The sequence below is a fragment of the Pholcus phalangioides genome, unplaced genomic scaffold (assembly GCF_987345545.1).
Source record: "Pholcus phalangioides strain wild (caught in Gottingen) unplaced genomic scaffold, Ppha-v1.0 ptg000014l_1, whole genome shotgun sequence".
Classification (NCBI taxonomy): domain Eukaryota; kingdom Metazoa; phylum Arthropoda; class Arachnida; order Araneae; family Pholcidae; genus Pholcus; species Pholcus phalangioides.
The window spans coordinates 7,793,190-7,865,278 of NW_028301607.1; the positions used below are offsets into that span (position 1 = coordinate 7,793,190).

The 72,089-nt window shown below is 37.9% G+C and overlaps 1 protein-coding gene across 1 annotated transcript; it reads left to right on the top strand.

Moving 5' to 3' along the window:
* Window positions 1–16,056: 16,056 nt before the first annotated feature.
* LOC149078074 (uncharacterized) lies at window positions 16,057–60,458 on the top strand. Its single transcript, XM_089241664.1, has 19 exons — window positions 16,057–16,232; window positions 21,292–21,396; window positions 21,744–21,819; window positions 25,994–26,109; window positions 27,352–27,427; window positions 27,544–27,730; window positions 28,499–28,606; window positions 35,431–35,524; window positions 35,646–35,812; window positions 36,371–36,456; window positions 41,379–41,494; window positions 43,228–43,300; window positions 48,116–48,299; window positions 51,271–51,381; window positions 51,710–51,809; window positions 55,200–55,393; window positions 55,714–55,814; window positions 57,301–57,392; window positions 60,020–60,458. The coding sequence occupies exons 2-19, from the start codon at window positions 21,302–21,304 to the stop codon at window positions 60,066–60,068; spliced, it is 2,025 nt and encodes a 674-aa protein (XP_089097790.1). The 5' UTR covers window positions 16,057–16,232; window positions 21,292–21,301; the 3' UTR covers window positions 60,069–60,458.
* The last annotated feature ends 11,631 nt before the right edge of the window (window positions 60,459–72,089 follow it).

Here is a 72,089-nt window from a genome sequence, read left to right on the forward strand (position 1 = left end):
GTTTGGAAGAAAGAAAGAAAAAGAGTAAATCTTTTCGTCTATAGTTGCAGCCCTGATCAATCCCATTGCCTAATCTTCTGGATCCGCGCCTGGAATCGAGGGACCCTCAAAAATGCTTGTATAGGACAAAAGGTCCCACGGAATCATTGAAAAGCTTTGACCCCACTATTATTTTCTTACCTTGCTACGTCATGCCCCACAAGGGTAGGGCTGGTTGGGCTCCAGCCTGGACCAAATCTTTTTTTTTTCTCTGTTATAAATTCACTTTAAAGGAAGGGGAGGTCGTCAGAGATCTCAGCCTAGGGGCCTGGATCCGGGATATATGAGCCATGGGCCTCATGCCCAGTAGGGAAAGCTTTGCAACGCCGGGGATGCAGTAAATGGGGAGTGAAAATAATCCCATGGACCACCATCAGGGCCGGATTAACCATTAAGCAAAATAAGCACGTGCTTAGGGCATCAGTACAAGGCTAGAAACAATGGCTGCAGAACTGTTCAGACGCTTTTTTTTACGGAGCTCCTCTTCAACTTCCAAAAGGAGGCATTTTCCTGTTTGTTTTAGCAGCGCTCACTAGTTCCCGCTTTCGCCTACATCGTGAGGTCTCCGATGAGACTAGTCTCAAGATTCTACCAGGAGCAGTTCCTGAAATATCGCCATCATCCCGCCGATGGAAGCTGGACTCCGACAGCGGCCATAGTGTGAATCGGCGAAACGACTTCGAGTGAACTTTGCGCGATCGCTAGTGATTTATATATTGATTTAGAAATATAATCATGTGTGTGTCGATTTCTGATTTCATATTCCGAATCATCTATACGCTAAATTGTGCTGATTCATGTCAAACTCACAGGAGTTTTGCAATTTTTCTGACCGAATTAGGCTTAGTATAGAATCTGTCCCATTTTCTATGGCCGCTTCAACATTGCTACCAAGGCAATGCTTATTCTTTGTTTTCTAAAGGCCTCTCTCATCAGTGTGTTCCCTTGCGTCTCACTGTCGGAACGTGACTCGAGACATTGCTGCCTTTTATAAGACGTGTGACTTTTTCATTACTAACGCTCTTGGCAATCGGAAAGAACAACGACGTACCTCTATAATGACTGGTATGCGGGATAAGACCATTTAAAATAGGTATCTGAGCACTGGTTTATACATAGGAATGAAGACTTTTAGAGCACTGAAGAGAAGTGTAGTAGCAGACGGTGATAATCAGCTGCACACCTTACAATCTTCAATGATGTCGTTAGTAGGGGACAATAGCGGTACTGCAGATCAGACAGAGCAGATGGCCTACTTATTTGCATATTTATTCTTGAAAATCGGATCTCATTGTCATTTGACACCCCGGTGCCAGAAGTGCCGAGATCGGCCCATGCAGTAAGCCAAGTTCTACAGAAGAAGGATATGATTTTTTTGGATCTACATTAGTGGATGAACTGTGTAGTTTCATCCATAGAAGTAAAAGAAATGCTACCAGGTGTAAACTACAAACTTGAGAATGTATCTAAAAGAAAAAATACCCAATATAACGGTGATTCATCAGAAATAAGATACCTATTGGCAGGGTCGCAATTGGATACTTGGTTAGCCGGGGCAACTGCTCATTTAGGCACCCCTCTCGTAATGCTGAAGGATAGGGTAAATTTGTGCCCCCCCCCTTTTGCGATCTGCCTGCTCTCCCCCCCCCCCTGCAACTAGTGTGGGGGGGGGGTTACCCTTGCTTCTTGGTAATATTATGGCCATTCTAACATTCAACGGTTTCTCCTTGGAGTGTTGTTACAGCCTTCATCTCGTGAACCGTTCGTCGTAGTGAGTATGGTTCTAATTTTAAAAATTCTCAAAATGTGACCAGAAATGACCTTGTACGAGTTTTTAGGATGAAAATACAGTGTACACAAAATAAAAAATTTAAATTTTTATATGATATCCCCCCCCCCTCTCCCAACATCCTCTAACTTTCAATTAGACAGTTATTGCTCTTTCTCTTCTGAGCCTAACAAACAAACTACGTATTTTTAACTGCATTATTCCCTGAGATATTTAAATTCAAAAATCGGAGACAATCCGTGGCCCAATGCAAAAAAAAAAAAAAAAAATTGCGGCCCCGCTCTAAAAAACTTTCATGTAGCTGCTCCCCGACTTACAAACTTTTCGAGTTACGAACATAAATCTTGAAGGGGAAATTTTTTTCAGAGAGAAAGAACGCATTTTATTACATTCATTTTTTCATTATTTCAGGAACGCGTTGATGGTCTGGATCGTAATCAAACACGATCCATTGAGAGGGAATGGCATTTGAATTAATTTTACAAAATTCATAAATTACTTATAATAATTAGCGTGGTCCACCTGCTGACCTGACACTTCATCGTGGCTCGAATCATATTGAACAGACACAAATTTCTGTCATACTTTTAAAGCGTTCATGACCTCTTTATCAAATATACGTTGCAATTCGATAACTTTGATCATTTTTCGAATTTTTTATTGCTATTTTTGTTTAATTAATGTAAATTAATAGAAGCAAACGAATCAAGTACTGGAATTCCATGACCCCCACAAGGGTGGGGCTGACAGGCAGAATCGTCTTTAGAGCATCATGGGCCCCCGAGCCAAGGGATTTTTTGGAGGCACCACCTGAAAAATTCAACTACGTCTTGTTTTTCTGAGGCACCTCTTCTCTTGAGGCCCTTCGGGCATGGCCCGGAAAGCATGCGCTAAGACGGCACTGCCTAAAGTTCGCACCAGGCGTCCTCCTTTTTCAGTTTTGAATCTGGCAACCCTATCTGAAGACCACATAATCCGTATTTTCACTTATTTGTTCGATCATCCATTATGGGCGGAGATAAGGGCCCCCCCCCCCCGTATGCGTCAAGGTGCCGTCGACTGATCAAATGTATAAATGTATATATGAATTGACATCATCATCATCGTGCCTCTCTCAGACTTCCCAGTCTATCTCCGCCTAAGTCATCCATATTGTCCGAATTCTTAGGAAAGAGAATTCCAGAATGAAGAAAAGATATAATTCCAAAATTAATGAAAAAGAGATAATTCCAAAATTAATGGAAAAGAGATAATTCCAAAATTAATGGAAAAGAGATAATTCCAAAATTAATGAAAAAGAGATAATTACAAAATTAATGAAAAAGAGATAATTACAAAATTAATGAAAAAGAGATAATTCCAAAATTAATGAAAAAGAGATAATTCCAAAATTAATGAAAAAGATATAATTCCAAAATTAATGGAAAAGAGATGATTCCAGAAACAATGAGATATAATTCCAGCATTAATAAAAGAAATAATTCCAGCATTAATGAAAGAAACAAATCCGGAATTGATGAAAGCAATTATTCCAGAAGTAATGAAAGAAATAATTTAATATTTTTCACCTTTTGTTATATATAGATGAGTTCTCTATCCTCTTTTTTTTTCTTTAAAACCCAATATTTAGAGACCGAACTGTACATTTCTATGGGCAAGTTGCCAGGCGGGAACTTTGTTTTCACCGAGTCACGTGGTTTCCTTGCATGTGATGTCGCTGCCGTCACGGTGGCTGGATGCTCCCTCCTTAAAGCCGGGTTTTCCTAGGAGCAGGTTCCCTGTGCCGCGCGCAACGTCATTCGTCCAGCGCGACACGCCGTCCACTCACCAGTAAGAAAAGCAGCATGACTGTTCCTACAGAGCGCAATACGCCTGACGACAGCGCTTTACGTCGGGCGTGATTGGCCCACTCCTTCTGGAGGAATCAAACGTATCGTGCACCGCGCGGTTTTGCCGATATTCTCTTCACTCTTGCGTGTTTTCTTTTCCTTCCCTTCAAACCGGAGCATGCAGACGACAGAGTAGCTGATGCCAAAGCCATATACTTTATATAGCCGCCCTGATCTGATCCGCCTCCCTAGGAAAACACGAACGCGTAGCGTGATTATGTAACACGTTTCTGTCGGCGCGAAATAGTCTAATTCGGTTCACGCTGCGCAACAAACCTATTCCTAGGAAAACCCGGCTTTAGAGAAGAAATAAAGTTTTATTTATAAACTTACATTTTTCTCCTCAATGGCTCCCTTCAGTAATATAAGCTACATGCAAGCCTCAGAATCTGTCGTCTGCTTCTCTCCAGGTTACTTGTTTTGGACGCCTCCTTGTGTCCTTAGAAAATTACTGAACTGATAGTTCGAACTTCCAGTTCTGTTTGTGAGCTTAGCTTGTAGGGAACCGAACAAACCGACTTCTTGGCTGTCGTCTGCTCATTAAGAGATTTTTCGTTTTGGACGCCTCCTTATGCTCAAATAAAATAACCGAACCTTTAGTTTAAATTTCCAGTTCAGTTTATAAACTTTGTTTATAAGGACCTGAGCGGAATAAAGAATATAGTTTTTTACTTCAAACTTCCTCATCACCACATGAGTCACTTTTAAATTTGAAATTAGATGGCAGCACTATAAAGTGGAGTGTGGAAAAATTCACTTTTTACGATCTCACCTGTCGTCTTCTTGTTTGGAGGTATGTACTTTGTTTTGGATATCTCCTTGGGTCTTGAAAAAATTACTGAACTGGAAGTTTGATCTCGCAGGTCAGTTTATAAGCTTTACTTTGTTTATAAGGAGCAAAGCTGGATGAGAAGAATTTCGTTTTTATACATGAGCTTCCGGGCCATTTTATAAGAAATTTAAACTGGTGGGGCAGTAGAAAAAAAGGGCACTCGAAGCGGAGTAAGTTCCAGTGTGTTCCGTACAAATGACAGGGCAGACAAAAATTTCAAATTTTAAAAGAGGTATATAATATTACATAAAAGGAAATATAACGAAAAGTTTCAAAACCACAACGACATAACAGAAGCTTGGCTCAGAAATGCTAAAAACTGAAAACTCTTCGGAAAAAAAATAATACAGTCGAATCCCGTTATAGCGAAAATCTCGTTTTAACGAACACTTTTCTAATCCCCCCCAAATAAGTTTACATAGGAACAATGCTAGGTAACCTGGAATTCCTTTATAATGAAATTTCGTTTTAACGAAGTGATTCCTCCGGTCTCTTGGCGTTCGTTATAACGGGATTCGACTGTATTATGAGAATGTATGTTTTTTTATACATTCACCATATTGTGAGAAATGTAAAGAGGAGATATAATTTTCGATCCTTTCGATAACTTTACATTACGTGTTTAATTGGTGATATCCATTCAAAAACATACAGTATTTAATGAATAATTTTCGACATAATTCCCATTCCTTACATATTTATAATTAAAGCGTTTCTCGCTCACCCATTCCCTTACTATTTCGCTCACTCGCCCACTCATTCACCCACCCACTCACTCACTAACGGACTCAGTAGCTCGCTCGATGAATCCCGCACTCACCCTCTCGCCCATTCACTCGCTCCCTCACTCAACAGTTTGCTCACTCGCTCACGGACTCAGTAGCTTGCTCGATCACGCGATCATTCACTCGCTCCCTCACTCACCCACTCAGGGACTCAGTAACTCGCTCGCCCACCCACTCGCTCACTCGCCTGTTCACCCATTCACTATTTCAATCGCTCGCGGACTCAGTAGCTCGCTCAGTCACTCCCTCACTCACCCAACCGCCCACTTGTCTACTCACTCGCTCGTTCACTCTTCCACTTGTCCCCTCTCTCACCTGCTCACGGACTCAGTAGATCGCTCGCCCACTCACTCGCTCGCCTGCTCACCCATTCACTATTTCAATCACTCACGGACTCAGTAACTCGCTCAGTCACTCCCTCACTCACCCACCCGCCCTTTTGTCTACTCACTCGCTCGTTCACTCTTCCACTTGTCCCCTCTCTCACCTGCTCACGGACTCAGTAGATCATTCGCCCACTCACTCACCCGTTAACTAACTCACTCGCCCATTCCTCACTCGCTCATTTACCCACTCGCCCACTCACTCGCACTCTGCTCTACCACTCATTTGCCCACAAACTCGCCCGTTCACTCGTCACTCATTCAGTCACTCGCTCACTCGTTCGCCCCTCACTCACGGACTCAGTAGCTCACTCACTCCCTGCCTCACTTAATATTTCACTCGCTCACGGACTCGGTAGCTTCGCGACGAAATGTTGTCAGTGAATTGTTGTCGGTGAATTTTCCGTCGGTGAAATTCCGTAAATCATTCGGCTCGGGGCAGAGTCCCGGTTGACCCAGACTAGTTAAAGGCCCAGGGTCTCATAAATGTGTGATATTAAATCAAACATCTTCACAGCCATTGAACCCGGGTTTTAATTTTCGTCAACAGATAGCAGCAGAAGCATTTTGATTTCATTTAATTACTCAGGGGCTCTCCAACCTGTCACCGCCACCCTCCCCCCCCCCCCTATTTTCTCTTCACAACATATCTTGCTTATTACGTCTCACCTTATCAGAGTGCTATGAAAAGCGACATGTCAAAGCACCCCAGCTTACTGACAAATTTTAAAATAATTAAACGGAAAAAACGCACAAATCTGATTCATCAAGTACACCCAGAAAACTTCTGAATGAGGGTTCCCCAGACTGAAGGAACTCTTGGACACTTGAAACAAGATACATTTTCACTTGTATTCATTTCACCAACATATAAATAAATTCTAGGGCTCCCAATCGAGGGCCCGTCACTCGATTCGCAAATTTTAGCGAAGCCCAGACTGGATTTATCACGGTCTTCCTCTGTTGGAAATTTTACAAAAAAACAATGCGATTCATCCAAGGCTCCCAAAATGAAACCTGTCAACTACCGCATGGGGTCCCTGACCAGGAAGCTTGTTGGACATCCCCTCTGTGAGGGCCACGAAAAATTTTCACTTGTATTCAGTTTACCAACAAATAAATTCCAGGGCCTCAATCAAGGACCCTGGACCCAATTAACAGAATTTTAGAATGCAATTCGTCCAGGGCCCCAAAATGAAGCCTATCAACTTTCACATGGGGCCTCCGACCTGGAAGCTTGTCGGACATTCCCTCTGTGAGGGCCAGGATAAATTTTCATTTATATTCATTTTAACAACAAATAAAATCCAGGGTCCCAACCAATTACCCGGGATCCAATCCGCAGATTTTTAGTGGGAGTGCCAAACTCGATTTATCTCGGGCTACCGCTGTTGCAAATTTTATAATGTTAAACAACAAAAATCATTTACATTCATCCAAGGCTCCAGAAATGAAACCTGTCAACTTTTCCATGGGGGGGGGGGGGGGGGCGACCTGGAGACTTCTCAGACATCCCCCCGTGAGGGCCACGAAAATTTTTTATTTGTATTCATTTTACCAATCAACAAAATCCAGGTCCGCCCAATCAAGAAGCCGGGACCCCAATTCGCAGATTTTTATGGGTGCCCAGAGACTGGATATATCTTGGGCTTCCGCTATTTCAAATATTTCAATGTTAAAGCAGCAAGAAACCATTTTTAGATCCATCAAAGGCCCTTGTAAATGAAACCTTTCAGTTTCTTCATGACGGTAATGCCACGACCTGGGTACCCCAACCGTGTGTGTTGTGAGAGCACAACCCCCCCCCCCCCCCCTTCTCTTCACAACATATCTTGTTTATTTCGTCCAACTTCATCAGAGTGCTATGAAAAGGGACGTGTGAAAGCACCAGCTTACTGAAGAAGCGAATTTTACAATAATAAAGCAACAAAAAACAAATGTGATTCATCAAGTACCCACAGAAAACTTCCCCATGGGGGTCCCCACACTCAATTTCGTTGAATTTTAGAGGAGTCCCAGACTGGATTTATCTCGGGCTACCGACGTGGTGCAAATTTTACAATATTAAACAACAAAAATGAATGAGATTCATCCAGGGACACCCGAAATGAAACTTGTCAACTTCTCCATAGGGGGGCACAACCTGCAGGCTTGTCGGACATCCCCCGCTGCGATCGTCGCGAAAAATTTTCACTTAGATTCATTTTACCAACGAATAAAATCCAGGGCCCCAACTAATTATATGGGACCCAACTCGCATACTTTTAGCGGGGCCCCGTACAGGCTTTATCTGACCACGAAAATTTTTCATTTTTATTACTTTTATAACGAATAAAATCGGGGGCCCCACATATAGTAGCGGGGAACCAATACGCACATTTTTAGTAGGGGACCCAGACTGGATTTATCTCGGGCTTCCACTGTTGCAAATTCTATAACGTTAAACAATAGAAAAGAATGAGATTTATTCAGGGCCCCCAAAATGAAACCTGTAAACATGGGGCATGACTTGGAAGCTTGTCGGGCATCATCCGCTGCGAGTTCAATGAAAAATTATCATTTTTATTTATTTTACCAATGAATAAAACCCAGGGTCCCCAACCAATTACCCGTGACACCAATCTGCATACTTTTAGTGGGGCAAATTTTAAAATTTTAAGCAATTAAAATCAATGAGATTCTTACAGGGGTTCCGAAATGGAACCTGTCAACATTTCCATGGGACCCTGACCTGGAGGCTTGTCGGACAACCCCCTATGACGGTCCCGAAAATTTTTAATTTTTATTAATTTTACAACGAATAAAATCCAGGGCCCCACATCCAGTAGCGGGGACCCATTACGCAGATTTTTAGTGGGGGACCCAGACTGGATTTATTTCGGGCTTCCACTGTTGCAAATTCTACAATGTTAAACAACAGAAAAGAATGAGATTCATCCAGGGCCCCAAAATGAAACCTGTAAACAAGGGGCTCCCCGATTTGGAAGCTTGTTGGTCATTCCCCGCTGCGATTACTATGAAAAATTTTCATTTCTATTCATTTTACCAACGAATAAAATCAAGGGCCCCAACCTGGGCACCAATTCGCATACTTTAGGGCCAATTTCCCAGTCTGGCCTCAGACTGGCTTTATCTCGGGCTACCGATGTTGCAAATTTTGCAATTTTAAGCAATAAAAATCAATGAGATTCGTCCAGGCGGCCCGAAATGGAACCTGTCAACTTTTCCGCAGGGGCCCCCGATCTGGAGGTTTGTCGGGCATCCCCCCCCCCCTGTGAGAGGCGACGAAGATTTTTCGTTTTTATCAATTTCACAACGAATAAAATTGGGGGCCCCCACATCCAGTAGCGGCGACCCAATACGCAAATTTTTAGTGGGGAGCTAATTTATCGTATTTTTCTCGAGCAAATATGGTCAGTTAAGTAATGATGACACTTTAACACATAGGCTGACCATATTTCCTCGAGAGAAATACGGGGCATTGGAATTCCAAATACGGGAAAATACGGGACATCGCCAATTATCGCCGAAACCGAAGAAAGTCGCCAAATATTGTTGAAATAACGGAGAAATCACAATGGCGGGAAATGCAGCATTACTGCTAATTGCAGTGGATAAAAATGAATTCCACGAAAAAAAATTTTCGTCCAAGACAAATGTGGGAGATTCATATACTCATTTATAGTTGCAGTTATCATAATATAATTTATAAGTTGAAAATAATTTCAATCTTTGACTTAAATAAAGAATAAAAATTCAAGTAGGCTTCGTGCAAAATACGGGAAAAACCGGGACACTTTTGCTAAAAAGTCGGGACAGCCAAAAAAAAACAGAAAATACCGGGACTGTCCCGGGAAATACGGGACGTATGGTCATCCTATTAACACATAAAGTCTCAATAGATTCAATAGATGTCATGTAAACAGTTAGCTGTCTGTAACAAATATAAGTAAACAAATTGACCTTTTATCAGTGCCTACAACATATAAAAAGCCCAATACACTTTTTTCAGCTTATGATGATTTTTTAGTATATAAGGACTCGTTAGATGTCACTGAAAACAGTTAGTTGTCTGTAACAAATATAAGTAAACAAATTGACCTTCTACCAGTGCCTACAACATATAAAAATTACTTAATTAATTAAATTACTTATTGTAATGCAATGCTTATGGTATATTATGGCTCGTTGCGTATTATGGTGCTTTACTTGTTACGATATATCGCGTATTGTGCTGTATTTCGGTGCTGCATTGCTTATTTTGTGATTAGTGTGTGTAGTGTATTGGTGCTTTTGCTTATCGTAATGCAGTGCTTATTATTATGTATTGTTGTGCTTTACCTATTGCGATGCATCGCGTATTAGGCTGCATTGCGTATTGTGTGCATTACTTATTTTGCTGTATTGCCAATGATGGTGTATTGCGTTTTGTGATGTATTTCTCATTGTGGTGTACTGCATAGTGGTAGTATTGCGCTTTATTGCCGATGATGGTGCTTTGTGTGTTGAAATTCACCCCGTATAGTGGTACATTTCTTAGTGTGATTCACTGCATAAAGTGATGCGTCCCTTATTGTGTATTGCCTATCCTTGTGTATAACGTATGTATTGCGGTGCATCGAGTGTTATGCTGTATTTATGATGGCAGTGTATTACTTATAGAAATCAGGGTGGGAAACCTGGCACTTTAATGACTATTTTGGTGCACTGTAAATATAATATTAGTCAATTGCTCATTGTTATGCATTACTTATTTGAGTGCATCACGTGCCATATTGCTTACTCTAATGCAGTGCTTATGGTGTATTGCGGGTTCATTGCGTATTGTGGTGCACTGAATATAGATAGTGGTGGATTGCTTATTGCGGTGCTTTGAATATGGTGATGGTGGTGAGGAGCTAATTATTGTGCTGTATTGCCGATGGTGGTGCATTAAGTGCTGTATTGCTTAATGTGGTGCCCTGAATAAAGTGGTGCATTGCTTTTTGCGGTTTCCTGAATAGATAGGGTGCACTACTTATTGTGCTGTATTGCCTATGATGGTTGGTGCATTGCTTATTGTACTGAATCGCCGATGGTGGTGCATTGCATGTTTTATGTGCCATATTTCTTATTGTAGTGCATTGCAAATAATGATGCATTGCGCATTGCAGCGCATTACGGGATGTATTGCTCATTGTAATGCAGTGCTTTTTGCATATATCATGGTGCTTCGCTTATTGCGATACATCGCGTATTGCGGTGAATTACATTTTATGCTGTACTGCGATGCACTGTAAATAATGGTGCACTGCTATTTTGGATGCATTGCGTATTGTAACGCATCGAGTGCTGTATTGCTTATTCTAATGCATTGCTTATTATGGTGCATTGCTGATTGGGGTGCGTTGCGTATTGTTATGCATTATGCATTCATTATGCATTCATTATGCATTATAGTGCATCGCGTGCTGTATTTCTCATTGAAATGCAGTGCTTATTGCGTATTGTGGTGCATTGCGCATTGGGCTGCATTGCTTATTGTGGTGCACTGCAAATAGTTGTGCATCGCCGATTATAGTGCATCGCTTTCTTATCGTATTTCAGTGGTTATGGTGTATTGTGGAGCTTATTGCAATGTACTGTATACTGTATATACTGTATATACTATATTGCGTATTGAGCTGTATTGTGGTGTGTTCTGCGTATTGTTTATGCATTACGTGTTGCAGTGCATCGCGTGCTTTATTGCTTATTATAATGCAGTTCGTATTGCGTATTGTGGTGCATTATGTATTATGGTGTATTGTGGTGCATCGCTGATTGTGGTGCATTGCTATTGTTATGCATGACGTATTCATCGCGTGTTGATGAATCGAGTGCACCGCGTGCTGTATTGCTTAATATAACGCAGTAGTTATTGCTATTGTGCTGTATTGCATATTGCAGTGCACTGCAAATAGTGGTACAATGCTGCTTTTAGTGCATCACATGCTGTATTGCTGCTTATTATAATGCAGTCCGTATTGCGTATTTTGCTGTATTGCGTATTGTGAATTGCTTATTGCGATGCTTCGCTGATTGTAGCGCATTGCTGATTTTTGAGGTTGCGTACTGTTATACGTTACGTATTGTAGTGCATGCGTGCTGTATTGCTTATGGCGTATTGTGGTACATTGCTTAATGCTTTATTGTGCTTTGCTTAATGCTTTATTGTGCTTTGCTTAATGCTTTATTGTGCTTTGCTTAATGCTTTATTGTGCTTTGCTTAATGCTTTATTGTGCTTTGCTTAATGCTTTATTGTGCTTTGCTTAATGCTTTATTGTGCTTTGCTTAATGCGATACATCGCGTATTGCGTATTGTGATGGATTGCATATTATACTGTATTGCTTATTGTGGTGCTTTGCAAACAGTGGTGCATTACTGGTTGTAATGCATTGCGTATTGTAGGGCATCGCGTGCTGCATTGCTTAATTTAATCAGTGCTTATTGCGTATTGAGGGTGTATTGCTTATTGCGGCGTACTGCAAATAGTGGTGTCTTCCATATTGTAGTGCATCGCATGCTGTAATTTCTAATAGCAACGCAGTACTTATTGCGTATTGTGGTGCATTGCTAATTATTGTGCTTTGCTTAATGCGATACATTGCGTACTCTGGCACATTGCATATTGCGCTGTTTTGCTTATCGCAATGCAGTGTTCATTATTATGTATTGTGGTGCATTGCATATTATTGCCATAATATGCAATGCACCACAATACATAATAATGAACACTGCATTCTTTGCTTATTGCGATGCATCGCTTATTTTGGTGCATTCCTTATCATGGTGCACTACTTATTTTGCTGTATTGCCGATGGTGGTGCCTTGCGTTTTGTGGTGCACTGCATATAGTGGTAGTATTGTGCTTTATTGCCGATGATAGTGTTTGCATGTTGAGATTCACCGCATATTTTATAATGACATTGTATAATATTTTATCATGTGTATATATTGATTATAATTTTTGTTAATTGCATTTTTAATTGGGTTGCTATTTTTTTTTAATATATGACATCCATATTTTTATGGGCATCTTTTTCTCAGCTACCTCGTTGGGCATTTTGCCTGTTGTGGTGTTGTATTTGTATTTGTATATAGTGGTGCATTCCTTATTGTGATGCATTGCATATAGTGGTGCATTACTCATTGTATATTGTGTATTGCCTATCGTTGTGTATAACGTATCTATTGCGGTGCAACGAGTATTATGCTGTATTTATGATGGCAATGCATTACTTATTTGGCTGTATTGCCGATGGTGATGCATTGCGTTTTGCGCTGAATTTCTCATTGTTGTCCGCTGCATATAGTAGTAGTATTGGGCTTTACCTTTACCTTAGTCTCACGACCTTTCTTTGTTTTGTTCATATTCAGATAACTTTTAAGAATAATGTGAAAGTTAAATAAAAATTATGGGAGAATCGCGGCTAAATAAAAACTATGCTGTGATTCCGTCTGTCGAAAGTCGTATAAACGGGGGGGGGAGGGGGAGGGGGGTTCTCTCTCTCTCTCTCTACTGTATTTTTTTTTTCTTCGTTTCCCCTCTGTTCGGATGTGGAGACCACCCCATGTCCAAATAATTTGAATGGTTTTGTGCTACTACACTGATGTATCTATCTATATTGTGCTCTAAAATAGAATAAATAGAAGGGACAACTAGAGGTTTGGTCCGCTGTGTCAAGCAAGCATTTTGGCACAATCTTGTAATGTTGAAATAGAGTTGGAAATAATTCAGAAAAGAAACCATAATCGGTATTCTTAACTAGGGACGGTTTTTTGGCCGTGTGACCTGCGCGGTTGTATGGGGCACCGGATCAGGTGCGGATCTAGGTCGATGTGTCGGGAGAAGCGAATTGTGTTCGTTGGATCGTCCCGCATTTTACGGGACAGGAAAACTTTCCAATATTATTCGTTCGCCCCCACCCCTGGATCCGTCCCTGAGCTAAGGCAGACATCTTTAGCTGCTATGAATGAAGCAGAGGTGAATATCTTCAGCTGCGAATTGAGCAGAGGCAGAAATATTAATCTTTTAACAAATTTTTCATAAGAATTTTTAATCAAGAAAAGTACAGAGATCAAGCTGTATTTGGGGATGGAAAAACCATTAATATTTAACATTGTAATTTCAAATCTAGAATCAAAACACTGAAAGGAAAATTTAAGACGCGTTGAGTTAAGAAGCAAATAATGTGGGGAAAAGAAACCTTTTTGATTGAGGGTCCATTTCTTTCTCTCTCTCTCTCCCCTCGATTAAAGTGGTGACATGAGCTCATCTCTACTAAGTATAGACACAAATTTGGTACGTAGCATTAGTTTTAAAGATGTTATCAAAGACTTTGAACTCGAAAAAGTTGGAGAAAGCTTTTAAATGAATAAAGTGAGTGCTCAGAGAAATATACAGATCATATATTCAACCTTAGACACAGTCACGGATCCACAGCGAAGAGTCAGGAGGGGTGGCTAATTGTGTAAGATTGTAGGATTGTCCCGTATTTTACGGGACAGTCCAAGTTTTATCATTCTATCCGGATAATGGGAGGGGTGATTACTCCCCACCCTACTTCTGAAATACAATTGTTCCATTAATTTTTTTTTCCATTGATAGATTCGACATTGTGTAAAATATACGTATAAAGGGGGGGGGGGGGCACCAAAACCATTTAAGTGCTTAGGGCCTTCAAACATCTTAATTCGGCCCTGGTGCCCTGTAAGGAAAGTTTTGCAACACCGAAGAAATATACGCGAAACTGTGAAATACAACGTGGATGCAATGAATAGTGAATGAACATAATCTCATGGACCACCATGGAATAAGTGCTCACCGACCGCGCACCCCCCCCCCCCCCCCCATATACGGGAAATTCATCGCCAGCAATTCATCACCACGCAATTGACCGACCATAATTCATAGTCACAGAATTCATGATTGCAGATGACAGCACTACACATAGCAAGCATTACACAGAAAAACAAACTTCACGGAAGGTTCACTATACGTAACACACACACTCCAACATGTATCCATTCGTTAGAAGTTCCGCAAAGGAATATGAACGAGGTGCATGTCTGGTTTAGTAGTCCTAAGACATAAATTCACCGCCACGCAATTCACCATTACGCAATTCACCATTACGCAATTCATCGTTACACAACTAATTCACCGCCACGCAATTTACCGCCATGCAATTCATCATCACGCAATTTATTGCCATGAAATTCCGCACCGTTCGATTCATCGCCATGCAATTCACTGAAAGGAAAACTTACAGCTGGAAAAATTCACAGACAAAGTGATATACGGAATGAGTGGATGAGCAAAGCAAGTCAGTGAGTGATTTGAATCACTCATACGGTCACTCACGCATTCACCCAGTCAGTCATATTTCTCATTCGATCACACACAGAGGCATATTAAGAGGGCACCATGGGCACCCGGGCAAGACCCCATAAAGAAGAGAGTGAAAGAAAGAACTCTTCTTTAGGGGGTGGTGACTCGGGCCAAGTGATTTTGTTTTTTGAAGCCTAGACCAGTCCTTACATGCATACTCAGAGCCGCAACTAGAAGCTTGGATAGCAGGGGCAAACATGCATTTTGGCGCCTCCTCGTAATGTTAAAAGGGAGGTAAAAGTGTGAAATTTGCGCCTCTTTTGGTGGAGCGCCCGGGGAAGTAGATCCGCCTGCTCCCCCCCCCCCCGCCCTCCTAGTTGCGGCCCTGTGCATACTCCTCAACAATTCAACTACATCTCATTTTTGTGAGGCTCCCGGGCCGTGCCCGGATGGGCCCGCGCGTGGAGACTGCACTGCTCACACATCCACTCATATGCTAAATCGATCGGTCGTTCACTTATATGGCGACGAACTGTTGTCGGTGAATTTGCCCAGCGGTGATTTTTCGTCGGTGAACTTTTCCTGCGGTGAATTTTCACGTCAATGAACTTTTCCTACGGTCAATTTTTATGTAAATGAATTGCGTAGCGTTGAATAGTTGGTGAATTATCCGTAAATCCTGACCCCCCCCCCCTCCCCCACGGACAACAGGTTGGAAATCACTGAAATAAAATAAAAAAATGAGATCCCATCTGGCTCTCATCCTCAAGTCCATCTTCTGCAACTCCACAGGAGAAAATTTTCATAAACAAACCCAAAACCGTCAACTTTAATAAGCATGGAATTATTAATTTATTTTTCTGTAAACACAGAAAGCACAAAAAAAAAAAACTTTTAAAATCCATAAACAAACACGAATTTTAGTACAAATGTTTTGGCAACACCGGAGTCGACTCTTTAATTTCCAGACAACCCACCGGCGATCGTGTTTGGACATGAAATTCAAACTACCATCATCATCACCAGCGCGGTGAGTTGGAGTTTTTCCGTACTTTAGCCACAGACGAGTGAAGAGTCCTCGCTTTATGAGTCATCTTATGTTTGATCAACGACAACTTTATCGTTTTTACTCTCAATCAGGGGATTTCGTCCCCGATCACCGTAAGTTTTATTACTTTATCGTTTTGTTTGTTTACTTTTCCCTCTTTGCGGTTTCTCTCTATTTCGAGACACATTTCGACATCTCTTTGTGGTTAGACACCGGGCTGATGCAACAGTTGTGTTGATTGTCCATTGTGTTTGTTTGTGGCTTCAATGCAGCTGCTTACTTCCTATAAACATAAAAATACTATTTTAATTGTTTTTTCTTTTGTATTTGTTTTGGTTAGCTTTATTTCTGCGTGGGAAAATGGAGCAATTTCGCTAGGTGCCTCCCCCCCCCCCATTGTTTAGCCTTCCCCCCCCCCCCCCCACACTTCTTAATTTAACTTTGCAAAGTACATCTTTGATCATGGTGGACATTAATGCATGCTTTGTCCAGGGCCACCATTAAGTTTGTTAAATTGTGCATCATTTTTTAATACTCAAATATTATTTGTCATCTCTATTATTATGATGATGCATTGTGCTAGATGCTTGGGGATGATTTCATTGTCTCCCCTCCCCATTGATTTAACATACATTTTTGATCTTGGTATCCTGTGCTTTGTCCTAGGAAGCCTGAATGTGCTTGTGTTATATGCCTGATAATTAAATGCAAGTTGGGAAAGTTGAGTTGAGTTGCCCATTCTCCCCTCACACAGCACTAACTCAAAAAAAAAAAAAAACTCAAAGCCTGAGTGAAAAAACAATGCAGTGTTTAGTTCACTTTATCTCTGTAAACCCAGGGTAGAAGGGGGGGGGGAAGAAATAGATTTTTAGCAATTCTTAGCAGCAAAGAAGTTGATCTCTTATTATAATTGTAAATAGTTATACATTATTATTTATGCCAGAAAGGGGGATAAATAGAGAAAAAGTATGGTACATCCATAGTTCCCACACATCCTTGAGCAGTGTCTCTAGGCTACTTTATCACATCAACTCCGGTCATATACCATTTCATATCCCGGAAGGGACAGAGCCTGGGTCGTGGTCTGGTCTGATGGTCATATACCATTCAGCACGGCCCAAACCACAAGGATAAAAGGCTTGCATCCCGGGAGGGACAGAGCCTGGGTCCCGTCTGGTCTGACGGTCATATTCTGTCATATGGAAATATCCAACCAGTGGAGTTGGGTGGGAAATTAAGGCACCATATATTGGTGATCACCCCAAGCCCAGTGGATAAATAACTTATTTCTGATGTTCTTTGCCTGGATTTGAACCTGTGGACCTTGACAGTAACCTTCATAGTGGAAGATGAGCATCTTACCAATGCACCACTCGGGTTCAAGGTCCCTATCTTTAGCAGATCCACAAACCAGACTTTTCACTGGCTCGTCTATAGTGAATTTATAACATGAAAAAAAAATGATGGTAATTGTCCCGGGACTGAGCCATGGGTACATCCATGCATTGAAAATAACGTTCATCGTGCATTATTCATTACGGCCAACAGGAATAAAATTCCTTGCATTCTACAGAATTAGGAAAGACTTACCAGCAATTAATAAATCAGCTGATTATCTGCGAGTCCTGATGAGTGACTGCATAATAACAATCCTTCAGATAAGTCAAATTCACACACACACACGTTGTAAATATCCATTATTTCAAGCAAGTGGTAGTTCTATAAGATGAAGGAGCTTTATTTCGATAATAGTGGACCATATTGCTACAGTACTGAGAGGGAAATTTTTTCTGTTTATCCTGGGGGGGGGGGAGAATGGAATTATTCATGGAATCTATGTTCAGTTCCATAACTACTAGGCAGATGCAACCAGCACACCCGCACAGGGCCCACTTGGAGGGAGCCCAGAATGGGCCTAAATGCAAATTCTTGCACAGGGTATAGGAATAGCTAGTTACAGCACTGCCTATAAATTTATATTACACACATTCCGATCAAGGAAGATTATGGGGGGAAGGTGGACTGGCAATCAAATAAAAGTTCAATCCAATGTGTGGTCACCTCATCATTCAAGATAGACAGATGGAAACACGAAGAAATACTATGGAAGTTCCAGAACCACTGCCTCATAGGCTCCATAGATGGGACGGCGACTGTACTTTATATTTTCTTTGGTACGCTCATTGCACTTATTGAATGTGCGGGAATGGAAAGTCAACCTTTTTGTTTCTTCATATCCTGTTTATTATTAAATGGTACAATTTATATGTTTTAAGTTACAGTGAAACCTGCATAAAACGGAACATCAACAGACTGAAATAATATTCTGCTTTGACAGATTTCCATTTTATAAAGGTGCAAATAAAAGCACTAATCATTGAACAGACTATATTTTGATTCCTTTTAAGACAGGCTTCCATCTCACACAGGGATCGTCTTAGACAGATTTCCCTGTTATATTTTTTTTTACCCGATTCTTTTTGAGTCGCCCTGTGTGATATCTGAATCTTGTATTGATTAATCATTTTTAAGTGACAGATCTTGTCATTTTTCAAATGCAGCGTTTTATAATGAAGTAGGGTTTCCAGCTCCTTGGAAAGTCTGGGAAATAAAAAAATAGTCCACAAAATATGATGATATTTGAAGTCAGAAAAAAATTCTGTGACGGGAAAAAACAAACAAAACATTTGTAAGATTATGATTTGAATTATTCAGTCAACACATGTTATAATGACTCATGTTATAGTGATCATTCCATTAATGTAACTGGCAGGATAAGTTTCAAATATTTTCCTATAATTATGTAGTCTCAGTGGCATATTTGCAGGGCAGCTTGAAAGAATAGAGGCCTCGGCAGCAATTTTAGAGGGTGCAGCAGATTTGAAGAATGGGTGGCCAAAAAAATTAGTAGAATGAGAGAAGGGTGGCAAAATTTGTTTTACTGTAAATAAATCCTCTGCTGAGACAGTAAGAGACTAGCTCAGTGAGTGGTCAAAAGAGTGACCTTGAGAGTTTGAAAGCACGAGTGAGCGAAAGGGTGACTTAGAGCATGATCAAGCATGTGAATGACTTAAAGAGTGACCTACAGAGCCAGGGACCAGGTCAGTGAGTGACCTAGAACATGTTGCAAGTATGTGAATGACCAAAAGATAACAAAGAGCATGTGTAAACGATCGTAAGAGTAACCAAAGAACTATGTCAGCGAGCAACTAAAAGAATGATCTAGAGCATGCGCAAGTATGTGAATGACTAACAATGTGCAAGCATGTGAGTGATCACCAAAACAGTGTGCAAACATGTGAATGACTAAAAGAGTAACTTATAAAGCATGTAAGCATGCGTGACCAAAAAAAAAGTGATTTAAAGGCACAGGTGTACTTGCAGGAGTGGAGGGAAACCAAGCAGAGGTTATATATATATAACACAGGGTAGCATATTCGAGATAAGAGTTATCAAGAAAATTACTAGAAGTGCTGCAAAACTATAAATGCGCCTCTGAGGCCTATTTATATGTCTTTCTTTCAGTATAGCCTTGGCTTTCAATGAAACAATGGGGGTCATTGTAGCAAGCATCAATAGATTTCACTTGGTGTAAATGTCTCATATTGTTGCAGGGCAAACGAAGGTTTTCCGTTACAGATTCAGTGTTTGTTGTGCATTCAAAACTTGGTTGGATCATCACGGGAGCAGTGTCCTCAGATAAATGGAAATTAGAATCGGCTGTACTCATTCAGTTAATTGCATCGAGTCTAATACTGATAAGTGTTTGAAAAAATTCTGGGAGTTTGTGTCTGATGTGAATAAACAAGGGTTTTTAATAAGCACAGGGAGTCAAACTCAAAATAATAATAAACTTTTAATAAACACAAAATGAAGGGACTTACAGCTCCTTAAGGCATGACCACACACACTCGCAGTTATGAAAACAGGCGACAACGTCACAAGAATATCATCTGCAATGAAACAGGTACTCTCTCAAACAGAGAAGATGGATAGATTGCAACTTCCCCCCCCCCCCCCATAATGTTACATTTTGCCTTGTCTAGATCGATGGCAACTACTTCTAAAAGGCTGCTAAAATTTGTGGATTAGGTGGAGTTCTGAATTATTATCCAGACTCCAATAGAGGCGCAAGTGGTGGTGTGCGACCAAGGATGTACAAGTAGGAGATCTTGTGCTCATAAGGAATGAATTGGAGTCTCCACTGCAATGGAAGTTAGCCAGGATTATGGAAACATACACGGGAAGAGTTCGAGCTTTGTCTGTAGTCTGTACACACTTCGTTGAGTGCTTTCAAAAGGCTTGTATCCCTATAGTTAGCATATCTTTGATGTATTCAAGATATGCTTTCATTTCCAGTGGATTGATACAAGTGCGATGAACCAGAGGGTTCATGGGTGGGTGTATATTAGAGCATACTTAGAACATTATCAGAGGAAAAAAAAGAAGTTGTAATAGAGAAAACTATCCATCTTGTCTGCTGCTCATCTGCAATGAAACACATAATCTCAAGCCATTACATTACCCATTTACATTTTATTGCAGGTGATATTCTGGTGACGTTGCCTGCTCTTTGTCAGTGTATGCAGGGCCATCTTAAGAGCATGGTGGGCCCCCGGGCCAAGTGATTTTTTTGAGGGCCTATCTAAAAAATTTCAACCCCTTCTGATTTTTGTGAGGCCCTCTCCTCTTGAGGCCCCCGGGCCGTGCCTGGGTAGGCCCATGCGTTAAGACAGAACTGAGTGTACATTGTTGTCTTCTGTTTTTGTCAGTGCGTGTGGGCGATGAGATGTCATGTCTTGAGAAGCTGCAACTCTGCCACCTTTTAATTGGCGGTTATTGAATTTTTTATGTTTTTTAAATGAGCTCAACTTTCTGTGCTTAAAACCCTACACCTGGGTAAGGATTTTGCAGATTTATTTATTTCTTCCTGGGTATTACTAGGGAAAATTTTTACGTTTTCTTTCAGGAAAATGATCGAGGAGATTTCACTGGATACCCAGTGAAAAGGCTATGGTTTAGAAAGATAAGGGCACCAAATTCTTGGTGCTTTGAATAACGGCTGTGAATTTTGTGACTGAGTTGTTGGAAATATCATTGCTATTTTTACTGGTTGACGCTCTTACATCACTTATGAAAAGAGTTTTGCAATAACATAATCTCTCATTGCAGGCTTGGAGAAATGCAAGAGGAAATTAAGAGTTCGCAGGAAGTTTCTGATTGCTCCTTACCCCTTTCGCAAGAAGATTTCGAAGGATACTTTACAAGCTCCATAGGGTAAACTCGCAAATTGTCTTTCGCAGTAATTTCCTTGAAATTTATTATTGTACTATTGTAATCCTCCAATACAGAATATGCCGAATTATATGCATATGCAGAATATGCCGAATATGCACTGATTATTCTGTGACAGATGTCACAGAATAATCAGTGCTACTGCAGAGCAGTATAGAAGGATTTTAAGAAAAGTGTAAAAAACAGTATTATGAGAATTATTACTTCTAAACATTTCCAGTCAGCTGAGGGGTCATTATAGAACAATGCGAAACATTCTGCTTTGGGGGATGGTAACATATATTCCCCACTAAATTTAACTCCATGAAAACATTTTTTTCCCTTTTCAGACAATTGACTGATGATTTTTTGGCTGATATTCAGAGAGAAATCGAGGAAAAAAATGCTATTGGATCTAATTCTCTGGTAAGACTGAATTTCCTAATATATTTTTTGATGCATGTTAGATACTTTTAACACACACACACATATATATATACACAGGTTTTTTGAGCTTCAAAAGTAATTGATTATAGTGGGAGAACTACACACACACACACACAATTGTTCATAAGTATTCGTTTTTCATTATATATAAAACAACCCCTGAAGTTTATTTGCAGGGTTAATTAAATTCAGTATAAGCACCATTTTTAGCTTTACGAAGATGTAGAAATGGTATTTGATCTCAAGATGTGTGCTGCAGAGATACACTATTAGAGGTATATGGGGGAGGCTTTCCATTGCATTGCATAGAAGCCAAGTCTCCCTGTTTTCGGCTCCTGAATTTTTACTCCATCTTCCAGACTCTCAAAATGGTCTTATGTCTCCTTAATTTCGAGAGTGATTGCAAAAAAATTACTCTTGGGTGGAATTGTTCCCAAATAATTTATCCGGAAAAAGATTGTCTTTTTCATTTTTTAACATGAATACATCTTTTATATGCCATCGCCTGACGATACTAGGAACATTCACAAAAAGTTTCATGACAAGATTCTTTAACCGATCGAGAGGAAATAATGAAGATATTCATCATGTGTTGTCTATCTCTTAAGTGGGGATGACGAAAATTTTCGTCAAGCTGTTTCCAATGCGAAAGTAGCAGTGACAAAGATTTTTGTCAAGGAGGATCTCTTCCTTCCTCCTTGCCCTATTGTATCTTGATTGACACCTTCAACACCTAATTCCCTAGTTGTGAATGCTCATTTATGTGAATGAAACACTTGGTTGAGCAGTTACAATGAATTGGTTCTAGAGTAGACCATCACAATAAAGTAACTTGCGTGACTTGAATAATATCTCGTACTATAGTTTCACGCAATGCCTATATATTTTTGCACATGTTCTAATTACATATAAATTTTTTTTTATATGCAGGGAACTCTTGCTACAATGACACTCAATATTACAGGGGTGGGAACTCTGCGCCAATTGCGCCGCACTGCGCCAAAACTAATATCTTGCGCCATCCTGCTCCAATAGCGTATTTTCACATTTTTCTGCGCCAAATAGCGAATTTTGCTTCAGTATGCCCGGAATTTCGGAAAGGACGCCAAAAAATTTTTGTTCCTGCTAGCCACGAAACGTTTCTTTACGAAAAGAGCGTGTTTTATTCCACTATACTTAAACTATCGGCCCCTGATCGGGCTTTCCATCGCGAAACCCCGATATTGTCCGTGATCGTGGAACTGAAGATGGCTTGCAATGCCTTTCAGCTTTAAAGTGCAAATTCGAGTGTTTCCGTTAAAAAAAAAAAGTCGTCACTGGAAGCAGCAGAAATTACTGTAGTCGATTGTCATTGTGTTAAATCCCGATGTTTCGTGAAAAAATTTTTCATTCCGGGAGCTTTCCATTTAAAAAGCGCATGTCCGCCGAATTACGAATGTTAGTTTAGAAACTTTGCCGAATAACGAGCGTTAAATCGCCAATGTTGCCGAATAACGAGCGTTAAATCATCAATATCGCCAAATAGCGAGTGTCAGATCGCCAATCTGAGTTCTGAATCGCCAAACATCGAGTTGATTCTACCGAAATTCTCTCCCATTTTGCAACAATTTCTTTCCAAGTATAAAAAAATTGAAAACTTATAAATTTTTTTTAGCTCATTTGAAGTGCTGCTGTTCAAGGCAGCAAATAGTGTCGTCAGTAAGCAAAAATCATCTTAAATAGACAGGTACAAAAAATTTTATGACAGCCGCTCTTTCAAACAAGGTGTCAAATGCCTAAAGCACCAAAAACAAAAATCAAGCTGACGAAAAGATGTTTGATAACAAAAGACATGCTGCAGTTTTATTTTGAAAAGGGTTGAGGGTTAACGAAAATATTCTTGTTAATTTCACTGCTCCCATTTATAAATATCTGCTCTGAATCCCATATTTTGCTGCTCCGAATCCCATATTTTGCTGCTCCGAATCCCATATTTTGCTGCTCCGAATCCCATATTTTGCTGCTCCGAATCCCATATTTTGCTGCTCCAAATCTCGAATTTGCTGCTCCAAATCCTGAATTTGCTGCTCCAAAACTGCTCCGAATCCTGAATTTTGCTGCTCCAAAGCTGCTCCGAAATAGACTTAGTCACTTCCCACCCTGATATTACGATAAGTCCCTTTACAACAATATTTTTTTCAAGTCTTGGTTTGGAAATGTCTATACCATAGCTTCCCAAACTTCTTGTTCCATCGCCCCCTTCATCAGAACCCCCTCCCCAACTCAAGTGAACTCATAGGATCCTATGCTAAATCCGTAGCTTTTATCCCCCTTGGACCATTTCATCGCCCACTGGTGGCAATATTGCCCACTTTGGGAAACACTGGTCTATACCATAATGTTAAACTGCTGCCTCTCACATAGGCGCTAATGCTTACGATTTTTCAGCCTTATTGAAATCTTCCGGTCTGGAATTGGATTCTTCCAATTGTTTGTATCTTCATAGAAAAATTCCTAAGAGTCGTCAAATTGTGCTTTGTTTGAATGGAAAATCCCTAAAGAAATTACTATTGTAGTCCTTACAATTCCAGGTTGACCACGTTTTCTCGGGAAAAATATGTTGGCGAACTTTGATTTCTCAGAGTAGTAATGTCAGTTAATATAACACTGCTTGGCGGTGATTGACGACTTGGCATTAATCAGTGATGGCTTGCACAATGTCAAGTTTCTGCAAAGGGGAAAATTTCTTACAATATTGTTTTGCTTCATGAATTTTGCTCCCTGCATTGTTTTTTCAAAAATCCTTTTATATTTATTTTTGTACATAAATTTGAATTCTGGTGAAAACCTCCCTGATTCCCATTCTCCAAAGTTGGCAGCTATGCCATTCATATATGACATTCAACTCGCTTCATTGATTTAAATTGAGCTATCTTCAGCATGTATCTAATTTTGCGGCATTCATACATTAATTGACAGTCATTGTGTGACTGTTGTGAAAAGCATTTCAAAACAACTTTCAACAGTGCACATGCATTACCTTTGTCAGAGCTTACACAACACGAACCTCAGATCGCCACAGCAACTAAAAAATCTTTATCAGTGCCTAAAAATTCCTGTATGTGCGTGTGTAAAAAGATGGTGTAAGGATGACACAAAATTTTCTGATTTCATGAAAGAGCAGGGCTTGCCACATCCAAGTCACCATGGGAACTAGAAAATGTATATTGGCGTCAGATTTTTTTTCTTGTATGATAATCATCATTGATGCACCCTTGACCTATCCCGAGGGATGCACAGTTGGCTTGTATAATTGACGCCACCATCCTGCTTATCACATTCTTAGACAAGGCAAAACAAAAAATAGATTACCAAATCAAGTGCAGGCAAAGTCAAGTTCAGTGCATAGTCAAATTCAAGGGTAGGTTCCACCCCTCTTTCTTTCACCCATCAGCTTTTGCCATGGCTATCAATCCACCATCCCCATCTGCTGATTACGGTGACCAGTCATTGTCTTGCTCAAACCTTGAGCGAATCTACAATCTACTTCACCATCTGAAAAAGACACTTTCACATACCTCAACCCAGACTAATGTGGGGCCAAATTAAAGCAGTTAGTTGTTCAGTTATGATGTGTGATAACTGATTTAAAGCCTGAGGGCAGCAGAAAAATATTGGAAATTATGTCAGTGTGTCTGCTAGCATGGGTAAGGTGTCCCTAAGTTTCGGGCAAGTAAAACCCACTAATTTGGACTGATTTTGTTGGGAAACAAATTCTTGCACCTAAATTTATAAATTCTCCCCTAAATTTTTTTATATTTCTAAAGCCTTGGCCTTGGTAAGAAACTTAGAGCAATCTACTTTTGACGGCCAAACACTTTCATGACGTAGGATATGTAGTTCTCAAAGTTTGCGCCACCATGAGCTGCCCTTATTAATGTGTGCCTATTCAATACCATGAAGTGGTTCTTTGTTAGACAATTCTGGATAGCCACTGATACATGTCCACTAGGACAAAGGGAGCCACGGAAGACAAAAGTTTTAGAACCACTGGTATAGGCCATTATTTTTGAATACTTTTAGCCCAGACACCCTGTACAGACAGTAGAAATGTAGTCTTAAACTTTTTGATTTGTGGATGACAAAGTTGTGTTCATTCTTTAATATATTTCAGAGCACCATCAACCAAAATGACCTCTATGTTGATCCATCAGTTCCGTCTGATCAATCTTTCCCTGGAGTTTCACCAGTAGTGTCTTATGGCCATACTTTGCAATGTCCTCCTGTTAGGTAAGTTTTAGAAAAGTTCTGAAATGTATCATTAGCTTGTGCATTCTCTAACGCTATATTTTGGTGTTTTGGTAATGGAGTCGATCAATGTGAAATTGTTGTGACTGTATTGCTTGATATTTTTAAAACTTGATTTAAAAAAAAAAAATTAATTTACCAGTGTAGAGAGTTGTGAATGTGAGCCGGTCTCCCATTTAGAAAAAGATGCAATGCATGTGACAGAGTATGCATGCTAGTGCCCAAGTGGCATGGTGGTAAGATGCTCGTCTACCATCGTGAAGGTTGGTGTCAGGGTCCTGGATTCAAACCCAAAGGAGGCTATAGATAAAATATTTTCCCTAACGAACTCGAGGCGACCACCGATAGACAGCACCTTCACTTCCAACCCATCTCCAATTCCAAGGCAGCTGACTCAGCTGGAAATACCAACTTACATAGCGTACTCATTAAAATGAGAATATTGCTATAGATCTCATTATCACACAGTCTTTTTTACATATTTAGGGCCATGCTTAAGTGGACCCTAAGTGCAGATGCATTGGGAGGGGGGGGGGCATTAACCCGTACCAAGAACCAAATAATATGGAAGAAATATGGGATGATCCAATGCACCTACACAATAAGTCACTTTTCATACACAGGATGGATGACTCTGAATACGCCAGCCTCGGCTCTACTTGAAGCTTAAGATGCCTGTCCCTGCTCCATTCGCCCCTGAAGATATCGGTCTCATTATCTTTTGCAACTGAAGATGTCTGTCTCATCTTCATTTGCAGCTGAAAATGTGTGTCTTCACTCAAGCATTGGTCCAGTGCCCAGAGATTGGGGGACAGAAATGATCTCTCCTCCCAAGAACAAAATAATATAGGAAATTTGTGCATCCCATAAAATATCAGATGATCCAATAAACGTACACCATTTGTCCTTTTCAGTACATCATCCTGGATCCACGGCTGGTAGACCCATTTGTTAAGATGGCTCTAAATGGAGACTCATCTGTACCAATTTTAGGAACTAACACAATTTTACGAGCTATTCTTCTGGTTTCAAACAATTTTTTTTTTCTCTTTCCCATTAATGAACTTTCAATTTTAAGAACTAATCAAAGTCTGTGAAAATTCATTAAAACAAGTGTACCATTTACCTAAAAAAATTGTCTCGTTCTGTAATTTTTGATTGTGTGTTATGTCTTTTGAAATATCATAAAATCACAATTTTATAAATAATCTCTGTTAATTTCAGTAAAAGTTGGCTTGGGGAATATAGCTTCAACATCTATTTCGAAAAGCAAGAAAAAACAAAAGGACTGACTTGGATTGTACGTATTGTTTGTTCTAATTGAGTCCTCATAATTGAAATAATCTACCTAGTTCTCATGAATATGTATTCTTTTTCACGTGGCAACATGTTTAATTTTTTTTTTTTCATCGTCAGTATTCCAGTGAAAGGGACAAGTTGTACGTTGCCAAAGATGCTCCATGCTGCATCAATTTCATAACTAAGCCGTCTCCTCCACAAGGAGCTGTGATTAGAGTCACCGCTGTCTACAAAGATCTTGAACATGTTAATGATTCTGTCAGGCGATGCTACAATCACATATTCAATCAAACTGATTCAAAAGGCAAGAATAGTGTTTTATTTATTTTATTTAGTGTTTTATTGTTTCAACAATAGTGCTTTATCTTGCATATGATATGTGTCTAGAGCACGGGTGAACAACCTTTTTTTTGTCTGTGGGTCAGATGTATGGCAATTCTGCCACTTGCAGAACAAATTTGTATATAAAGAATAGCCATATCACCTGTATTTTATGGGACATTAAATTTTAGTTGTCCCAAATTTTTTTGCAAAATGTCCTGTGTTTTTCTTTATTTCTGACAAGGCTCACTTGAACTTAGATTGTTTTCATGGCTTATAAAATATTGCCTTTGACAGATTTGTTTTGACTGTGATTAGAAGAAACTTTCTAGCTTTTGACAATATTTATGGCTGTGATTGACAAATTTGCTTTTGACAGTTTTTAGCTGTAATTATAACTCTGTATATCTGAAGATTTTTATAAAGTAAATATGGCCAGCCTAGGCATTTATCGTGTTGAGTGTTTTGATACATGATACTTTTCTACCGCTACACCTTTTACGGGCCACATTTGGTACTCCTGATCTAGAGATTGTGCACCCAATTTAGAAATAAAAAATAAATTAAGTACTTTCAAAGCGTAGTTTCAACTTAATTATATATTAAGGTTTTGACATATTGTGTCACATAATTTGCAAAACTTTTTCATTTTTCATCTTCATTAGTACCTTATATTCAAGATATCTATGTCACATTGCACCAGTGGTTATTTTTTTCAGCACTTGATTTCAATAATTCCTTGTCGTTTCAGATAACGTTGATTCTCAATACCATTTAATCCACTGTGATTCAAATAAGGCTCTGTATGACAATAATTCTAAGCATCTGAGTGTGCTCGTGCCTTATGAATCCCCATCATGTGAGTTCAATATTTTTTTCTCTTGTTGTTTTAGCAATATTTGTGTTTTATGTCTTTCAAACGCACCAGAACCCTGCTTATCTGTGTTAAAAAGGAGGCTTAGAGGCTGAATGTAAACACAACTATTTATTTGTTAAACATGATAACGGTTAGACAACAGTAGTGGTGCTAATACTGTGCACAGGTTTATATACAATCTCGATCGGTGACGTCACAAACAGTAGCGACATACGCGGAATGCTAATAAATACAAGGGTTACGTTAGATGACGTCATAACACCCCTTCCCCTAAGATAGAACAAAGTCCTTAAAATGGCGAGGCAGAGTGACTGTCCGTCTAGGACGCTGACTCTGTATGGACGATTCTTCTGGAACAATTTCCGGTTTCGCCATCAGTCTCGGACTGTCCTTAGGAACTACTTTCACTTGTGATTCTGCAACCGTTGGCTCAGGTGACTGCGATACTAGAGATTCAAATGATTCTTTAATGTTAACTGTTGACTCAGGATTGTGAGGAAGTCGTTTCAACAATTGGTCGACATGTCGGCGTACAACATCACCATTTTCAGTAACAGCTTTGTAGGACACTGGACCTGTTGGCTGGACTATGGTAGCGGGAAGCCACGTTGAACCTTGACCATAGTTTCTAATGAAGACTGGATCATTTTCGCTGAAATATCGTGTACTACGATTGTCATTCTTCTGATAGAAATCCAGCTCCTGCTTTTCTCTCCTTTCGGCTGTTAGATCCGGATGAAGATTATCTAGAATAGTACGCAACCTCCTCCCCATCAACAATTCCGCTGGGCTGGCACAAGTTGTGGATGTTGGAGTACAATGCTGCTGCAACAAGAAATTTGCCAATCTTTTCCGCCAGGAGCCATGTACAATTCGACGTAAGGCATCTTTAACCGTTTGTACAGTTCTTTCAGCCTGCCCGTTAGCACATGGTCTTCTAGGAGCGATTAAGACTCTGCGAATCAGATTGCGTTCCAGAAACAAACGGTACTCCATTGAGATGAATTGACCTCCATTGTCGGAAACCATGACATCTGGTATACCATGGATGGCAAACAAGTCTCTGAGAACATCAACCGTTGCACACGCAGATGTAGAACTCATGCGACGTACTTCGACCCACTTTGAGAAAGCATCAACGACCACCAGGAATTCTTGACCTTGGAATGGACCGGCAAAATCAATATGTATGCGTGACCAAGGCTTACTCGGAACTTCCCATGGGTGCACCGGAGCCCTAGGAGGTGCATGACGTGTCTGTTGACACGCTCGGCAGGATTTCACTTGACACTCAATGTCGGAATCGATGCATGGCCACCACACGTATGAACGCGCTAATGCCTTCATCCTTTCAATGCCTGGATGGGCAAGATGTAAGGCTTGTAAAACACGTGGTCTCCCGGACACCGGTATCACGACTCTGTTTCCCCATAATAGGCAATTTTTATGAGTTGATAATTCATTTCTTTTTGAAAAGTATGTTTGAAATTTTAGGTCAGGCTTCTCTGAGGGCCAACCCCGCAAAACCCAATTAAGAACCCTAGAAAGAATAGGATCACGTAGTGTAAGCCTAGAAATCTCCGTGGCACACAGAGGTGGGTCCTGTAATTCTTCAGTAAAGAAAACCTCCAAAGGCGGGGGTACCTCAAAATTTTCAATTTTTGATGGAAGCCTACTCAATGAATCTGCATTTTGAATTTTTCTACCCGGCTTGTGTACTAAAGTAAAATCATATGCATTTAAGATCAGGGACCATCGAAGCATACGTGGAGACAAAATTTCCATACGTGGAGCCATGACACACTGAATTTCTAAACTTGCATAATGAGCGATCATGATTTCCACCGCATCCAAAGCAAGCAAATCCACTATTTTTTGAATTTTGAGAAACTACCTTGTTGTCCCTGGATTTTCCAGAACAACGCGAACGAGGATCGGGCTGCGGTGATTTACCAACCCTCCGATTGCGTACGAGATCAACAGAATCGAAATTTTCAGGACTCGATGAGGAAGTATTTTGTAGATGGATATGTTTAGACTGCGAGGCCGCGATCTCCGATGCCACAGCCATTGAAATCGCAGTTTCCAACGTGAGACCAGGTTCGGCTAATAGCCTCTTCTGAACCTCCTCATCTCTCATCCCACAAACTAGTTGATCCCGCAAGCGTTCAGCCAAAGAATCGCCGAAATTACAATCTTCCGCAAGCTTTCTCAGTTCGGTCACGTACGAGTTCACACCTTCATGCTTGCCTTGTACCCTTTTATGAAATTTAAATCGCCGGAATATCTCGGAGGACTTAGGACAGAAATGCTGCTGTAATAATTTTAGTAAGTCTCCAAACTTATATTCCGTAACATTTTTGGGCGAAACAAGGGTACGAATTATCGACAAAGTCTTTATTCCGCAAACTGCTAGAAGGGTTGCACGTTTTTTATTTTCATCGTCGATTTCATTTGCTTCTAAAAAAAATTTTAACTGTTCCGCATATAATTCGAATGAACTCGGATTTGAAGTATCGAACTCCGAAATCGACCCTATAGTAGCCATGATCAATGAAGTCGCACGCAACCGAACGAGAGAGAGAGAAAAAAAATAATAAGCAACAACGCACAAACGAGAACGGCATACATAAAACGCAAGGAAACCCTAAGTTTTCCTAAACAATCGGGGGAAAACAAGATTTAACTAAAATAACATACCCATGTACAATTCTCGGGAATAGAAACAGAGGAGGAACACCGGTGCCCGAAAAAGCACGGTTCATGACCTTGACACGTGCACAGTCGGTCACACACACCAGCTAATCCATACGAATATTCAGAGGCATTTTTTCCGATGCGAAGAGTCGCTATCCCGGCAGGTACGTTAACATCCTCGTCGCCAATGTTAAAAAGGAGGCTTAGAGGCTGAATGTAAACACAACTATTTATTTGTTAAACATGATAACGGTTAGACAACAGTAGTGGTGCTAATACTGTGCACAGGTTTATATACAATCTCGATCGGTGACGTCACAAACAGTAGCGACATACGCGGAATGCTAATAAATACAAGGGTTACGTTAGATGACGTCATAACAATCTGAACTTACAGGGACCGGGGTTTGTCTTTTAAATATGGCTTTTTCTTAAAACTGCAACAATAATGAGTATTCCTATATGGGTAGGAAAAGAGTTACAGATCCAGATAATTCGGTTTAACAATTACTGAAACTATTGCGGGGGAAATTGAAGTGAATTTTTTTTTTGTACCTTCCAATCTTGTATATTTGCTTCAGCCGATGGACCAAAGGATGTTACAAAACATCAAAACAAGTGTCAAAAAAATGTTGATACAATATTTCATTGAAGATGACCTTTTCATTCTCCATAAAATGGTAAAGAATTCAGTGAAAACTGGCCTGCAGAAGCATGGGAAAATGTGACGGAAACCTTGCTAAAGAAAACCTGAAGGAAAATTATAGCCTAGACTTGCTTTAGATGATAATCAAAAAACAGCAAAGTAATCCAAAATCCTCCAGCTTTTAAAAGAAATCTCTGGGTGCGTGGATGCATGGGAAAAAGATGTGGGTGAAATGTTATTATCAGACTGTAACAACCATCAAATTTTCATGGATGCAGAAATCGTCTCTGAAGTTTCAATAGGCAATAGCTCTTCGTCAAGCGATAGGTTAGATCAGTAGTTCTCAAAATGTGCACCATTGCTTCTACAGACTTTGTCAACTTTAGTCAAGGGTGTCTTTGTGAGCTGTTAACATTGGTGATTGCTTATTCAGTGCATTAGAGTGGTTCTTTCTTAGAATATTCTGGGGTGTTGCGGATAAATGTTGTCATAGCAAGGCAGCCACAGATGGCAAGAGTTTGAGAACGTCTGGGTCCCACCACTAGAGACTCGTTCAGAAGCTGTGACTGCTTTTGCACCTGCCCTTCAATATGTGGAGCAGCAGGATAATGCAACCCCTGCAGACATGTTTCTGAGACGATGGCTACGAACTGCATCTGCTAGGTATATGTTGCTTTTTCAAATGAAAACAGATTTTTTTCAAGCCCCCCCCCCCCAAGCAGAATGTTTAGCATTGTTCTTGGACGAGCCCTCGGCTGACTGGAAATGTTCTGCGGTAAAAATCCCCACACATGTAAGAGTGTTTTTTGCACTTTTTCTTAAAATTCTTCCGAATTGTTCTGCGACGTATGTCGCAGATTTCGCCACATGCTTTGGGGTTCAAGACAACTATGTAATTCATCATTATGAGGTATGATCATGTATTCATTGTCCACATGTAAAATGTGACGTGTTACAATGCAGAATTTATGAGCTTTTTTTTCCCCTTGCTGATTCAAATTTCTCTCTCAAATCATCTTTTTTTTTTAAGAGCCATTTGGATTAAGCAGGTTTTCAGATTATCTGGGTTCTAATGTAATTTTTTTAAAGAGTCAATCATTGTAAAACTGTCTACTCGTACAGTACGTTGAATAATTAGTGTTTATAAAATCTTAGGGATTTGAATACAGCAGAATCTCTACATAACAAATGTTTTGTACAAAAAACTTTTCATTCTAAGTTATTGCTAAACAAATTTTTCAAAAAGAACTGATTTTTTTTTTATTGGATAAAAGTCTATAAAATCAAAAGTTCTCTTTTTGAAACAAAGTCCAAATGTAAAGTATAGTAGTTTCTTGATAATCCAGCTATTTGTTTTTTTTTTGTTTTTTTTGGTGAGTTTTCTTTGAGCATAGAAGAAGAAGAAAACATGCCATTGCATATTTTTTTGTAGAACTTTATATTATGTAAATGGGCTTTCTCAATTGACTTCCAGTAATCCGACACACCCTGGTCTGATTAATGTGCTGCATTAGCAAAAAATCTGTTGTACTACTGAACCATTCCAAGGAAGACTAGGGGTTGTTCTGTTAGTCACTTATAGATAGATTGCAATTTTCCAGCTATCAATAACCCTGGTTTTGTTCATTCCCAGATTCATTCTAGAGAAAAAGAGCAGCACAGGGCTGATAAAAATTTAAAGTTTAGTTTTTTTTTTGTTTAAATAGCATTTGCAGTAAAAACAATAAAATTTCTGAAAAATCACTCAAACTTCTAACAATAGATCAAAATAAATATTTTTGACGCAATTAACACTATCTCCATATTAATTTATAAATAAATTCTCGCTTTTTAACAAAAACAAACTTTTGAAATTTTAAACTAGTTTATAGTTTACAGCGTTAGAATTGGAAAATTAAAGTCACTGGTCCATGGGACCAATGAATACGAGAACCCACTGGTCTGCGGATATCATTATTTGTCCGTTAAACAAAGTCTGTTCTAAATAATAGTAATTAATTTTCCCAACTATAGAGATAGTTCAGCTTTTTCCTCAGCTGAGTACATCAAGGAAACAAATATTTTCTAGATTTTATGCTGAGGTTAAATCGGGGAAAAAAAAGTCTCCTGGTCTCCATCAGGACTCAAACCCAGGCTTGTGTGCATTCCAGGTAAGCATGCTGAAGGATGAGCCGGTCATTTGCTGAAGTTAAGAGAGACTAGTAATGCTTCTACTTCATCACCTCACAGGCCACAATGCATGAAATAAGGAAGGCAGAGTCATGTCTCCTGCATGCTTACCCTGTATGCAAGAAGTCATGGGTTCTAGTAACAGCAGAGACCAGAGGAATTTTCTTTCCAAGTTCCCCTTGGCATAATTCCAAAAAAAAAAAATCCTTTTTCCTTTCCCAAATACATTAGCATTTAGAAGAGTGATATACCATCAGGGAATGGGCAAAAAGCCATGAAAAATCCACTGGGGTTTGGTAATTCTCCCGGAGGAAATTCTTCCGCGATCAGTGTGTCACCGCAGGGAGGGACACTCTAAAGTTTTCTGCTGCAGGTCACGCGGACCACCACAATTTTTTTCTCTGTCCGATTGTTTAATCATAGGTCTCGCACCAGCAGATCATAAATAATTTTAAATGTTGGTTTTACTCTAACAATTATTTTATGTTTGAAAATTTTTAATATAATTAAGCATATAACAGACGTTGCAGTTAAAATAAAAGAGATGTTTTCTCCAGTTACTTTCAATATGCTTAATTAGAAAGATATTTTGAAAAAAAAAAAAAACTGATAAAAACTACGTAAATACAATGGAGTATAATTAATGCAGATTAATTAGCAGTGATTTACAATATTCAGGGTGATTATAACTAAAGTTCCAATTTCAAAACACTAAAATAAGAACCACTAACCAGAATGACTTGAAAATTTGCATGAATATTCCTGAAACAGAATTTTGTATGGCGAAGGGCGAAAAAATACTTAGAAATGTAAAATATACACAACACTCTACTTATCCAACACCTGGGAACTTTGCACGCAAAATGGAAATGGTAGCTTGTCCAGCCAGGGCAAAATGTTGACTCAATTAGTATCTCATGATTTCATGATTCATGGAAAAGAGACCGAGTTGATTTGTATAACCCATTTACATACATGTACACACACTTCTGGCACAACTCATTAAGTAGTAAATTGCCTGTGGCGATAAACCAGAATTGCGCTCAGTTGAAAGAAAGATGTCCAGGAGAATGAAGGGAATCTTTTATTGGAATGTTATAATTCCCCCCCCCCCCCCCACAGAAAATCTTCTCAAGAAATTACTTGCTAGTAAAGCTAAATTTTTTTCCTAACTATTTCATAATCTAGGCCTATTGACTTCCTTAGTGTTTTAAGCTTTCTTCTGTACGTTGTTTGTCAAAATTAAGTTAACTAGTGATCTTTTTTTTTTTCTTTGTTATCTTTATATCTTTAGGTGACATTTTTTACATACCTTATGTGTTCAAGTTTTTTTGTTTTTCATCGTGCCTCAAATGTCCAATAAAGATAGTTTTCTCCCTAGAAGTTGGGTAAGTGGCTGTCTCTAAGATATTTCTTGTTCACTGAACTTTTAAATGTCATTCAATTTGTGCATTGAATATATTTGTCATTATTCTGATATAGTCAAATACAATTTTGCTCATTATTTAGCTCTGAGCAAATTGGGCGAAGATGTTTGGATGTCAAGATCTGTGCTTGCCCATCAAGGGATTGTCGTAATGATGATGATAAGCAGATGAAAGATGATACTGGGTGTAAGGACAGTGTTTTGTTTCAAAATCGTTCAACAGGAAAGAAGAAAAAAAGAAGCAAAGAATGTATGTCATTACTTTTTCACATGACTTGCTTTGAGGATATACATATCCTTTCCTTTTTCTTATTTTATACACATATGATAACACAATAAAATGCATTGAACCACAACAAACAAAATAACTTTACAGGAAAAAACAACACAAGTCTGTATAGAAACTTCACCAATATGTAAGTAGTGGCACAACATTATTATGCATAATACTTTATTTATCAGAATCGGATACATGCTTTGTTTTGCATTATGCTTGTATTAGGCATACAGAGCATCTCTTACAATTATTCAACAGTAGTAATCGAACATCTAGGTTGACCATTTATCTGGTAACGATCTGCAGGCCATAATTTTTTTTCCCGCCACACAATAATGCTCGCAAAGCACTTTTTAATTTTAACAGAGCAGTATGTTGGAAACTAGAGCCAATAAAACTTTTTCATGATGATATTCATGCTCAGCAGTCCAAAGCCATTCGGAATTTTATAATTTCATGTCAGATGCAATCTCATTGAGATGTAGCGGAAGAGGAAGTTTTTGTTAAATCGCATATTTTTTTTATTTCCAGTGAATTTCGTGAACATGAACCCGAAAAAGAGATTGAAGAAAAAGAGTGAAATTTCTTTGAAAGATGAGATTTCATTGGCCACTGAAGTAAGTATAAATAGCAACCAGTGAACATCTACAGTTATGATAATATTTATCTCAATACTCTAAATATTTGATGATTGCTGTCATGTGTGATTGGCTTATATCACCATGATACATTAAATAAATGTAATAGAAGAATAGCTATTTGTAAAGTTTTTAAAATATAATAGCTGGTCCAATCGGCCTTCACAGGCAAAGAATGGTAACATTGCCACAAATTGATAAGAATTTTTTTTGTTAACTGTCGGTTGTGGCTTTTATTCAGCAGCCAGAAAAATATTAATTTTAATTTATGTATATAAAATGAGTGTATCATGGCATTGATAAACTGTCTGTCTGTCATGAAAGTATATAGGCAATCTTTTTTTGTTTCTTTTTTAATAAGAAATCATCCGTTTCACACATTTTGGTCTCAAATGTGTTATACCTTAACCCCATGATGGTAGAATCATTTCACAATACAGCCCCCCCCCCCCCATATTTACAGGGCTTATGTTCCGGGGGTGACTCTGAAATAACCAAAACCATAAGTTTTTTGTATGTCTCGTTTATTGAACATCATGAGAAGAGTGTGATGCACAGGTAAAAGAAGATGCAGCGATTGTTGGTGATGCTTTCTGAAAGATTGTTGTGATTTCTGTTTGCCTTTTCTTTTTCATATCAAATATGTTGACAAGGCTTTCTCTACCAATTTTTCTACATGTGAAGATCATAGGGAGATCTATGTCACAAAAATTATCTGTTGCTTATTTGAACCCCTTCCGCTATGTTACTCACGGTGAACTTGTCTTCCACTTCTTACCTTAATCTTCTTCATCTGGTACCACTTCAGTTCCATGAGCAGTCAGCTACATTAATTCCTGCTCGATCAATGCTGCTCAGTTGCTATAAGGGGCCGTTCAAGTATTACGTCATCATCGATGGGGGGGGGGGTTCGATTTGCTGATTTTTGATGGCAAGGAGGAGGGGGGGTTTGGATAATGCTTACGTCATCAACCACCCTTTATGAAAATATGAGTTAGGATTCAGAGGGGGCAGAGCTGATTCTGAAATTTTGCTGACAAGGGGGGGGGGGAGGGGTTCAAAAATGGCTGAAAATTTGCTTACGTAATACTTGATTTGAACGGCCCCTAATAAACTGTTTGACAACTTCTATACCCATGTCATGATCGCAAAGCATTTTCAATAGCACTAGAAAAATGAGCCATCCTAAACATTCACAACTCAAACTTTGTGAACAAAACACGTGAATGATGATTGCTGAGTATTGCCCAAAAAAAAAATCCAATAAAGGAAGAAAACTACAAATGCAGGGGGCCGACTGTAGTTGAATAGATTTTTTCTTGAAAAATGAATTAACAAAAAATGAAATACAGCCTGTTGCAAAAGTATATAGACGTGAGAAAACTTTCAAAGCAAGAGATCATGATATTTGCATATTTTGACGTGGCTGCTATGACGTAATCTTTGAAAGAGTATAAATGCTCATTCGAAAACTTGTATTGCAAGTAGTTTTATTATGTCTTGTAACTTTCATTACACCGTAACAGATGGGGCTAAAATCTAAAGGGTTTGACTGACAAAGATATTGCAAATATAACAGGGTGCCGCAGATCAGACATACATAAAATATTAGAACTAAAAGTGAAATTGTGAGTTGGGAGACGTAGTGACCACAACTTGGAGGGATATTTTGCTTTGTATTCAGCATCTAGCCGGAAACTGTCTGGGCATCAAATTTCACATGGCTTGCCTGTATCTAAGGATGCTATTCACCACTGTTTTCAGTCGTTCAGCCATAGACATATATTTCAAAACAGGCACTGTAGATCTCTTTTGGAGCAAGGCCTTTTAGATGATCAATTGACTTAAACCAGACTGAAATGAATTGGAGGAATGAATGGTTTTAATATAGCGAGCTGATGCGAAGATATGTTTGACTAACAGAGCAACTGTTAGTCTAAAGCAGGGGTGGGAACTCTGCGCCAATTGCACCGCACTGCGCCAAAACTAATATCTTGCGCCATCCTGCTCCAATAGCGTATTTTCACATTTTTCTGTGACAAATAGCGAATTTTGCTTCAGTATGCCCGGAATTTCGGAAAGGACGGCAAAAAATTTTTGTTCCTGCTAGCCACGAAACGTTTCTTTACGAGAAGAGCGTGTTTTATTCCACTATACTTAAACTATGGGCCCCTGATCGGGCTTTCCATCGCGAAACCCGATACTGTCCGTGATCGTGGAACTGAAGATGGTTTGCAATGCGTTTCAGCTTTAAAGTGCAAATTCGAGTGTTTCCGTTTAAAAAAAAAAGTCACTGGAAGCAGCAGAAATTACTGTAGTCGATTGTCATTGTTTTAAATCCCGATGTTTCGTGAAAAAAATTTTCATTCCGGGAGTAAAAAGCGCACGTCCGCCGAATTACGAATGTTAGTTTAGAAACTTTGCCGAATACCGAGCGTTAAATCGCCAATGTTGCCGAATAACGAGCGTTAAATCGTCAATATCGCCAAATAGCGAGTGTCAGATCGCCAATTTCGCCAGATAATGAGTGCTGAATCGCCAAACATCGTTTTGATTCTTCCGAAATTCTCTCCCATTTAGCAACAATTTCTTTCCAAGTATAAAAAAATTGAAAAATTATAAAATTTTTTTAGCTCATTTGAAGTGCTGCTGAGGCAGCAAATAGTGCCCTCAGTAAGCAAAAATCATCTTAAATAGACGGGTGCAAAAAATTTTATGACAGCCGTTCTTTCAAACAAGGTGTCAAAAGCCTAAAACACCAAAAGCAAAAATCAAGCTGACGAAAAGATGTTTGATAACAAAAGACAGTGCAGTTTTATTTTGAAAAGGGTTGAGGATTAACGAAAATATTCTTGTTAATTTCACTGCTCCAATTTATAAATATCTGCTCCGAATCCCATATTTTGCTGCTCCAAAATTGGTCCAAATCCTCAATTTGCTGCTCCAAAACTGCTCCGAATCCTGAATTTTGCTGCTCCAAAATGGACTTGGTCACTTTCCACCCCTGCTAAAGCTATGAATAGCTTTTCTTCATAATAAAACTCTGCACATCATAAATATGTTGCACATTAATTTTTACATAGACATCAAATTTAATTTTAGTGTTTGAATTCTTCATCAGTAGTTCATGATGCAACTACAAAGTAATTTCAAACACTTTTGACTTGGTGGAGGGGCCCTGGGCAGGGAAAAGTAAACAGAAGACCTCAACTTGGAAAAGAATGTTTAATTTTTTTCAACAAAGATATTTTGTTCAAATTTCAAGCCCTAAATTAGTAAAGTCCATGCTTTCTATGATAATTTATTATCCTTAGCCGCCTTGCACTTTGACTTTAACTTGATTAATTTGATTCTTCGATTTACATCATGTTTGATTTCCTTGCACTATGTGTAATCTTTGACGTATCAATAAATTTTGGTTTTGCCGGAGATGCCCTGGGGGGGCCGAAGTGCTTACGTAGCTTCTTGCGACAGAGCTTGGGTATCTCACGGTTTTTCCAGTTTCTCCAATGGAGCCCATGCAGAAATGAGATCTAGCTTGAACAGTCCCCAACGTTCCAAAAACCTTAGTCGGCAAATGAACTTCCACAGTGTAACTTTCGTTACTTAAACTGTTCCGTTTGGATATATAGGATTTTATGGTGACTTCTAAGCATATGACAATGCTGTTATCAAGCTCTTTTTTTAATGGGAGCCATAAAAATAGTCTGTTCCACTTTCTCAAATTTTTTCATAGTGACGAGTTAACCAAAATTAGTGACGAGTAAACGAGGGTTTAATAACATTGTTGTCTATGAGAGGTGGAAGGGCTTGAAGAAAAATGACGACTTAACTGGAGTGACGACTTATTAGGGTGACGACTTAACGAGGTTTTACTGTATATCTTTGCATCAGCCAGCTGTTAAAAACCTTTGTATATGGATAGTGGAGACTGAGATCATCCTCGGATAAGTTGGATATGATTGAAACTTACAGTAGTTAGTTCATTCATTACAACAAACACTGGTGTAGCAAAAAATAAAATGAATAAAAATTAGTTATCTAAACATTTCAAGTTTCCAAAGTGCAAAAAAAGAATCATATTCCACATGAAGTTTCAAAATGTTTTGAGTAACGTGCAGTAATTACATCACAAACTTTTTTTATTCTTTTGGTGTATGTTCTAGTGAGGTTGAGGTTATATACTCAAAAGAAATTTTTTTCTTTGATCCGTTAAAATTTAAAAAACAAAATTTCCTTGAAGTGCCACTTTTTCAGGTCTGAAATTTTTCCTTTGAACAATAATTCTCTTGCATTCAATCTTTTGTAGCCACCTCTCTTAAGAATAGATTTTCTTATGTATGAAGGGCTGGGCCTTCCACTGTATTTCACCTCTCTTAGAAAAAAAAAAAAAATCTTAATCACGTGTTAAAATGAGACAATATCATTAAATGAAAAGTAAAAAATGTTTCTCAAACAAACTTTTATGTTTATAATTTTAATAAATAATATCCCGATAATCAATGTATTATGACCAAATGTTTCTGTATCTGGAAAAGTGAAAATAAGAGAAACAAAATATAAGGGTGAGGCTCGTTGAAACGCATTAATGTGACGTGTCATATTCTGTACCATAGCATGTTATTATTTGTAATGTATTCAGACTTGCTTATAATTAAGATGGATATTGCCAACTGTCACATAGGCCTAGTTTTTGCATTTCTCATGAATTTTGTATCGCTTATCTATTGGTACGAGTATTGCAAAGTGAGCATATAACAAATATTTTTTTCTGACATTATTTTTTTTCACTTGATTATAAGTGGATCAGACTAATTTATCTTCTTTTGCCTGTGAGCAGTATTTTATTCTTGTATTTGGTATTGATATGATTTTGAAATATCAAAATAACTTTTTCTCAGATGATCATGAGACCCCCGATTGCTCCCATTGCTACACCACCTGCCATTTCAGGATATCAGCTGCCCATGGAGCTTCCAATACTTAATAATCCACCTGTTCTTACCCATTCATTGAAGTAAGTAACAGCCTTTTCTTCTTTGAAAAAGTCTTAATTCTCACTCGGATGCAATCTATCTGTTAGATTCATTAAAATCTCCAAAGAATGTAAAATGGGGATGCATCTGGTCTTTTCCTGTCGGATACACCACAAAGCTATTTTTAATTTTGCCTTAATAAATTTAAAGAAGAGAGTTAATGGATTTATAGAAAAATGGGAAATCAAGAGTCAATATCAGAGTTGCAAAACCTTTTTAGTTTGTGAGCCTGATATGGGATAATTTAGGCAAACATACATTTCTGTATTTTCCTGTAATTTCAGCTGTCCCTACAGTTTTTGTTAATATCCTTTCCCCCCCCCCTCCCCCGTATATTACGCCACCAAAGTTAAGACATTAGTTGAGATCACTCAGTACATCTGAGAAATAATAATTGCAACAGCACAAGTCAATTACTGCTTATTAGGGTAAATGTGTACAGTGATACCTCAGCTAAAAAAGATAATTCATTCCAGAATCATATTTGTGAGCCAAAATATTTGTTAGCCCGAACGCAATCTTCCATTGGTCTTCATGAAAAATTGTTTGATTTGTTTCAGAAATGGCCTGAAATTTGAAGATGAGTTTCATAAAACACTAAGAAGCACTGTAGTAAAGACAAATACTGACTGATTGCTAAGATAAACAAATTCACAATTGGACGAAGGAGAATTAAAAGAAAAGGATACTGGACACATTTTTTTATTTTAAACTACAAACGTATGCTATACAGTAGGGTTTGTGAGCCATGGTGAAAAAAAAATGTGTGTGTGAGGGGGTATGCTATGTTATATCAAGTTTTTACCATATCCACTGAAACCATTGAAAAAGTCTTAAGGCTGAAATTACACTATAACAGTTGGATAAAAGATCTTTTGCAAAACTTTGACAATGCAATCAGTGAGTAGTGCATCATTTACATTAGAGTGAATGCAATCAATAGGTTTATTGGTTGGTTTTTTTTGAAGTTTTGTGAAAGATCTTTTATCAAACTTTTATAATGTAATCCTGGGCTATGGATTTTAAAAAAATTCTTAGCATTTTCCCTTAGCTAAATCATTCATTTCACATAAAATGACTCTAAATCTTTCTGAAACAGAAATAGAGGTGTCTGGTATTCTGTCGCTCATTGGATTAATTTTTATTTGTTGACAACACAGCTATTTTATGTTAGCATGTACATCCATATCAGCTGAAATGTTTGTTAGCAGAGGCAGAAAAATGTTGAAAAAAAATCTTTGCTTGAAAAATTTGTAAACCGAGCCATTCCTTAGCTGAGGTAGCATTGTACCTTATTTGCAAAATAATAAAATTAGACTATACGTATGTAACTTAATGGACTCACCTATTAAGATGCCACTGTGTGAATTAAGATATGACTTGAATCAATACGACTTGTTGGCCTTGGAGCTTCATGGAATTTTTTTTTTCAATGTCTGAAAACATGTAGTTTAGGAAGTTACTGTTTCACAGTATTGTATTACTTTGTAGGGTAGTTGTTGTTGTATTATTTTGTAGGGTTATCGGATGAGAGAATGATGTTGATGCCAAGTCATATGGAGTCATTTGATTCCCACATTTGGGTTTTGCACATGTTTCATTGCTTTTTTTTCTTCCCCTGTAAGTAAGCTGGTGAATATATATATATTTTCAATTGCCTAACTTCTTATTTGATATGTTATTATATTCTGTATAATTTCTTTCCTTTTCAAAGTAACAACTTTACTGGCGAATTCGACTTCAACATTGAATTCCTGAATGAAAAATCAAGAGGACCAAATTTTATTGTGAGAAAACTTGGTGTTTATATGTTTGTAGTGTTATATTATAGAAATGTACACACACAATGTCCTCTTTGGAACAAATTTTATTTAAGAATTATTTCCAAAATCAAACTGTGCTCATCATATTTTGATGAAAATAAAAGTATTCATGCATTCCTGGAACTCATCAACCCATTCAGGAGAAAACGGCTTGCCTCTGAAAGCTTTGTTAGTTGTTAATAATGCTTATGTTCATTCTCCAATGGCCTGTTAGGCCAACTAGTTGTACGGCGGAGTTTTGTACTTGTTGGTTTCAGCACAAGTTCCAAAGTGACTTAATTAGCAATGAGTACTTTACTGCACGGTACATGCACCTTGTAAAAAATCCCTCTAGAAGAATTTGCTCATGCTGGGAAATGTGTGTATGCTTGACGCTGAAGTATTTATAATGAGGAGATTTATTATACAGCAAAGCATTAGAAACAACAATAAAATTATCACGGCATTGTTACCACATACATTGCTACTGCAGGAAGTCCCCGCACCCCTTCTTTGAAGGGTGAGCTCACCTATCCATGTACGAGGTATATCAGTGAAACAAGATATTAAATGCTGCTGTTTGGATTCAAGAGAAAACTGACTGGAAAGGATGCATATTTGATTCATCGAAATTGAACCTATCGTGAACCGCTCTAGCAGCACATCGATATAGAACAGCATTAAAATTTTGGTACAGTTCAATGTCGTTTACCGATATTGTTTGATGTAAATAAGGCATACATTTGTCAATGTAAAGAAAAACACAGAAATCCCACGGGTTTGCGGCTTGTAATGATGCTATGCACGCATGCATTTCCATCTTTCAAAATTGCGGTCTTCATTGTTGACACTCGCTGATAGGGGGGTGGACGTTGTTTTCTGTCGTTCTAAATGGCTATTTTGACGTTCTGATGTATGAAAAATTGGATTATTTCAAAAGAGACTAATTATCGTATGAGTGATTCTCTTTCGAAATGAAAAACTGTAAAAATAAGAGCAACACAATTTCAGAGAAAAAATAATATTTGGCATTTATTGAGTGAATAAATTTTTACAATATCGGGCACGTAAAAATTTCTGACCTGTTTCCGATGCCCTAATGATATCATTGTGTTTGTGTGATAGAGGTTTGATGTGGTGAATGGAATGAAATATGCTGATGTTCAGACAAAAATGGAAATACAGTAGATGCCACTCATTAGAATCATGGATAATGTTATCATTCGGGTCTTGCATATTTTGAAGCTAAGGTTTAACCAGATTTATTTTTTCTCTATAATTTATCGTTATCTTCTTGACTAAGTAGGAGTTGAGAAAAATTTCTGTACTCTTCACAATGTCCTAATCAGACAGTTATGATCTATTGTGTACATGACACTTCTTTCGCGATTCCTTTCCTATAGTGAAGGAATATGAAAAATAAAAAAATATTATTTTCTCTTTCTTCAGTTCATGATCAGGGTTTTCAATTCTGACCACATTCACAGTTTCTCAGCTGGGAAACTTTTGCAAGGGAATGTACTGTACATTATAAAAAGCTATCATGATTCTTAATACACATTAGAAAGTTCCATTGTAATTCCTCATAATTTCTAGGAGAAAGTTTAGCTTAAAGGGTGGTGTCTGGTTTTAGAACAATTAATCACAGATTCACATCCTGAGGGGCCCGGGCTCGAACCTCACTGGCACTACAGTTGGTTATCTGTGGTTCCCTAACTTTGAGCCACAAATGAGAGCCAATGTCCCTGTTGAAAAGTCTCGCCACAGAGAGCAATAGCAGGGGTGGGAACTCTGCGCCGCACTGCGCCAAAACTAATATCTTGCGCCAGCCTGCTCCAATAGCGTATTTTCGCATTTTTCTGCATCAAATAACGAATTTTGCTTCAGTATGCCTGGAATTTCGGAAAGGACGCCAAAAAATTGTTGTTCCTGCTAGCCACGAAACGTTTCTTTACGAGAAGAGCGTGTTTTATTCCACTATACTTAAACTATCGCCTTAAACTATCGGTCCCTGATCGGGCTTTCCATTGCGAAACCCCGATATTGTCCGTGATCGTGGAACTGAAGATGGTTTGCAATGCCTTTCAGCTTTTAAAGTGCAAATTCAAGTGTTTCCGTTTTAAAAAAAAATTCGTCACTGGAAGCAGCAGAAATTACTGTAGTCGATTGTGTTAAATCCTGGTGTTTCGTGAAAAAATTTTTCATTCCGGGAGTAAAAAGCGCATGTCCGCCGAATTACGAATGTTAGTTTAGAAACTTTGCCGAATAACGAGCGTTAAATCGCCAATGTTGCCGAATAACTAGCGTTAAATCGCCAATGTTGCCAAATAACGAGCGTTAAATCGCCAATGTTGCCGAATAACTAGCGTTAAATCGTCGATCTCGCCAAATAGCGAGTGTCAGATCGCCAATCTCACCAGATAATGAGTGCTGAATCGCCAAACATCGAGTTGATTCTTCCGAAATTCTCTCCCATTTTTCAACAATTTCTTTCCAAGTATAAAAAAATTAAAAACTTTTTTTAGCTCATTTGAAGTGCTGCTGTTCGAGGCAGCAAATAGTGCCCTCAGTAAGCAAAAATCATCTTAAATAGACAGGTGCAAAGCAAAAAATTTTACGACAGCCGCTCTTTCAAACAAGGTGTCAAAAGCCTAAAACACCAAAAACAAAAATCAAGCTGACGAAAAGATGTTTGATAACAAAAAACAGTGCAGTTTTATTTTGAAAGGGTTGAGGGTTAACGAAAATATTCTTGTTAATTTCACTGCTCCACTTTATAAATATCTGCTCCGAATCCCATATTTTGCTGCTCCAAAATTGCTCCAAATCCTGAATTTGCTGCTCCTAAACTGCTCCAAATCCTGAATTTTGCTGCTCTGAAATGGACTTAGTCACTTTCCCACCCCTGCAATAAGCCTACAACGGTACAAATATTCAGTCATTGCATTTCACTCATAGTTTGAAATATAGATGGCAGCACTATACCAAGCATGACACAAAAATAAACTTCTGTTAGGTTCACAATACATACACGCACATTGTCCAGCATAACACGGGTCTTTTTTGAGCTCCTGCTAAAACCTCTTCATTAGGACAGAGTGGCAGGCTATGATCTGGTTAGGAGTACGTATAAAAAAACATATAGAATTTAACATTTTGGAACCCATTGTGTTGGAAAGGAAAGCAGCATCGTCCTGTTTGACCAAATGGAACGCATGGTCATCATTATGGCTCTGATTTTTATGACGTGTCAGTTTTTAAAATGATAAGTAATATTTTGGTCATTTTGGAGCTATCGGTTATATGTTAAGCGTTTTTGAGCAATCTGTCATGTTTTAGAAATTTTCAAATATTAGATCATTTTATCGGCAAAAATTTTGATCTGTGGTTATTTTTTCAGTGATATAGTATGCACTAACAATGAATTATTGTCTTTTACTTCCTTTTTTGGGGGGATGTTTTGCATTCTCGATAGCCATTTCTTTATTCTAGGAGGATCCTCTTGCTATATTTAAGGGAAACTGAATGACATGCAAAGTATGTGTGTAAGATCTTGTTTATTTGACACACGAAATCTCCCTGTTTAGTGCATTTTAACTGTGCATAAACACAGTTTTTTGTCAGGAGAGGCAGACTTGGTTTTGGCAGCACTCCCTGTCATTGTAAAACTCCAAAACTCTGTAACAATGTTTTTTTTACACATGTTTTGAAGCATGAATATATATATTTTTCAATTTTTCCATTGTTAAGATTGCCACTTCCTCAATCTCGGTAGTTGCCCCCATCCCTCTGATTCTGGGGCTGTCTAAAGATGAGTGTTGCAAAAAGCAAACTTGGCACCCTTCTTTGGCCAGCTCACAGGGCGATAGTTGTAGTCCTGCCTGTACAAATATTCAATAGTTCACTTCACTCACAATTTGAAATACAGATGGCAGCATTAACTTAACTGCAACACTGGATATGCATGAAGGCAGTTAGGTACATTAGGTATCAGTTAGGTACAGAACATATACACACTTTTGGCACGACTCACAAAACGACAAATGGTATCACTGTATTTTTTTGTTTTGTTAAATATGTTAATAGTTCCAACACAAAACTCTAATTTTGTATGCAGCAACATTTCTATTCAACTTGAGAAACAATCAGAGAGAATCAGAAACTAGACATCTGCTATATGACGAGCCTTCTTCAAATATTGCTCCATCTGGTGATTTTTATTGAATTTAAAAAGTTCCCTCAAATATTTCTAAGTTGAAACTAAACAATAGCAGCCTTTTTAAAACATTTGAAACTACACCTCATAAAATTCAGTGCTATTCTAAAATACGCTGAAGAACAATTATTGTTCATAAGGTAGGCACGGTTTTTCATTTGAATCTGGCGAGAGAATTTAAATATTAAAAAGGTAAATTGATGAATTTTTTTGTTTATTTTTTTAACTCAGTAAGATAAGAAGCAATAACGGAAAAAAAAAAGAGAAGTAATAATTAGGAAATTATGAGGTCATATTTTTTTCATTTTAAAGTAATATTTTCACATTTTTTAGGTCATAAATGTGTGCATATTTTCGAGATTTTTCGATTAAAAATAACTGAGCCCTAGTAATCGTACTTACAACCAGGATATTTTTTGGACATGGTTATCAATAAGTTATTGTTACCAGAAACCTGGAGTCCTGATGTGCTCTTATTAAGCAGCGTGCGCTGTAATTCATTATTTTCATTTTAATCTGTTTTTTGTGATAAAGTAAATATCCATATTGCTGTTATTATTATTCCATTTTTTTTATTTGTGCAGTATTCAGAGGAAAGAGACAAGCTGTATGCGATGATAGATTCTCCCTGCGCCATAGGGTTCAAAACTAATAAACCTGTTCCTGAAGGGATGAGAATCAGAGTCTGTGCAGTTTTTGCTAAGAAGGAATGTGCTTCTCACGTCGTTGAACGATGCTCGAATCACATACAGGAAGATTTTGAGAAGGGTATGGAGTTTCCTCTCCGCATTATTTTTCTATTTGAAATAGATGACTTTTAGTTTCATTGAAACCTTATCACTCTGTGATACGAATCAGAAATACTGCCACTCCTTGACTTACGAACAAAAATAATTTGGCAATATTATGATTAAATTTATATCTGATAAAATTTGATGGTAATAAAATTGTCACACACACTCAAATTTATCAGTGTTATAAAACACATTGACAAATCAAAGGTGCTTAGCAAGTCGTGGAAAAGTTGGGGAGGAATATTATTTTGGGGGGGGGGGGTAGAATATTCTTGGCTCCTAAGAAATCCAGCTGGTAATCAAATTTTTTTCCAATTTGCTAAGCCTCCTTATGAAGGTAGATTAATATGTGCTATAATATATTTATATATATATAGATCTGTTACTGCTAAAGCCCGAAGTGAAGCTAATTTGCGAATTGGCCGAGAGTTTTGGCTAAAGTCTGATTTGCAGAAACGATTCGGGCTTTGGCTGGCCAATTCACGAATTGGCTGGAGATCCCTGACTAATGTTTGATGTACTTGTTCAGGCCGTGAAAAGAAATAAATAAATAAAAAAATTTGAGAAAAAACTATATAATAATATTGACGTACTTTTTCTGTCAAATTTTGAGATAAAAAAATGAATATTGCCGTTTAATGGGTTGTCATAGCTAACATGGGTATAATTATGATAAAAATATGGTGACGACACTCTGAGTTATGACTTTTGTTATCAGACTTCGGGCAGGGGTCTCCGGCCTCTTCGTGAACTGGCTGGCAGTAACGTATCGGTATTTTTCTGTGTATCACTATATTGATATATGATAGAGATGTGCAATGAATTCAGATTTAAAAAACTTCTTTGTGATTATGCCACCAGCAAAATTGTGCTATAAAAGGCATCATCTTGAACTATATTTTGCTAAATTAATGTAAACAATGTGATGATAAGTTTTAATTAAAGTACAAGTAAGTACCCTCTTGGTTTTATGAACAGACAAGTTTCTAGGAACTAGTTCTCTGGTCCTGAACAGTATGCCATTTCTTTGAGCATCTTTTCCCATTTACAACCTAATTTTTCCCATCTGTTTAAGTTCATAAAAATGTGTATCAGCTGTACTATGATACAATTTTGCAAGTAATAATGGTATGCAATCAAGAAATTATAATGTGAATGAATGTATGTGATGCACATGCAGTCAAATCTTGATTAGTTGAAAATGCACTGGCCTACAAAAAACTTCTACTCATATAATACAAATACAAATACAACGCCACAACAGGCAAATTGCCCAACGAGGTGGCTGCATCCCCGAGCCCCTACCTACTACTGCTACACCCCCCCCCCCCCCCCGCGGAACCCCCCAACGAATCGTTACATGCGGGAATGTGCGTGTACGTGTAGTGCAACCTGACGTAAAGTTGTGTTTTCTGTGTAATGCTTGTTATGTGTAATGCTGTCATCTGCCCCCAGTTTTTACTAACCATGAGTGAAGTGTTATGGTTGAATGATTTACCGTTGTAGGACTGTTGCTCTCTGTGGCGAGACTTTTTAACGGGGAGACCGGCTCGCATTTGCGCCTTGAAGTTGGGAACCACAGAAAACCAACTTCAGCCGACCACCACTGTGGGGTTCGAACCCGGATCCTCGCATCACGAGTCCGGCACTATAACCACTCGACCACCACAGCGGCAAAGGATTTGAGCAGAGTCTGTTTCCCATATGTTCAAGCTCTGGGAAATACAAATTTTTGGGCTGGAATATAGTGGTTCTTTGATCTGTGAAGGATGGAAGTGGGGCTTGTTCCTATATATACAAATGGCAGCCAATCTCAGGGCCTTAAGCACGCGCCCTGGATCTGAGGCCACAAGAAAATTTCGGCTGAACTAGATATTCAACTTATCACTAATTGACTGTAATTATTTTATTTTGCGTTGCTTTCTGACAAAGTTTGCTGAAGTAGTTTTGATAGTCATTGCCATAAGTTTTAATATCCTCCTCGGATTATTAATACAGTTGATTTCCAAGATATTGAAATTCTTAGGTTTCGTAGTACCTTTGGTAATTAGATTATAGTTTTTGGTTCTTTATGGCAACCCTGTTCAATATTGAGGAACTCAGTAACATAGGAATCGCTGTTGCTACTTCCTACCTGTATAATTTTATTTCCAGAATGTCTTGTAGTACACCTGGAAGATGTTACGATGTCCTAAGGAATATGGTTGAGATAATTGTCTGGATGTTTCTATCTCAATGAAATGATATGAATATGTTTAGGAATGAAATGATCTACAAGTTAGACAAATCCATGAACAATGTTCTTGAAAGCCAAGAATATTTGTGAAAGGATATTGAGGATATCAAGGAATCGAATGTGTTTCAAAGTTGGGGAGTGGCTGTATCCTAAAAGTTTTTGTTATTTTTGTCTTGCTAGGGTCGGAATTTGGTTTATATAATCTCTTTTCAGGAATAACTTCACGTAACTGGCTCAATTTTTAAATATTAATGAGGGCAGTGTGTGCATGATGTAATGTTCCTGTGGACAGTTTCATCATGGTGAAGTGTTTAATCACTCAAGCACTGCTTATAGACACTTCACATCCACTTCAACTAAAATGGTAAGAGCTCTCCAACTGCCAATCAAACTTCTTTTTTTAATGATCACTTAAATGAAACAACACACCTAGTCCATTTTTTGTCCACTACTGGTCTATGCTGGCAAAAGTCTTTAAATTAATGTGGTTCGACTACATCTAGAAACCCAATAATGAGCTAAATCCATTGCAAAAGAGGGAGAAAAAAAAAAAAGCAACGTCAAGACAAATGAAGCATCTATATTATCTGGTGTTCATGGTATTCTTGAAAAATTCTTAACAACTGTCTTTTGACATGATTGAATTCCCTTAATTTGGAAATTTTTCAAAATTATTACTAATGCATTTTTTAAAACTTTTTTGTCATAGGTGTTTCTCTCCCAGAACACTTTATTCGTTGCGAATCTGATTTGGCGATCTATGATGTCGATAGGCAAACTGGTCGATTGAGTGTGCTGGTACCTCTCCAGAATCCCCCAGGTAGCATCTATATCTGTTTAATCGAGTACTAATCAACTGCTAAATTACTATCCACTATTTTTTGTACAATAATAATGGGGAAAGCACATCTTTGCTTTCAAGAAATAAGGTATAATAGTTTTGAATTCTTGCATGAATGAAAATGGCTGAGAATTTTTCATATTAGGTTTTATGGTTGAGAACGTTGATTTTTTTATTTATTTTTTTTTTTCTTCTTCTATTTGTTAAATTTACTTCTTACAAGTTTTCCAACATTTATAGCAAAATAACCAGAAATTGTCTGAATGTGTCTCAGAAGCATGTTTGTTTTTCCCTTTATTTTTTGAAGGCGAGCAGTCCTCTGTTTATGTTTTCAAGTTCAAATGCTACAGTTCATGCAAAGGTTTGGACAGGAAACCTATTAAAGTTGTGTTTAGGCTTGAAAGGGGGTAAGTTTTTTTTTTTAGTTTTACTATTTTCAAATTGTAATATGGATTGATGTTGAATGTTGGTCAACACGTTTGGTTTGTGCTCAGGCTTTTTTTTAAATGTTGGACTCAAATCACTATAACAATACAGCCTCAAAATTTTTTGCTTTTCATGGCTCCCCATCGTCATTTATCCATTGCTTCCTAAAATGGTCAAGAAAAGAACTTCAAAGTTCTGTGCAGGTGCACATCAATGTTGCCAGCTTGTTGCATCACCCTTGATAATAGGTGGAGACTTCCCCTAGTTCTTTTGATGCAGAGTTTGAGAACTCCTGATTAACTCGCTGTGGTGGTCGAGTGGTTATAATGCCGGACTCGTGATGCGAGGATCCGGGTTCGAACCCCACAGTGGTGGTCGGCTGAAGTTGGTTTTCTGTGGTTCCCAACTTCAAAGCGCAAATGCGAGCCGATCTCCCCGTTAAAAAGTCTCGCCACAGAGAGCAACAGTCCTACAACGATAAATCATTCAAGCATAACACTTCACTCATAGTTAGTAAAACTGGGGGCAGATGACAGCACTACACATAACAAGCATTACACAGAAACAAAACTTTACGTCAGGTTGCACTACACGTACGCGCACATTCCCGCATGTACCGATTCGTTGGGGGGTTCCGGGGGGGTTGCATGTGTGGTGTAGCAGTAGTAGGTAGGGGCTCGGGGATCCATGATGTCAGCCACCTCGTTGGGCAATTTGCCTGTTGTGGCGTTGTATTTGTATTTGTATATGAAGTTAAAATTATTTAGTTGAAATTTATCAATTTGCAAATTATAATTTGGTAACAAATGGCCGTATTCACTGACAGAGTTTAAACTACAATCGCAGGTTAAAGGATTAGCGATCGACGCGGATTGGTTAAAATCCTCAATTTAATCAATCCGTTTCGATCTTCAATCCTTTCACCTATGATTGCTGTTTAAACTGTGTTGGTGAATACGGCCATAAGGGAGGTATAAATCACCAAATCTCAGCCTTCTTTTCCAAAAATATAGGGAATGTTGATAAAATATTAGAAATATGAGCATTTTTGATGGATTCACAAACTTTTTTCAGCATCCTTGATTTGATTTAACTATAATTTATGTTCCAGTTACAATCGTTATTTTTGGTTACATAAGTGACTAAGTGTTTTTAAACTAGCACAACTTTAACAATATAAATACATTAGGGCCACACTTTCCAGCATGTGCCGATTTATTAGAAACTCCATAGATGAGCGTATATGAAGTGCATGTAAGGTTAAGAAAAAGCTGCAATTGTTGAATTTCATATTAGGCTCTTTCATTGTAAATTTACAGTTTAAGAAAACAAAAATCATAGCATTCAACCTGGGTTGCTTTGTCAAACTCCCTTACGTGAGGAATAATTGATTTAACTTTTTTTCAGGTGGATGCAGTTTCTGAGCTGCACAATTTTATTAGTATCACGGGAATATCACATAACTTCTCATAATAACATCTGAGTGTGTCGGTACAATCTCACACTGGCAATCAAAGGATCTTCACATAATTCATTACACAGTGTTAGTGGATTACATATAGTTAGTGGCTATGATTTTGTCTGCATAGAAGTTAATTCTCATAATGAAATCTTCCATAGCAGTATTCTTCTTCATGCCTTAGAGCTGGCGAAAATAGTTGAACAATTTCACATACCGGCAGAAACTAGAGAAATAATTCATGAAGCTTTTGGCAGCTGAGACAAAAACTGTAATAGAGATATTTGATTTATTAAGTTTAAAATTATATAACAGCTACATGAATTGGGTGAAATGTTTTGCGGACTGGTGGGGTTAGAAAACATATGCTATAGACTAATCCACAGGCATCTGGTATAGCAGAAAAAGGCTTCCAGTGGATCGAGGCTCTGTTGTCAATACTTATGCGTGCATGCCTTGAGTTTTTATGAAAAGTACTATTTTCTTGCACTATGACTGGAGCCCCATTCATTCATGACAAGAATAAGCACTACTTACACAATCTTTCTGTCACTGTTACATTGAGTGCTATAAAAATCAGTTATAGTACTTATAGTTGCTCCATTAAATCTTTGAACTTTCCATGCAACTTAAAATTTCTAATTATGTCAAGTATGCTTCTAACCACCCGGAAGAAAATAAAAATGCAGATAGTCATTCACCATGATTAAGAACATAATTAAAAAGTTTTCCAAGCATTTTAATTGGCTGTTATATCTGATGTCTCCCAGCAGCTTTGGTGTTATTGCATTATTGTGTATGAAGCCTATGAAAAGCTTTTTCAAGTTCTTAACACATTTTTACCATAAAAAATATTATGCAATACAATTATTTTGCATAAACATGTATCTATTAATTACACTTTAAGATGTACAGTGAAACCTGCCTAAGACTGACACTGTATGAGACGGAAACCGGTCTTAAACTGAATTAAAATATAGTCTGTTCAATGATTAGTGCTTTGATTTGCACCTTTATAAAATGGAAATCTGTCTAAAACGGAATATTTCAGTCTCTTCACGTTCCGTCTCGTACAGGTTCACTGTATAATATTTTTTATATCCAGATTAACATTTTGGGTAGCAATTGAAATAATTTGTTTTGATATGAACACTTCATTGGAAAAATATATATTGCACATCCTGGTAAGATATATATATATTAATAATTATGCTAAAAAATATTGTTTTTAAAACTTATTTGTTATTATTTCACAACCAATGTGGTAGAATAACAAGCATTAATTCTATGTACTTCAATTAAATGATAATTAATGCACATTTTTATTTTCATCTGGTTTCTTCCACTGTCCAGGAAGAAACCCAACCCAAGTTACTATAGGGAGGTCTGTAAAAATTTTGGTGTGGGGGAATCCTGGAAGACCCACGGTGTCCAGAGATCAAGATCCTTAACACTGAAATAGCTCAAATTAGTTGGGGCAATCGAACAAAATGAAATAAAGTATGTTCTTAGCAAAATAACGAAGGCATAGGTTTGGGGGAAGGAATTTTTAAAAATTCCAAAACCTAAAATTATCTGGAACCTCAAACTTTCGAAACTCAAATTACCAAGACTATAGTACAATTATACTCTGATGAAATCAATTTTTTTGAAGTCTCTGTATGTATATTTCTATTCATCTTGATCCAGATTTCATTCAATAAAAGTATTGAATATAGGTCCAATCTAAGTTATTAAACTGGGATTTGACTGTATATAATTGTCTCCCAGGGTAAGTAAGAGATGCAACACATGGCCCTGACAGTTTATGTAGGAGTTGATAATTGTATCTTTATTGGTTCTCGTTTAGTTTATTTCTTGTGTTTTAATGTTTTAGTTTTCTGATACTGATGGATTTTCATTTGATTCAAAGAACTGATGTAGTTGGACAGCGTTCACTCGCTATCAAAATCTGTTCGTGTCCAGTTCGTGATTGTCGAAATGATGATAATGCTCAGACCACCTCAGGAAAAAGCAAGAAGGTGTTGATGAAACAGCATGAGAAGTCTTTGTTGATCAGCGAGAACATCAGTGCAGGATGTCCGGAAGTTCAAGAAAACTTGTGCTGTGAGTTTTTCATTATATTTTATTTACTATATTGCAGTGATTTGTTGCAATCGACCAGTAGTTTACAATCCCTATTTTCATCAATCCACACGCCCATTCTCCCATCAACGTTTTTTTTTAAAATTCTTATGACATAAATGTATGGAAGTACCATGGAACTTAAGGTTATGAATGATTCGCAAGATTAGCAAACGTTTTGAACAAATTGTGACTCAATAAATGCACAATGATTTGCATTATCAGCTAAAATTTTGAGCTTTGTTCACTCAGTTGAGCAGAAATGGCTCAACCAGTTTTATTTATTTTTTCCTCTTTTGCAGCTCGTCTTATGGACATAATGAGAACTTGTTGTCGGAACAGCAATGTGGAAGGCAAGTTGCCGAAAAATGTGAAGAAGAAGAACGGTTATTATATTATAACTGTAAGTTATTTTAAGTGAAAGATTTATTATAATGCTTACATTTATTGCCATTTCCAAAGTGACATACTAAGGTGAAAATTGTAACTGGTGGAACCTCTAACTTGGCACCTCAAAAGTATCTATGAACATGTGGACTTCAGCAGATGTCAAGTTAGCATGGTTTCATTTGATCTTACCCTCCCAATTTTTAAACATCATTTATGGCTTTACATGTATTTAGATGCAGGGTGTCCTGCAAATGTTAATGCAACTTGTATCTCATCAACCATCCATTGCAGAGGTATAGTTTCAATTCAAAAGATTACCTTCTACCAGTTTTGAGAGTGGAAATAATGTGTAACAAAATAAATAAAAAAAATTCTAAATTTTTATACGGTCTCCTTGTCCTAGCCCAATAGAAAAAATTCCAAGTTTCTGAGTGTGATATTTGCTGAGATAATCAAATTCAAAAATGGGAGAAAAAATTGGGGAAAGGGCAGCACAAATGATGGAAAGAAGCATTGCTCGTTAGTCTTTGCTGTTTTTTTTTTTTTTTTTTCAAGCTTTAATTTTTGAATTCAAATATCTCCAGTGAAAAACATGATTTTTTCTAATCAGAAGTTAGAGGACAGGAGTGACTGTATAGCAATTTAGACCTTTTTATTTTGTTACACACTGTATTCTCACTCTCAAGACTGGGACAGGGTAAATTTTGAATGCCTTTTGAGTATTTTTTAAACTGGTATCATATGTCAACGGCGAATGGTTAATGAGTTAAAGACAGCATTAGCACTTACAGGACATCCTGTACATAGTTGAACTATTCCATTCCATCGAATTAACAAAATAATAATCTTCTGCAATTTCTACAAAAAGTTTCAAAATAATCTTGAATTGTGGTGAATAAAGTATAAATTTATCGAAATATGTTATTTGCAAATGAGCAGAACATTAGGAAAACTTCTTTTTTTTTTACTTAAAAATTTAAAAATAACTATTTTTTAGCTCATCTCTCGCTTAAAAATTTCAGGTATCACCCATGCTTATCTATGACTTTTTACTTGTAGTCTGCAGGTCGAGTTTCCAGGCTCCAAAAACGTGGAAAATGGCCCTAGGTATGAGAAAGTATCTTTGACCAAGAAACGACAAAAAAAAAAAATTGTTGAAACATACGAGAGAAATATCATAAATTTATTAAGTGGCCAATCCATGAATAATTTCAAAAGATTTGTTTTCATGGCGAAATAGAGATCGCAGTGCGCATAGTGTGGTTAAGCTTATCTTCTTGTGCTAAGTTAAAAAAGTTTCTGCCTATTTAAATTTAGTATATGCCAACCACACATGAGAATAATAAACGTTGAGTTATCTAGGTTCTACTGTACTACTACTAAATGCACCTTGTAAATATTTCTCTGCTAACATATTGACTCATGTCTGAATGCAATGGTTAAAAAAAAAATCCATGTACAGTTTTCTTTTGGTAATGATGTATTTTGTACTTCTACAGGTAGCAGATAGAGAGGAGAAAGAATTTCTCATGAATATGGCTAAATTTTACAATCAGTTACGTTTCCAGGATAAGGTGAATGACAAAAGACAGTAAGCATTTCGTGTCAATATTTTTTTGAATACATCAATGCATCCACTGATATAAATAATCATGTGATAAATAAGAATTAGTGATGTTTTACCTGTTGTTTCCAATAGGTATGCACCCCCAAAAGTAAAGTACAGAATTAAAATTGGAAGGTAAATGTGTGTGTCGAAGGGGAAAATGTTGGAAATAAAAAAAAAATCAAAAAACAAACCTATTTTTGCAGCCTGTAGGGACGTTCACATTTGCAACCTCTTTACATGCTCTTTTGAACCACTCAGGGTGGAATTCACTGACATGGTTTAAACTATGGTTGCAATTTTTGGATGGAAGATCGACACTGATTAGTTAAAAGCCTGAATTTAACCAATCTGCTTCAATCTCCTGTCCAAAAATTGTGACTATAGTTTAAAACATGTTGGCGAATACCGACCGTAGGCACTTTTCAAATTGACAACATTATAAAACATTGTTTATTTGACACTTCATGAAAAAACGCTGTTTGAATTGGTTTTTTTATGGACTTACAGCATTTACCATTTCCCCCCTTCAATTAGTGAGGGGGGGGGGGGGGAATTCTCAAACCTTTTCTACCCGTGTTGTGCCTCTTTTCTCAATCAACGCTTATCCATAGCTCCCCAGAGCAGTTTAACAAAGAGTATCTTTGAAAAACCTTTGTAAAGGAGTGCTGTGCTCCTGACAAAAGTTGGTGGCTCTCCAGGGTGCTACGGCACACAATAGTTTGAGAACCCTTGAGTTAGTGGCAAAGTTGAGTTAAAAAATACCTAGCCAACTAGTGTATTTAGCTCTAGAAAAACACAAAGTTAAAAAATAAAAAAAATAATCCTGTTATTTGGTAAAAACTCTTGAAATTTCCTTCAAATGCTAAAAATTTCCCCGTTTACCAATTTTAGCCACGAGCTACCATCACAGACACAGACTCTAATGAATAATCTATTTACAGCCACACACACACCAGTGTCGTTGAAGGCCTAGTATTTTGTAGATGGCCGCTGTGGTGGTCGAGTGGTTATAGTGACGGACTCGCGATGCGAGGATCCGGGTTCGAACCCCACAGTGGTGGTCGGCTGAAGTTGGTTTTCTGTGGTTCCCAACTTCAAGGCGCAAATGCGAGCCGATCTCCCCGTTAAAAAGTCTCGCCACAGAGAGCGACAGTCCTACAACGATAAATCATTCAATCATAACACTTCACTCATAGTTAGAAAAACTGGGGGCAGATGGCAGCACTACACATAACAAGCATTACAGAGAAACAAAAAAAACTTCACGTCAGGTTTCACTACACGTACACGCATATTCCCGCATGTACCGATTCGTTGGGTGTTCCGCGGGGGGGGGGGGGTGTGGATGGGGTGCATGTGTGGTGTAGCAGTACAAAAAATGGTTCGGGGATTCATGATGTTCTTAAGTCAGCCACCTCGTTGGGCAATTTACCTGTTGTGGCGTTGTATTTATTTGTATTATTTGCATTGCTGATTGACTGAAAAACCGGAATTTCGGGATTTTTCACCAATCAGCAACGACGTTCCATTTTTAGTGCACAAAAATCCTAGCCCTAGGAGTCTGAAGTGGGATTAGAATAGCGAGGGGAAAATATACTTTTTATTGAAAATCATATATGCAAAATATGCCCTATCATGGAAAAATAGTGAAATATGATAAATATATGCAATATAGAAATGAATATAGAAATGCAAGTCCTAGTCGTGACTGTCCTCAAAGAAGAAAATTTTATGTTTATGTAGCAAAAGAAAAAACTTCTTTTGAATTCAGTGTCAGTTTGTTAATGTTCAGCAATATACACTTTTCTGAGGATCAAAGACTTTAATAAAAAAGGAAAATCACACCATACAGGGTGTCCTGTAAATTTTAATGTGGTCAATCAACTCATCAGTCGTTTGCTTTAAAGGTATGGTTCCAGTTTTTAAAAAAAAAATGCTCAAATTTCATAATATTTGGGATGTTTGCCAATCTCCCGTATAAATTTTGAATTTGAAAATACAAAATTAAAAGTGCATCACAAAATTAAAAAAAAAAAATTTTAAACTGTCCCTTAACTTCCAATTAGAAAGTTGTTTCTCGGTTTCCTGAGCCCAGCAAAAGAAATTCCATGTTTCTATGTGCAATATTTGCTTAGATATTTGAATTCAAAACTCAATTCAGAGAGGAAAAGGGAAAAAATAAATAGGATAAATGAGGGAAAGAGAAGCGTTGTCTGTTAGTTTATGCTGTTCTTTCCCAACTTTTTTTTTCCAATTTTTGAATTCAAATATCTAAGCAAATATTGCTCTTAGAAATTTGGATTTTATTTATATATTTGGCCTCGGGAGAGACAGGGCAACAACTTCCTGATTTGAATTTAGGAGACGGGCTGTATAAAAATGGAGATATTTTTATTTTGCGACACAATGTATTTTCAATCCCAAAACCAGTACGAGGAATTTTGAGCATTTTTTAAATTGGAACCATGCTTTTACGACAACAGTTGATGAGATAAAGGCCACATTAAGACTTACGTGAAATCCTGTTTAACAAATTTTTAATGCAGGAAAACTTATGTTGAACAAGTGACTTTGTTATATAGACTCAACTGTATACAATTTTTTTTTAGAAATCGAAGAGAAACAGACCAGTCCGATAGTACTGAAGAAACTGAGTGAAGTTTATATACTTATCCCCATGAAGTGTAGCAAGTTATTATATACATATATATTTTTCATATTATGAGCTTTCATCAGGTTTTTCTCATCCTGCGAAAAGGTTTCTCGTGTAATCATTTGTCAACGTGATAATTCTCTGCAATGGACTTGGTTTATTTCCCCCATGCATTTGTTAGAACAAATACACACACATCAAGAATGTAATTTCTTTTTTGTTCATGTTTGGAATTGTGGATGATTTGTCTTCCATGTCACTGTTAATTATAAGCAACGTGTTCAGGGTAATTTGATGTGCCAATACTTGATTAACTCCATCGAACAATTTTGTTTGAAAAACGATGTAAGTGTAGTCCAATGAATTTTTGTAGGGAAAAAAAATAACTTGATCTCAAAAAAAACAACTTGACATTGGTTTTGCTGTGATAAGTAATGATGTCGAGTCTTTTTTTTTTCTTGTTAATTGCGAGACTAACGCCATATTTACTATATTTACTCGAATCTAATGCACTTTTTTATCCTTTCCTCTAAAAATCTGAATTTTTCTCCCCCTCTTTTAACTGGGTGTTCGTCAGAGTCAAGCACAAATAGTCGCAAGGATTTTAAACTGAGCTTCTCTTGCTGCTGAGAACTGTGCTGATTATGAGAAGGAACATTTAGGTATTGTTTCCACCTCCTATAAAAGGAAGAACATTTTAAAAATTCAATACCATCATGCTCGGATACAAAAGGGTAATAATGTGTTATGAGCGAAAATGCAATTTAGTAAACCCTTGAATTTTAACAGGCTAATATGGGTGAAGGGAATAGTCGTTAAATTGTATTTTTTTTTAAATATAATATCAAAAATGGTTTTATTGCAAAATTTATCGCTATTGGCCCTGTAATAATGAAATAACTTACTGATTTATGTTATTTTTATATTTATGAACTGTTCATGTTAATTTTTGACGAGTTCAACACAACATCTGTGATCAAGATGATTATCCTGTACTTAGCCTTGTGGTGCCACACACAGTTTCAAACATCTGCAATATTTGCACGCCATATTTTTCGTAAGATTAAAGAGCAGAAAAAAAAGTTTCCAGTTTTCTCCCACTCACATGCTATTTGTCCGAAACTATTCAATGAATCTGCCCGAAATGTCTATGACATTCTAGTAAGAGGCTGTTATATGAGATACATCATCTATATGGTTTTATCGCAAGCTATGACTATGCTGTTCAAACAAAATTGTCTTCTTCCTGCCACCTGTTCCTGTCTTAGAATTTCATAACTTGGATCAGCGATTTATAAACTTTTTGTCCATGTCCCCCCCCCCCCATCATATTTTCTTCTCATCCCCCCAATCCTCTTCGAAACTACTCCCCCATCATCCAGGTGGGAGACCCTATTGATTAGATTTTTTTAGTAAGTTTATAATAAAAAATTTTTTTTAGTAATGGTGGTCTCTCTTTCCAGACCCCTCTCCCCCCCCCAGGCTAGAGTTGGTTAACTTTCTCTCTACTGAGGGCTCTATACAGGGTAGTCTGAACATCATTGGCCTAAGGCCAAAGTGGTGTTCTCTAGTATCCATACTAAGCTAGAGTTGACAGTTTGTACTGGGTGCATATCTAACAGCTCGTATCACAATTTACTGGCAGACCATTGATCCTAGAGACATGCTTCCAATTAGAAAAAGTATTCAGATAACGTGTGTGGACTTCAGATCTGTCATTCGTATTGGAAGGGGTTGTATAGTTATTAAAATAAAAAATTAACTTTTTATACAGGCAGTCTGTTCGAAGGCCATTCAAGTATTACGTCAGTAAATTTTTAGCCATTTTTAACCCCCCGTCAGCACTGCCCTCTACCTCCTAAGGGTTATTGGTGGGATCGATCAAAAACGTACGCAGGAGTGGGGGCATAGGATGCTCATGCACTCCCCCCCCCCCCCCCAAAGACAAAAATTATTTTTTTAAGGCAAAATTTTTGTAATTGAAATTTCAAAAGAAATTACCTGTATATGCTATTATAACCAATTTCTGTTAATTTCAATGCTTTTTGTTGGGTAAAGATGCAAAATTTCTCTCTAAGGAGTTCATTGTGACCCACCCTTTAAGCCATATATGGTAAACCGTTGACCCGCAGGCCAAATGTGGCCCTGAAGGTTATCTGATGTGGCTTGCCCCGACAAACCTAATTTTTTAAAAATGAACTAAGCGGCACATTCGCAAATTGCCGCTTAAATGACTGTGGCACAATTCCAGAACATTTAAGTGGCCCGTGGCATTTTCATATCACTGAAGTAGGCCTCAAAGATCACTTTCACATTCATAGATCACTCAAGTAACCCTTGACAGTTTCAGAACACTTAAATGATCCGTGGCATATTTATAGATCCCTTGAGTGACATGTGGCACAGTTTTAGAGCACTTAACCCATTTGCATCATTCGCAAAAATAGGCATAGTTCGCAAGCATCAAAACCACAAATCTGTCTCTCTGTAGGCTGTCCTCTCTTAACAGCCTGTCATGGCTCCCTCTCCATTCAATTTTAAGTTGTGCTCAAAATATCCAGAAAATATCTGTGCTGCCATTATCCCAAAAACAAGAATGGCTCACTACCACAATACTTTTTTTAGAAGTAAAAGGAAATAATTTGCAAAATTTTATTCGTTGAATCTGAAATATGTTCAGTTGCGGCAGCCGAGACATGAAGTGCACATTAGGCTCGAGTAAATACTGTGATATCTTGTTCTGACATTTCAGTGTCTGTGAAATTTGTTGATTTGTCGGAATGATATGCTGATTATATTAAAAAAATTAATGTTGATTTTTGTTTATTATATATTTGAATGTTGTTGTAACGATTACTTTGAAAAAGTGAGAGATATCTGTTAATTTTCTTTCAAAGAGAAGACATTTGTTGTATCTGCCGAATTATTGTCAGTGGTAAATTCGGAGTACTTAAATTGTGGCTCAATGAACCGATTTTTCGGAATAGTCTATTGGTAGTTTGCATTTTTGTTTTTTTAATTTTTTGGTGTATCTGAAGTTGACTTGAAATGAAAATGCTGCTTTCTGAAATGATGTTTTGCACTGGATGGAATAGTTATTCAGAAAGAAAACGTTGTTCGCACGAGAAAAATTAGTCTGCAAAGAAATTTTACTTTAATTGATGTATTTAATTTGTTTTGCGCAGGCAGGAACTTGTTTGCCATCTTTTGTATGAGATAATTTAAAACTTTTTTTGTACTTACCATTTAATGAACATTAGTTTGTGTGAGATTTTTGTATGCATTTATACAGTAGGAGCTCGAATTTGTAATTTTTATCAACCACTTTACAAATCAAAGACTGAAATTTGAACAAATATTTTCAGGAGAGTTTTTCAAAGTAAAGATTACGGTGTTATATTAAAAGAAACCGTCTTATTTCAAATAAATCCAGTCATAGTTTTACCCTCTGATAGGAATTCTTCTGATTTACGATCTTTCGTGTACTGGATTTCAAAGTATTCAAAAGCCTTGGTAGTATATAGTACTCTCGTTTCTTTACCTGGATTTAGCACCATGGTTGTAACATGAAATTGATTTCTTTGTTTTTTTATCAGAGTAATTACGCATTTAAAACGTCTGAAAAATGTTGCCCCTCTCAGATCCTGGGGCAGGCCCCCCCCCCCCTGAGTTAGGAGTTTAGGTAGCGATCAGTCAATGTACAGGTTGGACAAGGAGTGCTGGACACATTGTAAGAATAATAAATCAACCAATTGACATAAAAAGAGGTGGTTTGCACTAAATTAATTATCATGGCATTGAATTTTATTTATTTATATTTTGATCAATTCTAAAATTTCAAATTTCACTCACAGGTGGTGCTGTAGAACAAATAATGGCAACATATAAAATCAAACTGTGCATATCACGAATTGCGTTAAAATTTCTATATTTCAACACACGAACAGTTTTTCACGCAAGGTAAAATGGGCATTCATATTAGAATGCTATAGTTTTATGTAACAAACTTTGTGTCATAAACATTAATTATGCGAGGCTTGTGTTGTATTCTATGTGTTATGTTAAGTTTTTTGTTTTACAGCGCCACCTGTGGTGAAATTTAAACTTTTTTTTAAATGTACCAAAAAAAACCTAGGTTATAAGTATTTTAGAACAAAACTCACATTTTTATGTCAATTGGTTGATTTGTCCAGGACTTTATATGTCCAGAACTTCTTGGCCTTCTACCTCATTTTTTGTCATGTCAATAGTAAAACCATTTTGAGTGTAGTCATAGGCTCGTGACTGTTCAACATTACGACTGTCACTGAAGAGTAAGATAATTTCAGTAATTGAAAAAGTTCTCAGTATTTTACGAGCCATTTTTTTTTCTTTCATCCTCCAATTGGATGTCCATGTCACCTGTGCATCATAGTGATCGCCAACTCTTCATACCTTGTTCACCCCCAAATTTGATTCTGAATCCTGTGGACACACCACCGTAATTTTTTTAAATTTCACTGATCCTATCGGTTGGTGACTTCTGATCTACATATCTCATTGGCTGGCCATCAGAAAAAAAGTTATATGAATTGTAGTTTTTCACTGATGCAGACGTAACTCGATTACATGCATATCATCATCATTTCATCCTTCATTGCATCAAGGCCTCCTTACAAGCCAAATCTATTGTATTTAAATTGAATTTCATAAAGATTAATGTATGAAATTAATCGTTGCAATTAAGTCAAGGTGTAATTTTTTCCGGATGCTGCGCAATAGTATTTTTAGATGGTGGTAGTCTTTTTTTTGGCAACTACAGATTTGAGAGACTAAGAAATTTTGTTCTTTGTATCAAGAAGACTGAAAATTCAAATTCGGGAGATATAATTCTGGTATTCGAGAAACCATTGGTCTCACCCTGTGTAAGATTATTGTAGCGTTTTCCCTCCATTTCTATCTACACTGGCTTCCAAAAGTTAAGCATGCAATGGCTTATATAACATAATGTATAATGACAACATGTTAATCTTGCCCCTCTAGGTGAATGGCTTGTGGTACACAAACAAGTGGTACTCTGGCATACAGTCTGGTTCATGTGGAGTTTTCGGCACACAGTACTGGCAAATATTGCTTTACGAAGTGATACTGCGACCATGGATCTAAAAGCTGTGAACATATCTCGTGATTTCACTTGGTCATTATAGCAATGTACACACCCACACCAATCATCAGAAGGGTTGGTAACCCTTGGTAATTGGTTTAGGTCTGATAAACTGTTTGACTCGTTTCCATAATTGGTATATTGCTGTAGTAGACAAGCAGAATCAACAAGCGACCTCCACAACTTCTTCATTCCATGATTGCACCTTTATTTGGTAAGACAATATCTGCCAGTTCTGTGTGCCGAAGGCTCCACATAAAGGAACTGCATGCCTGAGTATCATACGTTAGTGTTCCGCTAATCGTCCAATCGAGAGCAGCAAGATTAAAGTGATGTCGTTATGTTTTATGATCTGCCATGTACTTAACTGTTGGAAGCCAGTGTAGTTGAGTCTGTGAGGCCTGTTTTCTTCTATCAACGAAAGCTAAAGAACCAATGGGTGTTTGAGTATACATCGTAATCCATTATATTTGATTACAAATGACCCATTCATTTAGTTGTTGGCAATGCAAAAACCACGACAGCACTGAAAAACCCAAGGCCAAATATTATTGTTCAACGAAACAAAATTAGATCTAGTCAAAAGTAATTTTTGAGTCTGAAATTTAGTCTGTATCTTAATTAGAAGTCTTGGATTTTCCATCAGTAAATCCAGAAGTATACATAAGTTTCCCGAAATCCATTCGAAGCTTCCAGTAGATGATACCACGGTGCCTGTGCAGCTGGTCAGTGTGGGCGGAATCAACTGTGGTATCACCTTTTGGTAGCTTTTTATGTAACTTCTGTATTGCTGAACATATCCAGTGGTTAAATTTATGTGAGTGAATGAGTTGAAGTATGTCGAGATAATTTTTCACTGTCTTCGTGAATCGGCCAGTTTTTTTCACATTAGATTAGTCAAATTTTGAGAATTTTTTTTTGTGTGTGGTTGGAATAGCGACATTTCGAAATTGTTCTTGGTCTCGTTCTAATAGACTGTCAGAATGTATTAATTTTCTCAATATAAAGTTATTGAAAATATTTCGTATTGAATATAACTTTTGAAAAAGGAAAGTTACCTTTGTACCCTGCGATTGATAATTTGAATGCTGATGGTGCCTTAATCAAATTCAACGATATTTTTCTTGATTATTAAGTTGTTGTTGTTTTTTTTCGAAATTGTATGTAACCAATATTAAGGGTGCACAGCCTTTTCAGTCTGCGGACCAGATATGTAGTATTTTTGCCAGGGCCCGAAATCAGAACATATATAGTGAGCATGTAACCTTTTGTCTGTTCCAATTAATTTTATGAAATTTCCTATTTTTTCCGATTTTCAACGAGTTATACTTAAATTTATATTTTTTTACTGAAATCAAAGATTAGAAATTGCGATCATTATTTATGATTAACAATTGTCATATAAGTATATTCATTTCAGATATTTGTCAAACATATATACAGTAGACTGTCGCTAATCCAGCACATATCAGACCTGGGTGAGTCGGATTACTGGAAAAATCCCATTTAAATAACAAACTTTTGCATGCAGACTCTTCCACGCCAGAAGGAAACCCCACCTAAAATCGTCGGATTACTAGACAGGCTGGATTATCAAACGCCTACTGTATATATATATTTTTTTTGGTGAATTGCAAAGTGAGTTTTGGTAGATCTCTTATATCCCTTCATTTGTGATTTTTCAGCAACTTCACTCATTTCATTTTTTTTTTTGGCTATAATTAGCTTTTTTTTTTCTTCTCCAAAAATTAGCAACTTTACTTCCCCTTGATAATTTCTTTGGCTATAATTAAACAACTTTACTTCCTTCGACAATATTTTTTGGCTATAATTGGTAATGAACTGTATGGATCCTGTGATTTCCCGTATTTAATTGATATGGAAGAATAATCAGTTACTACCAATAATTCTTGACTTGAACATCTTTCGTGGGCTGGATTTGTCCCACGGGCCAGAGGTTGTGCACCCGTGATCAAGATGTTGAAGTTTTTCGAGACTGATATACTGAACAATTTTTTGTGTATTTTTTTCCTATTGCTTATTTGACCGTATAAAAGAAGAAAAGAAAAAAAACCAAAGTCATCGTTAGATAATTAGATTGTGTAATTCAACGTGGCTTCAATAGCCAACATGCATGCAGCTGTGATATAATATTGGTTTAAAAAATCCCAAATTGTTGTATTCAATCGCAACTCTCACTTACCGTTTGCATTTTGCTGGCGAAGTGCTTATAGCAGTGAGTGTGTTGGTTGTATTGTCGATTTACACAAATTTTCCGAGCAAACTAAATTCAGACCAAATGGTTTCATGAGCGATCTTTCGTGGCAATGTTCATGTGTCAGTCATTCATTTATTTGCTCAAGTATGTTTTTCATTTTGATTGATTTGTACTCTTTTTACTTTTTTATACGAGTAATGATTCTTGTAGTCAATATTTAACCTCGATTATTTGTTACGTATTTTTCTTTCGTTTTTCCACGTAGTGATTGTTTCATTTATTATTCAAGTTGGGTTGACGGTAAATATATACTGATTTACAATTGAGAATTTGTTGTTTCAGATACAAATTTTTTTGCTTTAATATGTGCATGTTGAATCATCCTTTTTTTCTTTTTTAAATTTTGTATTGTTTGATCATATATTAATAAAAGCATTCCTTTCAAATAACTCGTTGGTTATGATTCTGTATTTGTAGACAGGTTCTGTGTTCGAGAAATCTACAGTTTAGCGGCTAGCACAAGGGGGCCCTCGACTTCTAGAAGAGTGCTGGCCGCTTCACTGGTTTTAAAACGTTTCGCAGGCCACTTAAGTGATCTGTAAATCGGCTGCAAATGCGTTGCACCACTTTCTTCTTTCCGGAAAATGAGTCGTTTATTTTGACCTAAAAGGCCCAATTAAAGAATGAATGAATTGTAGAGTTCATTAATGATTAGCGAGTATTGCGTGACCAGGGATGTTGTTTTTTTTTCCAATTTTACCCCGTTTCTCTCAACTAACGAATGCCATAGAAATTTATAAGCTATTCTGCTTTGGTCAAACTATGCCTGGAAATCTTGAATGGTGGGACGAGGGCCCTCTCTGATAGCCTATTCATCATATCTGTGCCGATTCTATAACATTAGTGCGCGCTATAAGCAAATGACTTTAAATTCTCTGGCGGCCTTTTTTGGCTAGAAAAATACAACGGATCCAGCAGAATTCATTTAGACGGCTGGGAATAATATCATCAAAGGTTATGCAAAATAAAAAGTTTAGGTTATTATATGATGATCAAGGTGAATAATATATTAAAAATATTGTGAAAATGGGGTATCGATTAAACATATACTGTATATATACAGTCAAACCTCGTTAATGAGTCACTCTTGGGAGAGCACAAATATGACTTAGTAAACGGAGTGACTCGTTAAACGGAGTGAGCCATAGCTGTGCCAATTCCTGCCTGAGGACAATCGGGTGACCCGGTAAGCGGAGTGGCGTGTTAACCGGGTGACTTACTAACGAGGTTTGACTGCATATACATACAGGGCGTCCATAATTAAAAGACCCTTTTTTGAAGTAGCCTACAGGTGAAACCAGTCATCAGAAAATTGAAATTTTGTGGAGGACTTCGTGTGAAGTGGATGGGAATTTGTTTCGGGGGGGAGGGGTTATTGCACATGTCGTCACCAGAGGGCGTTTTATTAAAAAATGAAAAGCGTTTACAATTTTTAACAATTGTTAAATATCTTCACAATTGTTACTGCAACAAAACATGTTCTACATGATGACCATCATTTTCAGATACCATGTGAAATCGCAAGATGGGATGTTCCACAACTGACAGAAGTGTGTGCGGGGAAATGTTCAGCACGTGGCGTGGAATGCTGCTGCCTTTAAGGTCGGGTAAAGTTCTTGGATTGTCACGACTTACAAGACGTTTCAAGTGCCCCCCCCCCCCCCAGGCAAAAATCGGGTGGATTAAGGTCCGGGGAGGCCGTACATTAGGTGAAGTGCCGGCTGATGTTCTTCTGTAAAATGGGTTTCAAGGACATTCTTAACACGCACTGCAATGTGGGGGGAGGAGCTCCGTCTTTCATAAAGATTGTGTCTGCAAGGCAGTGACGTGCTTGCAGAGCCGGAACAATTTCGTTCTGCAACAGCAATGCATATCGCTTCCCGGTGATCAAACATGTCGCTGGACCTATAGAACAAAACAAAACTCCTCGTAGAAGTAGGGACCGAGAATAAATGATGCCGGAAATCCACACCATACCGTCACTTTTGATGAATGCAACGGAACCTCTAACGGATTTTCCAGTTTCCAAATTCGGCGGTTGTGGGTATTGACTGCACCATCCAAGTGAAAATGCGCTCCGTCAGTCCAGAGGATATTCCAAGGCTATTCTGAATCGACCTCAACGCAAGCGAGAAATTGCAGTGACAACCGTAGTCGAGAGTCATAATCATGTGGAAGCAACCGCTGCACAAGTGAAAGTTTGTACGGATAATATCGGAGGATATTCTGCATGATCTTATGGACATTTGAACGTGGCCCATCCAACGCCTGTGCTACACGCCTGAATTACATTTCAAGATTTGGCAATTTCGCAAGTGCTTTTTGTCCAAAGGTTGCTATTCGGAAATTTTCCACGAGGAAGTTACGCCACTGCACAACACAGTCGGAATTTTTTCTTCTTCTTTTTCATGCGAAGAAACGAAAATGGTGATTATCAGTGATTATCAATCGTATGAAAACACCCAGAGATGGCGCTTTTTCCTTTGATTCAAAGCCAGTCATTTTTTCTGCTGACTGCGTTTCATTTTCTTTCCTACATGATTTCGGTAAGAACGAAAATTTAAGAAAGCTTCGTGGGAAAAAAACGGGACACTCAGGACGGGAGAAATTACGTGTGAAAATACGGGAATGTGTGTGTCCCTGGAACATGATCTGGTCATATGGTCACTCCATTCATATTGCATCAGTACTTCGTAGCGTTCGGGAAAAAGAAAGGGGAAAAAAAACTGCATAAGGAAACCTAAGAAAAAAGGGGTCTCATGATATTCGTCTAAATTTCTCGTTTAAACAGAATTTTCCCCTCTTACAACGTTCTGTAATGTCACATGTTTTTTGGAAAGTGAAAAAACGTTATAAGCGGGATGCGCAGTATTTCATTGAACGAAATCCCGTTTCATCCGGTCGGGGTATTTTACCTTTTTATTTTCCAGTGGCGTTTCCGCTGTGGTGGTCGAGTGGTCATAGTGACGGGCTCGCATCGCGATGGCCCTGGTTCGAACCACAGTGGTGGTCGGCTGAAGTTTGTTTTCTGTGGTTCCCAACTTCGAGGCGTGAATGCGAGCCGATCTCCCTGTTAAAAAGTCTCGCCAAAGCTCTCCCAAGACGCTTATACAAACATTCAGCCATTACAATTCCCTCACGGCACTTCCGAAATAGAGATGGCAGCACTGAAAAATCACACATAACCCTTAGATATGCAAATCTATTAGGCACACATGCGGCACAACTCACTAGGTAGTGAATTGCTGAGTGGTGGTGAGCACGAGGTCCCTGTCTTCGAGTTGGAATTTTCATTCGTTCTTGCTACCGACCGGAATCCTTAATTTTCACGTAATAAAATTTCACCTAGGGTGACCATATCACCCGTACTTCCATTTCCCGGGACATTCCCGTATCATCCCATGATTTTGGCCGTTTTTCCAATTTTTTTTTAACTGACCCGTTACTCCCAGCATTTTTCGTCATTGGCAAAAAATTGTCAGCAATTACTTGCAAATTTTACTTTTATTTGCTGCCATTTTTTGCGGCAACTAGGGGATTTCTCCCGTATTTGATGTCCAAATTTCACGAATTTCTCCTTGAGAAATATGGTCAGCCTACTTTTGCTGAAGATGAAAAGGGCACCCCCGAAAATATTTTCGCCTTCGCCCCCCCCCCCCCATAAGAAAATAATCAGTGGAAAGATTTATGTATTTTTCTCCGAATTCGTGTGCACAGGAGAGATTTGTGATGGGAAACGCTCTACTTCCCAAAAGTCCTGCCGAACCCCGCACGCACCTCGTCCATATTCCTCTGCGGAACTTATAACGAATCGGTGCGTGTTGGAACGTGTGTGTGCGAACCTGTCGCCAAGTTTTTTTTCTGCGTAATGTTTGTTCTAGTGCTGCTATACGCCATCTATTCTTCAAACTGTGAGTGAAGTGTGATAATTGCATAATTACATCGTTGCAGGCCTGTTGCTTTTTAAAAGAGGAGATCGGGGGATGGGCCATCTCTTGGGCCATGCAACCCGTGTGGTCGCACGGGCACCGCTCTAAGATGGGCGCAAAATCAGAGTTGAAAGGGCGAAAAATTTTCGATCAAAAAAATAAATGAAAGAGAGAAAAAAAAAACATGGACAGGGTGCCAAAAAGAAATAGATCTCGCAATGGTAGAGATTTTTGTTCTCGAGCCGCCGCCCCCCGTGTTTTGTGAATGCAAAGTTTGACGACGACGTGCTAAGGATGAAACGACGCTTTGCTTTTCTTCGCGCTCGATGTCGATAGAAACGATAATCGCGGGAAGAATCGAATCTCCAAGTTCCTTAAAACGAATGCTTCCATTTGTAGCACATCAAAGTGTACTTCGCTTCTAATTAATGTGCCTGCGTCCGGGGGAGAAATCGACCTTCGCGACGGATTTCTATTATTAGGGAATCTCCACTTACGAACGTTTTCAAGCCAATCAACAGAAATATCGATTGAGATTTTTCTCTCCGTACAGTTTTTAGTTCACTTTAAAATTACATTTAATAGTGTTTTTAATTTCAGATCGTTTTGCAAAATAACCCATGTTACAGTCGAATCCCGTTATAACGAACTCCAAGAGACCGGAGAAATCATTTCG

Excerpts from the sequence above, each read along its gene's own strand:
- LOC149078074 (XM_089241664.1), top strand. The coding sequence starts at position 21,302 with ATGCAAGAGGAAATTAAGAGTTCGCAGGAAGTTTCTGATTGCTCCTTA. Across the intron at positions 21,820-25,993 it reads CTATTGGATCTAATTCTCTG|AGCACCATCAACCAAAATGA; the intron begins GTAAGACTGAAT and ends AATATATTTCAG. Across the intron at positions 41,495-43,227 it reads GTTCTTACCCATTCATTGAA|TAACAACTTTACTGGCGAAT; the intron begins GTAAGTAACAGC and ends TCCTTTTCAAAG.